Source organism: Primulina eburnea, unplaced genomic scaffold, assembly GCF_022965805.1.
Source record: "Primulina eburnea isolate SZY01 unplaced genomic scaffold, ASM2296580v1 ctg454_ERROPOS1575413, whole genome shotgun sequence".
NCBI lineage: Eukaryota > Viridiplantae > Streptophyta > Magnoliopsida > Lamiales > Gesneriaceae > Primulina > Primulina eburnea.
In genome coordinates this window covers 4,987-77,075 of record NW_027331265.1, presented here as the reverse complement: position 1 = coordinate 77,075, position 72,089 = coordinate 4,987, and the positions used below count along the sequence as shown (strand labels likewise).

The 72,089-nt window shown below is 35.1% G+C and overlaps 7 protein-coding genes and 1 pseudogene across 12 annotated transcripts in view; 2 read left to right on the top strand and 6 right to left on the bottom strand.

Moving 5' to 3' along the window:
- Positions 1-3,922, bottom strand: part of LOC140821200 (RNA-binding KH domain-containing protein RCF3-like) — a 6,992-nt gene extending 3,070 nt beyond the window's left edge. The window contains exons 1-2 of one of the 2 annotated variants that reach the window (XM_073181617.1): positions 3,849-3,922; positions 1-620 (exon numbers count right to left, since the gene is read on the bottom strand). The exon at positions 1-620 is cut by the window's left edge and continues 166 nt beyond it. In XM_073181617.1, coding sequence (XP_073037718.1) covers positions 1-578 — 578 coding nt within the window. In that variant the 5' untranslated portion in view covers positions 579-620; positions 3,849-3,922. Of the gene's footprint in view, positions 621-2,986; positions 3,011-3,848 lie in introns of those variants that run through there. The other variant, XM_073181618.1, reaches the window with a different exon arrangement.
- An 18,014-nt stretch (positions 3,923-21,936) lies between these two features.
- LOC140821197 (inositol-tetrakisphosphate 1-kinase 3-like) lies at positions 21,937-27,073 on the top strand. 4 transcript variants are annotated; one of them, XM_073181613.1, is made up of 10 exons: positions 21,937-22,363; positions 23,108-23,185; positions 23,303-23,335; positions 24,721-24,841; positions 25,324-25,416; positions 25,585-25,692; positions 25,787-25,963; positions 26,161-26,216; positions 26,340-26,424; positions 26,623-27,073. In XM_073181613.1, exons 1-10 carry the CDS (start codon positions 22,166-22,168, stop codon positions 26,691-26,693), a joined length of 1,020 nt encoding a protein of 339 aa, XP_073037714.1. In that variant the 5' UTR covers positions 21,937-22,165; the 3' UTR covers positions 26,694-27,073. The 4 variants fall into 4 exon arrangements, with proteins under 4 accessions (XP_073037714.1, XP_073037712.1, XP_073037715.1 ...); XM_073181611.1 differs by having other exon boundaries at positions 21,938-22,359; positions 23,104-23,185; XM_073181614.1 differs by lacking the exons at positions 21,937-22,363; positions 23,108-23,185; positions 23,303-23,335 and adding an exon at positions 23,417-23,648.
- Positions 27,074-28,916: 1,843 nt separating this feature from the next.
- Positions 28,917-29,243, bottom strand: LOC140821208 (large ribosomal subunit protein cL38). Its single transcript, XM_073181626.1, has one exon. The coding sequence runs from the start codon at positions 29,241-29,243 to the stop codon at positions 28,917-28,919; it is 327 nt and encodes a 108-aa protein (XP_073037727.1).
- Positions 29,244-32,818: 3,575 nt separating this feature from the next.
- LOC140821205 (growth-regulating factor 6-like) lies at positions 32,819-35,498 on the bottom strand. Of its 2 annotated transcripts, none has more exons than XM_073181621.1 (4): positions 34,940-35,498; positions 34,511-34,684; positions 34,098-34,419; positions 32,819-33,716 (listed from the first exon to the last, which is right to left on the bottom strand). In XM_073181621.1, the coding sequence occupies exons 1-4, from the start codon at positions 35,235-35,237 to the stop codon at positions 33,068-33,070; spliced, it is 1,443 nt and encodes a 480-aa protein (XP_073037722.1). In that variant the 5' UTR covers positions 35,238-35,498; the 3' UTR covers positions 32,819-33,067. The 2 variants fall into 2 exon arrangements, with proteins under 2 accessions (XP_073037722.1, XP_073037724.1); XM_073181623.1 differs by having other exon boundaries at positions 34,511-34,859; positions 34,940-35,079.
- Positions 35,499-38,957: 3,459 nt separating this feature from the next.
- Positions 38,958-40,709, bottom strand: LOC140821207 (uncharacterized). Its single transcript, XM_073181625.1, has 3 exons — positions 39,942-40,709; positions 39,622-39,847; positions 38,958-39,503 (listed from the first exon to the last, which is right to left on the bottom strand). The coding sequence occupies exons 1-3, from the start codon at positions 40,464-40,466 to the stop codon at positions 39,061-39,063; spliced, it is 1,194 nt and encodes a 397-aa protein (XP_073037726.1). The 5' UTR covers positions 40,467-40,709; the 3' UTR covers positions 38,958-39,060.
- Positions 40,710-53,294: 12,585 nt separating this feature from the next.
- Positions 53,295-57,263, bottom strand: LOC140821198 (probable xyloglucan glycosyltransferase 12). Its single transcript, XM_073181616.1, has 5 exons — positions 56,018-57,263; positions 55,566-55,874; positions 54,821-55,111; positions 54,468-54,581; positions 53,295-54,367 (listed from the first exon to the last, which is right to left on the bottom strand). Exons 1-5 carry the CDS (start codon positions 56,771-56,773, stop codon positions 53,744-53,746), a joined length of 2,094 nt encoding a protein of 697 aa, XP_073037717.1. The 5' UTR covers positions 56,774-57,263; the 3' UTR covers positions 53,295-53,743.
- A 5,446-nt stretch (positions 57,264-62,709) lies between these two features.
- LOC140821201 (probable pectin methylesterase CGR2) lies at positions 62,710-66,097 on the top strand. The gene is made up of 6 exons (XM_073181619.1): positions 62,710-63,082; positions 63,247-63,286; positions 63,844-63,882; positions 64,345-64,719; positions 65,333-65,388; positions 65,783-66,097. Exons 1-6 carry the CDS (start codon positions 62,951-62,953, stop codon positions 65,933-65,935), a joined length of 795 nt encoding a protein of 264 aa, XP_073037720.1. The 5' UTR covers positions 62,710-62,950; the 3' UTR covers positions 65,936-66,097.
- Positions 66,098-68,290: 2,193 nt separating this feature from the next.
- LOC140821204 (uncharacterized) lies at positions 68,291-72,018 on the bottom strand (annotated as a pseudogene).
- Positions 72,019-72,089: the final 71 nt, after the last annotated feature.

Sequence of the window (72,089 nt, the reverse complement as noted above, 5' to 3'; positions counted from 1 at the left end):
GCCTGCTTGTTGCTTTCTTCACCTGTCTCTGGCAATCCATCAATCATTTTATCAAACACAACCAACAAAGCTTTCTGGATGGTTGAAGTTTCATTTTCCTTCTCCGATGGGGAATGGTCAACTGGAACAGACAGCTTGTCTTCATCAGTTTCCCCATGTTCATCTGGATTATCACCAGAATCAGGGATTTTTGTCTGCTCACCATCTGGATCATCACCCAATTCAGTGATTTTTGTCTCCTCGCCTTCAGCCTTAACCTGTTCGCTCACAACTTCATTATTCTTGTCCTTGTCCTTATCTGACCCAGCTATAACAACGACTCTTTCATCACATCCAGGCATAATTTCCGCAACATGGACCATTGCTCCGGTTTCCTGGCATATTTGAGCTAAAATGCTGCCACCTTTGCCAATGACAGCTCCAATTTTGGAAGCAGGGAAAAGAAATCGTATAATGTGTCTAGCAGAAGATCCTCTAGAAGGTGCATGATCAGAACCTACCGCTGCTGATTTTCGACATTTCCTTCTAACATCGACCTCTGAAAGAGACGGCTCGTGTGGTCTCTTAGAAGGTGTCATCTGAACAGACGCTCCAAAGAAATCACCCCGAGAAAACAGTAGCTACAGCAAAGAATGCCCAGAATTAAAATCATCATGAAGATTACAAACAAATTAGCAAATACGCAATATTGTTTTAGTAAACCATTTACATAGCAATGAATGTTGAACAAACTGAATATAGAGCCGAGTCATGTACATTTGTTTTATCGATAAAATCGAATATGATACCAGCATAAAATTGTCTAATAGGAGGATAAGACATTCTACCATTCATCATCATCCAAAGATTTAAATGACAACCTAACTTCCTAAATGTTACACATACAAAGTACACAGCTGATGACTTGAACTTGCATAGGTCATCATCCAATTAGAATTCAGCTAAATGGAATCCCTTCATTATCTTTGTAAAGTGGTACCAAAACGGCAACATATTACTTGATACGCTCACAATAACAGTTTCATCTCCTACGTTCATTCAAAATTACCCTTGTTTCTTCTTTCCACAGCCCCAAATAGTAGTTGGTATCACTAACTTCCCGAATATTTTGTATTTTTTCGCTCTTCCAAACATATGACGTGTCACATAGATGTGTTACATTTACAGGACAAACTAAGCGAACACAAATTCCATAAAAAATCTTCTTCCAAAAATACAATGTGAGATCTTACAATTAGCTTTCATCTGTTGTTCTTACAGGCATCATGATATAAAGTAAACTGGGAGAAAGCGAAGAAAAAACCTACCTAATCCAAGCGATCTCATTTTTTTTAAAGAAATAGAAGCTATCCTCCATCCACCCAATCATTCGCTACTTCAGTTAATGTTTCCCAAAAGGTCAAGCTCCATGGAATTCCTTCTAATGGGACACACAAGTATTTGACTTGCTAGGAACCAACTAAACATCCCACAATTGTTGCAAAGTCACAATTCGGGATCTCGTTCTTTTTACATCTAGTGTTGCACACATCCTGATATCTGTTTTCTCAACTTTTGCAGGGCGTTCTTTAGATATATAATCCTCACTTGTTTTGTTCCACATGTAGTCATGCACCACACCCAGAAAACCATCTAGCTACTAAAGCTCTCCTTAAGCTTCAATACCTCACCCTCAATTGTTTCCTTTGATCGGCCCACCATAGCCTTAGTGATTATTTAGTACAAGCTAGTGATAAGGCAAATCATCCTTAAATAGCTAATTTCATACGAACATATAAAAATGGTCGAGCCTATAACAAATAGGAACATTCCTTAATTACACCGATAAAGTGTGCAATATAAAATGGGGAATTGCTCATCTCCCATTCACTAATTAATTCATCAAACGATCTTATAATCCTGCAGATCTTAACACTATTGACTTTTATCAAAAGGTTCAACTGCATTAAGTCCCCAATTATGAGCCAGTAGCCACCACAAACTACTAATTTGACACAGAGTCGCTTATCCCAAAATTCGTCATCCCTAACAAGTGAAGCATGCCAATTCACCCTGGTAACATTGCCCACCACTTGGATGTTGTATATTTGCAAAAATGGCCCTATTTAATGTTCTACAAAGGGTACTTAATTGAATAATAATTATCCCTTCTAGAGCCAGACTTCTTAAAGCAAATGTTAGTTCCTCTCCTTCTTTCCCTTTGTAGTCCTCGTTTTAACTTTCTATCTATCCTCATACTCCTGAAATCTTTGATCGTCAATTTGCTATTTTACAAATCGAATTCCATCCTTGCCATTATAGCAAGAGATATATTCTTGAGCAATTCATAAACTTCGTTAATAAAGCAAGGTTGAATCCTGGACCAGCACGTGTAATTCATAAAATGATTGGTAAATAAGGTAAGGTCAAATCCTAGGACATCGTGTGCAAATCATAAACTGATTTGGTTGATTAGGTACGATCTAATCTTGGGACACCTAGTCTAATCCATCAAATGATTTGGGAAATAAGGTAAGGTCATACAGACACGTGATAACAAGGCTCTAAGAACTTGACACAAAGAGATGGTTAAGAAAACAATTTATGTCTATGTTTGCCAAAGACCGTAAACTAGAATAGAAAATATATCATTAAAGTGGTCAAAACCAATAAATTGAATAGTTAAATTTATATAACATAAAAGAAAAGGAAATTTCTGTCTCAAAAAGTTTAAAAGCGGCGGACACGTGTTTTTTGTCTCAAAACGGTTAAAAGGCGTGAACACGTGGAAAACAATAACAATAACACAAGCACTAGCTGCACAATTAATAAACCTGACAGTTCAAACTTTAAATGGTTAATCAGAGTTGTAACATAGAAACAAAGAGGTCAATAATAATATTTTATATGTAGCAAGCTTCACTTTCAGTGACCCACAGTTAAACCACATAAACAAAATAAAAGCCAATCATTTGAAAATTAATGTTGGCCATCACAACTTACATACGAAAATGCATAGTGTTAAATTCCAACATATCTATGTTCCCCTTCTGATGGATTCTCTCACGCTCCTCCGCAGAGTAAATGGACAGAAAAAACTCAATTTTCCATATCCTAATATAACTTCTAATGCTAATGCCTTCTCTTCATTTTCATTGATCATATCATTGCGTCCAACGGCATGTAAAGGTTCTCAGTAAAATTAAATCAACAAAAGAACGTAAAAATAAAACTTCTAGCAACTTCTTGTGACAAAACAAAACAATCTCGAGTTATTCAACTTACATCATTCACATAACATCCATCTAATTTATTAAAAAACAACAAAAGAACGTAAAAATAAAACTTCTAGCAACTTCTTGTGACAAAACAAAACAATCTCGAGTTATCAACTTACATCATTCACATAACATCCATCTAATTTATTAAAAATGTAGATCAATTAGAATGAAGAATATTCTACAAATCAAGAAGGCTCCAAGGTACTGCAGTCCAAAAATTCTAGAAGCCATAAACACAGAACCTTCTGTTTCCAGTGATTACAAAGCAATTTATGCCTATAATTTGGTATAACGTAAAAGCAAATCCAACCGAACAAATCACTCCAAACCCACGTCTCGGAAATCAAAAACCAACTATGCCAACACACTATAACACACAAAAATTACATTCTTACAATCTTTAGGTAAAAAAATTCTAACTTTAGCACATAGATACATATAAGAATCGATCATCAGCTTTTTACATAAACATGCAATGACCCACGAGCACACTGATTATGTTCACAGATCAGTGCAAAGAATGAGAAAAAGCTCAAGAATATTTGAATTGCAGGGAAAAAAATTCCCAAATGGGTTGTCGTGACTTACAGTAGTAAACTTAGCTCAAATTCCAATTTGAGTTGTCTGGTTTTTACTACAGACGTAAGACAAGAACTGCAATGTCGCAAATGAATAAAGCAAAAACCCTCTGCTCTCTCGGTGCAGCTTTTATATTAACGCATTGAGATGGGCCGGGTCGGGTATTTACATGACCACTTAGGGCCGGCCCGATTATAAGTAAATCGTTCTCAAATCTCAATAACATGCTATTATTTCCCCGAAATTATCATACAATTTTTAAAATTTGAAAAATGCTATTATGTACGAAGTAATAAGTTTAAGAATAGTTCTCTTATGAGACGGTTTCACGAATCTTTATTTGTGAGACAGGTCAACTCTATCGATATTCATAATAAAAATAATATTCTTAGCATAAAAAATAATATTTTTCATAGATAACCCAAATAAGAGATCTGTCTCACAAAATACTACTCGTGAGACCGTCTCACATAAGTTTCTGCCTAAGTTTAATGTAAAATAAATTTTTACTTATGAATTGACTATAAATTTTACATTCTCAAAGAAGAAAAATGATTATTCAAGTTATTTTAATGTTCTAAAATTTTATATTTATGTCTTGCGCGTGTTAGTTACAAATTTATACTATTTGATTTTTATTTTCCGCGAGCGTTGCAGTTATGATCAATATCATTTCAACTATAAATATATAGATATCTTTTTGCCAAGAATTATAAAAGTTTAATTTATTTTGATAAACCATGGCTATGTATATAAATACAAAAAAATTGTACAGATATTTTATTTAATTTGTATACATTAATCTATATGTTAATACAAATTTAAAATCTCAGGATGAATTAATGTATAACGATTTTATAACATTTTGTTGTTTTAATATAAACTAGAGTGTAATGCCCAGATTTGCTGTGTTGTTAATCTAAACTGATTTGTTGATTAATTGATGTAATTATAGATGGTATGGATTAGACCGGGATAGGCGGAAATGAGATTTGAATTATGCATGAGGATTGAGTCTCGCGCATATGCGCGTTCATACCGGACGCATATGCACGGAGTGGGCAGAGAACCCCGCGCATATGCGCGACGTGTATCCGCGCATATGCGCGAGGGTACCCGAGAGTTGCGAAAAAAGTTGAAGGACCTCGCGCATATGAGCCAAATGATGTCGCGCATATGCGCGAGGCGCTGTGCATGCTGCGCGCCGAGTGATGTCGCACATATGCGCGAGGCGTGCTGCTTGAAGGATGAGCCACCTAGCTCTAGACATGCAATATATATATATAAAGAAACGTTAATTCTTCAAAAACCATCAGAAAAGATTCGACAAAAGTTTATGTGAATGTGTTGAAAATCCTTACGTCTTTTTGTGAAAGATCTGTTCGTCAGAATCTCAATCCGACTTCAGTACCGTGTTCCTATCGACGCAGGCTACAACTGGACGTAAGTTTTGTTACGTTTTGATATGTCTTGGAATTATGCTATTGTCAGAATTGAATAAGATTCATATATGATGTTCTTGACGTGTTAGACATCGTAGAATCGAAGTCAGACTGAGAAACAGACTGATTATGGAATTTTTATGATTTTTCAGAATATATCAATTGATATTGGACAGATTTGGATTATGGATTGATTACAGATTGTATTGGATATGGGTTATAGATTGTAATTGATATATATTGATGTGTATTGACCGGGATATCGGGATTGTGCAGTTATGCCGATTGATTTTGAATTAAATCCAGATTAATCAGATTGGTATTGAATTGAGCAGTATATTGATATGATATTACTGATATTGTCATTGCCAGATAGAGTATTGACAGGCTTCGACTTCCAGACTTGAACGTCGTCAGAACTTCAACGAAAGAAAGGTATAAGTCAATGTGATATTGAGAGATCGACTCGAGTAGGATATACTTGAGTTTCCCTAAATCACATACTTATTGTTATTATTTACATTGATTTGATTTGATATGCTTGTTCTATTGATTTATAGGAAGCATGTATTAGACGAGTGATCTTGTGACATAAGTGTCGATAGTGATGGAATCGTCACTGACACATTGCACGTTGTCACAAGATAGTTGAATTGGCGATAGTGCCATAGTCTGTGACGGATAGGTCAAGACACCGGATGTTTGGTTATATCGAAATGGATAGAATTGGATTTTCTTCTATTACTGATGTTCGATATAGGAATACCAACGTCTGGAAACCGGGATCCCTAAACTGGGATTGAGTCTAGTCTGAGGCGTGGAGTCACGAGTTTGGTTACTGATCTTTTATTGATTATGTTTCTGATTTTGATACATGTTGTTGATATATGTTACATGCTTTTACATTGTTTATATTATTGCATATTTCGTTGATTTATACTGGGATTTTATTCCCACCGGAGTTATCCGGCTGTTGTTGTGTTCGTATGTGTGCATGACAACAAGTGGGACATGTTCGGGGTCAAGGAGATTAAGAGAGATTGTGATTAGAGTGGAGACTACGGACTTTGATCTGAGATAAGGTTTGAAACACTTGAGATGTAGTTGTTAAACCTTAGCACGAATGATTGTATATAGTACCAGACTTGTACTTGTAATACTGATATGTATATTTGCATGTATTCCATTACGTTCTGCATTTAATATTGTATTTAAAAAAAATTAGACCATGTTTATTATAATTGAATAATTGATTAAATTGTCCCAATGATGATTAAGAACATGATTAGCATCTGGTTCCCCACATAAAGTCTTTTCAAATTATGTGTATGTGTTGAGTTGAGAAACATAAGCAATCTTGATTTTGATGATAACAAAATTTGATATTGTGTTTCTAACATATTTACTCAAGTGTGAAGTTATTTTTCAAGTTGGAATTTGAAATTCGAAATCAGCTAAGTTGAAAATCTGACAAGTTGCAGAATTTTAATAATATCTCACAACTTGGTGATCAAAAATATTAGTCACAAAATCGAGCTTCCAGAAGCTGAAACAATAATCAGTTGATCAATCATGGTATATTGGTCATATCTCTTATATCAGTTACTCAAATGGAACGATTAAGTATTTGTTATAAAGAGAAGAAAATGATCTAAAAATCATCTTCACAAGTCAAAATCTGAATCAGAACAGAAGAAGCTGATGAACCATGTTAAAAATGATATCTTCACTAAATGAATAACAAGTTATAGATTACTGATTTTCTGATATGTCAATCATATCTGTAAGGACCGTGTATCGTATTATCCTAAATCTTCTGTTGATTATCGATAATTTATGAAATTGTCATGTGATTATGTATTTGATGTACATCGTGACAATGAATTGAGAAATGAATGTTGTATATGAATCGATGTAGTGACCCGTTCCAGAATCACCTACTAATCAAAAACTAAGCATGCAATTAACCTAATCAATTATAATCAGAGATAACAGCGGAAATATGGCCAACAACAATAGTTATACAACCCAATCGAAATCGAAGTCTAGACTAACTCAAAATGAAATATCCAGTACAACCATATCGAATCAAATGGAAAGCACTGAAAACTAAACCAACCAGCTACTCAACGTCCTCCTCCTGCTCCTCCTGAGCCATCCAACCTGAGGCCTGCCCCGTGGGAATGGGGTGTCCAAGAATAAACAAAACCGAGGACGTGAGCGATAAGAACGCCCAGTACAAAAGTATGAGTATACAAACCTATAAGAAATGCACATGCTATGATATGATACCAGGGTAGTCAAGAAACAGGAATCACAAAGGATCTCAAAATGCTCAGTCTAGAGGCGCCAAGTGGATAGTGCCGCGCGGTCCAACCTCTGGGTCACTGCATCCACTACAAGACAGACGTGGACCTAAAATGTCCCGGACCACCGAAGCCCTCCCGACCCGTCGGCCACTGTGTACTCTCGGTGTCCATGCGTCCACAAGACAGGGCTGAGCGGCCCCAAGATATAGCTTATCTCGAAAGAGATACAACTCAACAGTAAAGGCTATCTCGAAGGAGATACGGCTCAACATGATATGCAATATGCATCATAACTCGTGACATAATAGCATGCATCATATGACATATAACAATGCAGCAAATACTCATGCAACACATATAAGAATGTATACTCAACCAGGATATCTCGGATAGTACTTTCGTACCTCTATCACAGCAAGCCTAGCCTTACGCAACACCGCTAATCAAGTCTAGCCCAAGCCTACGCATCAAAAGCATACTCAATCAATACTACCATGCTCGACTAGCAAAACCAGTACTCCCTAGTACTACCAAAGGTTTAGGGTTTACCTTCGTCCGTCGACAGCCCTTTGATGTCGATTGCCTTGAAACTCAGGCGCCGCTACGCTACTACTCCTGGCAGCTCTTGGCTATCGCTCGACCAACAACTAACCCTAGAAACCTTCCAAATCCTCTCAACTATGAGGCAAAACTCAAGAAATTGGCAAGTCAAAATGAGGAAATCCGAGCACTATTTATAGGCCATGTTCGGATCCTCCGAACAACACTTCGGAACGTCCGAACGCTACGTGTCCATTGGCTCTTGACAGCTCATGATCGGATCCTCCGATCATACACTTCGGTCCGTCCGAACATGCATGGAAAATGACGTGTCGATCAACACTTGACACCTATGATCGGATTCACCGAACTACACTTCGGATCGTCCGAACTCTTCGGTGCTTCCGAACCCTCTTCGGTCCGTCCGATCATGACCATAGCCAAAATTACACATTAAACCTTCTTAATCACCATTACTCCGTTAATTACCCAATTTGGAATTCGGGCTACTACATTCTCCCCCCCTCAAAAGATTTCGTCCTCGAAATCAGGCTTAGAGAATGAACAAAATGAAATAACAACATCATTAATACATCTCAATTGTTGTTGAATACAACTGATACTATGATTACAACTGAAAACACAAACTTATACAAAGCACAACTCAAAAGAGCTCTGGATGCTCCGAACGCATACGACTCTCTAACTCCCAAGTGGCTTCTTCAGTGCCTCGACGCTGCCACTGCACTAAGACAAGAGGAATGATCTTATTCCGCAACACCTTATCTTTGCGATCTAGAATCTGAACTGGTCGCTCCACGTAAGACAAATCCGTATCAAGTTGAACTTCAGATGGATGTAAGATGTGCGACTCATCTGCTACATAACGTCTTAACAAGGATACGTGGAACACATCATGAATACTTGATAGGTACGGCGGCAACGCAAGTCTGTAAGCTAAATCTCCCACACATTCCAGTATCTCGAATGGACCAATAAATCTCGGAGACAGCTTACCCTTGAGACCAAATCTCAAAATCCTGCGAAAAGGCGAAACTCGGAGAAACACCTTCTCACCTGGCTGAAAATGAAGAGGTCGACGCTTTGTGTTCGCATAACTAGCCTGTCGATCCTGAGCAGTCTTAATCCGCTTCTTGATTACTGCAACCTTATCTATAGCCTGCTGGACTAACTCCGGTCCCTCTACCTGTCGTTCCCCGACTTCATCCCAGAATAATGGAGTACGACAACGTCGCCCGTACAACGCCTCAAATGGTGCCATACCAATACTACGATGATAGCTGTTGTTGTACGCGAACTCAATCAAAGGCAAATGATCCTGCCAAGCGGGTCCGAAATCCATAACACAGGCTCGCAACATATCCTCAAGCGTACGGATAGTCCTCTCTGATTGACCGTCAGTCTCCGGATGATAAGCAGTACTCAGACTCAGTGTAGTACCCAAAGCTGACTGGAAACTACCCCAAAACCGTGAGGTAAAACGAGGATCTCTGTCACTAACAATACTGACAGGCACTCCATGCAAACGTACAATCTCCTGAATGTACAATCGAGCCATACGATCGAAAGTGAAATCACGATTATACGGCAGAAAATGAGCAGACTTGGTGAGTCGATCCACCACTACCCAGATAGCATCGCTGTTCCTCGAAGATAATGGCAAGTGAGTAATGAAATCCATCGTAATATGCTCCCACTTCCATTCTGGAATAGGTAAGTTCAACAACAATCCTCCCGGTCGACGGTGCTCTGTCTTAACCTGTTGGCAAACTAGACACTTGGAGACAAACTGATACACGCTGCGCTTCATCCCTTTCCACCAAAACCGCATCCTCAAGTCTCTATACATCTTGTTGCTTCCTGGATGAACACTTAACTTGCTTCGATGCGCCTGAGACAATATCTCGTCCCTCAAAGTGTCATCCTCTGGTACTACAACCCGATTAGATAAGCACAGAAGACCATTGGACTGATAATGGAAATTACTATCACCACCAACTAACCGAGCTAATCTCTGAGTCTTGAGATCAGACATCTGAGCTTCTCGAATCCGAGTGAACAAATTGGGCTCAGATAAAATGGTAGCAACACGAATGCTCTCCATACCTTTCCGATGCTTGAAGTTAAACCCCAACGAGCAACTATCCTGGATGGCACTAGTCATAGCACAAGTCTGAAGTGCAGAGGCTCTCACCTTGCGACTAAGCGCATCAGCTGTGAGATTCGCAGAACCTGGATGGTACTTGATCTCGCAATCATAATCCTTCAGCAAATCCATCCAACGACGTTGCCTCATGTTCAACTCAGCCTGAGTGAACAGATATTTCAGACTCTTATGATCAGTAAAGATTTCAAACTGAACACCGTACAAATAATGACGCCAAATCTTCAGCGCAAACACAATAGCTGCCAATTCCAGATCATGAGTGGGATACTTCTCCTCGTGAGATTTCAGCTGTCTGGAAGCATAAGCAATCACATGACCGTTTTGCGTCAATACACACCCTAAGCCTTGAGTGGAGGCATCGGTGTAAACACTGAAACCATCAGATCCTGACGGTAACGCCAAAACAGGTGCAGAAGTCAGAAGTCGACGAAGCTCTCTGAAACTATCTTCGCACTCGGATGACCACTCAAATGGAACATCCCTCCGAGTAAGTTGCGTCAATGGTCTGGCTATCTGAGAGAAATTCACGATGAAGCGACGATAATACCCTGCCAGACCTAGAAAACTACGGATCTCAGCCACCGTCGTCGGACGTGACCAATTCAGCACTGCTTCAATCTTGCTGGGATCCACAGAAACTCCTTCCTTGGAAATCACATGACCAAGGAATACCACACGATCAATCCAGAACTCGCACTTACTCAGCTTAGCATACAATTGCTTCTCGCGAAGAATCTGCAACACAATCCTCAAGTGTTGGGCATGCTCTTCCACACTGTGGGAATAGATCAAGATATCGTCAATGAAAACCACCACAAACTGATCCAGAAAATCTTGGAAGACTCGGTTCATCAGATCCATGAACACCGCTGGCGCATTCGTCAATCCAAATGGCATAACTAGAAACTCGTAATGCCCATAACGAGTACGAAATGCAGTCTTGGAAATATCATCATCTCTGACTCTCATCTGATGATAACCCGATCGCAAGTCGATCTTGGAGTAAACAGAAGTACCCTGAAGCTGATCGAACAAGTCATCAATACGGGGTAAAGGGTACTTGTTTTTGATCGTCACCCGATTCAGCTGGCGATAATCAATGCACAACCGCATCGATCCATCCTTCTTCTTGACAAACAAGACTGGAGCTCCCCAAGGCGAAACACTCGGGCGAATATAACCCTTATCAAGAAGATCCTGCAATTGCTGCTTCAGCTCTCTCATCTCTGACGGAGCAAGACGATAGGGGGCACGAGAAATAGGTGCAGTCCCTGGCATTAAATCTATGCCAAATTCCACCTCTCTAACCGGAGGAAAACCAGGAATCTCATCTGGGAAAACATCAGGAAATTCACAAACCACTGGAATATCCTCTAGACCAACACTACCTGTGGATGAATCAATCGCATAGATGAGGTAGCCTTCCCCGCCCGACTCTAAAGCACGACAGGCTTTCAGAGCAGATACCACTGGCATCGGAGGTCGCGCTCCCTCACCATAGAAAAACCAACTAGAGCTTTCAGTCGTACGAAACTGAACAAGCTTCTGGTAACAATCCACAGTAGCTCGGTAGGTAGTCAATAAGTCTATACCCAAGATACAATCAAAATCTTCCATCTCTAGGATCATAAGATTCGCAGTCAACTCGTTACCCTCAAAATCTAAAGGACAACCCATCACTAGACGCTTTGCTAACACCGAATGACCCATCGGAGTAGAAACAGAAAGAATGACGTCTAGAGAAACATAGGGTAACCTATGACGCTTAACAAATCGTGCAGAAATGAAGGAATGAGAGGCTCCTGTATCAATAAGAACAAAAGCAGGAATACCGCATAAATGAAAAGTACCTGCTATGACTCTCTCCGTCTCATCTGCAGCCTGATCCTGGTTCAGCGCAAAAACCTGACCTTGGGCACGAGGTCGAAGATTCGAACTACCCACTGCCTGACCCTGCCTCCTCTGCTGAACAGTCGTCTGAGATCCAGAACCGGATCCTGCTCCACCTCGCAACTGAGGACAATTCTTCTTAATATGCCCCATCTCTCCGCACTGATAACAAGCTCCTGCGGCTACTCGACATTGCTCCGTTGGATGGTTCTTCCCACAATGCGCACAAGACTCCTTCTTCTTACCAAAGCGGAAAACACCACTAGATCGAGATCTAGATCCAGAAGAAGATGAACCAGATTTCTTGAATGACTGAGATCGAGGCCTCAAAGTACTCGGAGGTCTAGAAGAAGAAAGAATAGCCCTACCACGCTGGAGACTGATCTCTGCCTGGCGACACCGGTTCACTAACCCATCATAAGAAGTAGGATTATCACAGACAGTGACTCGATCAAAGATCTCCTGATTAAGGCCCTGGAGGAAATGATCATACTTGGCCTCAGAACTGCCACTGATATGAGGAGCGAAGGGTAACAACTCAAAGAATTTCTACTGATACTCATCAACAGACATACTCCCCTGCTTAAGGTTCAGGAGCTCAATCGTCTTGGCCTGGCGAAGGGCTGGAGGAAAGTACAGCTGCATGAACGCTGCACGGAAATCGACCCAAGTCGCTCTACCCTGCAACTGAACTATCGGCGCAGAAGTCGATGCCACCACCTGCGAGCACGGCCCTCGAGAAGAAAACTAAGGGTCTCCATCTTCTGCTCATCGGTGCACTGGAATGCGCGGAAACAACTCTCCATGCGCTCTAACCAATCCTCCGCATCATCGGGAGTCTCACCGCCAACTAAAGGCTTAGGCCCCATCTGCATGAAACGATGCATATCGAAACGCCTAGGACCATCCCGACGATGACGATGCTCACGATGACGTCTATGATCGTCCTGGTCACCCCATCGACCTACACTCCCCTGACTACTCCCGTCATCAAAATGGTCAGCCATCGCTACAAGATAGAATAGGGAAAATGGTAAAATGGTCAACGGAAATCCCAAAACAGAATCTATATCCCAAAATCGTACGCATGCTCTGATACCATAAATGTAGTGACCCGTTCCAGAATCACCTACTAATCAAAAACTAAGCATGCAATTAACCTAATCAATTATAATCAGAGATAACAGCGGAAATATGGCCAACAACAATAGTTATACAACCCAATCGAAATCGAAGTCTAGACTAACTCAAAATGAAATATCCAGTACAACCATATCGAATCAAATGGAAAGCACTGAAAACTAAACCAACCAGCTACTCAACGTCCTCCTCCTGCTCCTCCTGAGCCATCCAACCTGAGGCCTGCCCCGTGGGAATGGGGTGTCCAAGAATAAACAAAACCGAAGACGTGAGCGATAAGAACGCCCAGTACAAAAGTATGAGTATACAAACCTATAAGAAATGCACATGCTATGATATGATACCAGGGTAGTCAAGAAACAGGAATCACAAAGGATCTCAAAATGCTCAGTCTAGAGGCGCCAAGTGGATAGTGCCGCGCGGTCCAACCTCTGGGTCACTGCATCCACTACAAGACAGACGTGGACCTAAAATGTCCCGGACCACCGAAGCCCTCCCGACCCGTCGGCCACTGTGTACTCTCGGTGTCCATGCGTCCACAAGACAGGGCTGAGCGGCCCCAAGATATAACTTATCTCGAAAGAGATACAACTCAACAGTAAAGGCTATCTCGAAGGAGATACGGCTCAACATGATATGCAATATGCATCATAACTCGTGACATAATAGCATGCATCATATGACATATAACAATGCAGCAAATACTCATGCAACACATATAAGAATGTATACTCAACCAGGATATCTCGGATAGTACTTTCGTACCTCTATCACAGCAAGCCTAGCCTTACGCAACACCGCTAATCAAGTCTAGCCCAAGCCTACGCATCAAAAGCATACTCAATCAATACTACCATGCTCGACTAGCAAAACCAGTACTCCCTAGTACTACCAAAGGTTTAGGGTTTACCTTCGTCCGTCGACAGCCCTTTGATGTCGATTGCCTTGAAACTCAGGCGCCGCTACGCTACTACTCCTGGCAGCTCTTGGCTATCGCTCGACCAACAACTAACCCTAGAAACCTTCCAAATCCTCTCAACTATGAGGCAAAACTCAAGAAATTGGCAAGTCAAAATGAGGAAATCCGAGCACTATTTATAGGCCATGTTCGGATCCTCCGAACAACACTTCGGAACGTCCGAACGCTACGTGTCCATTGGCTCTTGACAGCTCATGATCGGATCCTCCGATCATACACTTCGGTCCGTCCGAACATGCATGGAAAATGACGTGTCGATCAACACTTGACACCTATGATCGGATTCACCGAACTACACTTCGGATCGTCCGAACTCTTCGGTGCTTCCGAACCCTCTTCGGTCCGTCCGATCATGACCATAGCCAAAATTACACCTTAAACCTTCTTAATCACCATTACTCCGTTAATTACCCAATTTGGAATTCGGGCTACTACAATCGACGTTGTAAGAACTTGATTGGAAAGGCCGGACGCCAAAATAGTACGAACATAAACATTTGTACAGAAGAGTTGGCGCCCGGGCGGTAGAAAATGACCGCCCGAGCGCCAGGGTATATGAAGTCTGTGTTCGGGCAGAACACTTCGCGCCCGAGCGGTAGTTTGTGACCGCCCGAGCGCGAAGCGAGTGGCATGGGACAGAACATGCCGCGCACGAGCGGTAAATTGTGACCGCTCGAGCGCGGTACAAGCAACACTCGGGGACAGAATGTCTCGCGCTCGGGCGCGATAATTCTACCGCCCGAGCACGAGAGCGGTGGTGATAAGAACGAGATTCTTCTCTTTGTTTCTTCATTTCTTATACGATAGTTCGAGAGGAAAGTTCGAGAATTCAATTTTCTTTCTTCCAAATCGACTTTGAAACGCTGTCTAAACGCGAAACAAATTATATATTTGTGATTTTCGCGTCGAGGGCTTCTGACTGAGATAATTTTCTTCTAGTTCCAGCAGCTTTAAATATCAAAGTGCTGGAATAGCATGTATTTGAAGTTGAATTTCTGATATGTAGTAGAATAACCGACAAGAAACTCATATTCGAAGTCGGAATTGAATTATGATATGTGGATTTGATATGAATTTTTGAAGTTTCAAATGATATTTGAAACTCATATTAATGATTTTGGAGTATGGTATTGATTGGAATGAATATGCTATTGATGTAGATAAAGTGTAATATCGATATCTTCAGGCTACATCAACTGGAAACAAAGAATTGAGGTATGTTGCGACCGGGTAACATACGACAGATATCTGTATTATATGATATATGATTGGATTGATTGGATTGGAATACGTGTCTATATGCCTATTTGTTGATTTGATGTGACATACATGACACTATGATTTGAATATCGATGTATAAAATAAATGTTTTGTTAACACACATCATTTTATGCATACATCGATACATGACATGCACGTTGAGCTATGATCCTTGGATACCTTGATACGATTGGATTGGATTTCGGGGTTTTTGAACACAATCGCTATGCCGGTATTATATGACCCGTAAAGCATAGACAATTGTGGCCCCATATGATTGGATATGAGATGTGAAATTTGATAGCGCTTTGCCGACGCTATCATACGTGTATTCCCATATCGGCCGGTGTGCCAGCTCGAGCATTGATTTGATTTGATAGCGATTCGATTGATTCTGACATGTGCTCAGTGGATGGGCATTTGACCTGATACCTCCACGACATACATGCATTGCATACCATATATCATTGTTTAGATATCTGTGGTATATATGATTGGTTGTTCCATACGGAGCTTTGCTCACCCCCAAAGGGGGCTGTTGTTGTCTTTGTGTGTGGACAATGGCAGGTACTCCAGGATATCAGGAGACCGGGAGCCACAGCTTGAGCTGATGTTTATGTTTATGTCTTGTTCCCAGTATATATGTATATGTATCTATATACCGGGGCATGTCCCGAGGATATGAGTTGTTTGTATGTGATTGGTTTTGATTACGTGTGGGCATGTTTATGACATGAGATGAGATACTAGTATTCAAATGAAATGATTTGGGCTCATTGTAAAGAAAATTTAAACTCGTTTTCCGCTGTGATTAATTAACCCTAATCAGATTGTATTGTAATAAAGATTAGGAGCCAAGGGCCCCACAATATCTCTCTCATACAGAATTGGAATTGATTTATTCTTAATTCCATGTAAATATAAGAGCAAGGGCTACAACTTTCATGTTTATCGTTTTGTCCGAAAATCGATGAATTGAGAGTTATGATCAAAAGATAAAATAGCTCGACTTGATCAGCTTGACTTGATTCAACTCAAGTCAGACCAAACAGATCGGACTAGATCAAACCAAGCTGATCTGATGGCAGACCAGATAAGACCCAAGCTGATCTGGTGGCATATTAGATCAGACCATCAACAACCCAGTTTCACAAAATGGTCAGAAATAAGAATTTGACCGTTGCAATACTAGAATCCATACACAACATTTTCAAACGATCGTATTTTTGTATCTAACGTCTATATCATTCTTGAGGCCATAAATACAATATGTTGAAGATCAAATACAAGCTTTGGAAGGGGATTCAAAATATAGATAACGTATATGAAGAAGAAATTAGTTATGACATAAAAATCCAAAGTGTGATGATACATTTGTGAGGTTGTGGTCTACAGTCGAGTGTGCTAAGAGTTTCAATTATGTAATATATAAGTCATAAGCTGAAATGAGTTTGTATAATGAGTTTAATAAATCAAAGTTTTCTAGTGAATCATTCATAGGTGAAAAAAAGGGGGGCATATGAGTTGATAATCTCAGAACATCTATAAACAAATTCGTATCTATTTATTTATCACATATAATTATTTTTAATGTTTTAAGATGCATTGTTGAAGCATTTTATGTATTCTTTAAATAATCAAAATATTGCATATCAAGTATTTGATAAAATATTTCAAACAGAAACGTTTTTACACATACAACTAGCATATATTTTAAATGATTTTCAAAATGTTTAATATGTGAGATTATTTTGAGTGTTGTTCTATTGGTTTGAAAACTAAAATCGATTTAATTTCTCGATGTTTAATATTTCAAATACCGAATTATTGGAGTTCAATGCTTCTCCTCTAATCGATCATACCATTATGTTGAATGAAAATAATGTAAAGAAGGCAAAATTTTAATTAACATGCTTGAAATTTAATATAATCAACTAGCAAAAATTTGATTAGTTGTTTTATTCTAAGATCAAATTTCATTATAGATATTTGTAGGAGACCTTTTTAAATCATCTCTCTTTAAGTTTCGATGAATCGTGTTATATATGTTTGTTAGATATTTATATGTTATTATTATTAATTCTACAGAAAAAATGATATAAGACCGTCACACGAATTAATTTTGTGAGATAGATTTTCTATTCGATTCAACTCATGAAAAAATATTATTTTTTGTTTTAAATATGAAACAGATGGACTCGTGTATTCTTAAGTTTAAACACAATGAGACAAAAGTTCGGTGTCGTGGTCTATTTTGTTTTTTTAAAAAAATCATTTATTCAAATTACATTGCAGTGCCTCATTAATTTTTAAAATTAGGTATGACCTCCATATAGACATAACAAATTCAAAATGCAGTATGACATTTCATTACTTTCAACAATTATGATATTATCTTATTTCAATATAAATAAAATTAATAATAAAAAAATTATACAAACACATAACGCGTGTGTCGATATACTAATATATATTATATATTCAGACAGTGAGTAGCCAGTAAGTATATGTCTCTAATCAATATCAACCTAAAAAAACCAACAATAATACCTTTGATATATGCTCAATAACATGCATATATGTCTCATCCTTGGAATAAAATTTTGAATAATTCTATCTAATTTTACATAATATAGTTGTGTAAGAGAGTCGAATAAACAATAAAACGGGAAATGTAAATAATATAGGAGTTTATATATTTGAAAAATATATCATTTCATTCTTTTATTCGTCTACTCGAGAAGCAAATAAACTAATACAATGCGACAAATAAATAACAAAAAAATATTATTAAAAATTAAATCCTTTAGTTCATCTATTCTCCTACTTATGAAAGTATTCATAAAAAAAGATATAATTGTTATTGGACTTCAATAATTTATTCTCACACTCTACTTTTATGATTTTTTTTTTATTTAATACTTAAAATACTACAAAAAAAAAAAAAAAAACATAAAGTAGAGTGTGAGGATAAGGTTGGAGTATCGATATTTTTTAATTTAAAAAATAGTTATATTTTTAAAATAGAACTCGATATAGGTATGTAGAATAAGACAAAAATTTATGTGAGACGGTCTCACGGGTCGTATTTTGTGAGACAGATCTCTTGTTTGGGTCATCTATAAAAAATATTACTTTTTGTGCTAAGAGTATTATTTTTTATTGAGAATATCGATAGTGTTGACCTGTCTCACAGATAGATTCGTGAGACCGTCTCACAAGAGACCTACTCGTAGAATAATTGTGCTCAAGTAAAGAGATGTGGATCATATATCATTTGTTTAGAAGAAAAAAGGTGCAATAAAACAGTTCAATACGATATAAGAAACCAAATCAATAAAGTTGCAAACATTTCCTAGTAAGATAAGATCAAGTAGATTTCCCATTACTATACATTACAGTTAGTGGTGTTGTGTAGATTTCCATATATATGCATATAAAACTCATGTCATACAATATCATTTGTATCTTGTGAGACGGATTTCTGATTTAATTTTACAGATAAAAAATTGTTATTTTTTGTTGTAAGTATGAATGATGTTGATTCGTCTAACAAATATAGATCTGTAATGTGTGTGTATAGACACACATGGCGGCGTGTGATCCCTAAAAAAATAGAAAGATATATTATTTTTAATTTTAAAATGAAATTTATCAAACTTTTAAGTTGAAATGGTATAATCAGTTTTTCGAAATTGAAATGGCAGAAGATAATAGATATGGAGTAAGTCTCTTTGAGACGGTCCAACGTATCTTTATTTGTGAAACGGGTCAACCTTACCGATATTCACAATAAAAAGTAATACTTTTAGTATAAAAATTAATATTTTTTCATGGATAACCCAAATAAGATATCTGTCTCACAAAATACGACACGTGAGACCGTCTCACACAAGTTTTTGTCATAGATATGATGAAAGACAAAAACTTGTGTGAGACGGTCTCACGGGTCGTATTTTGTGAGACATATATCTTATTTGGGTCATCCATTAAAAAGTATTATTTTTTATAGTAAGAGTATGACTTTTTATTGTTAATATCAGTAAGGTTGATCCGTCTCACATGTAAAGATTCATGAGACCATCTCATAAGAGACCTACTCATAATGAAAATAGATTAACTCATCATTTTAAATTTCGAACATACATTTATTGATGGCTAGTATATTTTATTTGCACCATTTCTTTTTCGGAGATCTCTATGATAAATAATTTCTAACATCTCAGATTATGATACTTGTCTTGATTAAATTGGCACGAAATGATTTTATTTATTTAGATAGATAAATGTTGGTAGATATCAACTTCCACGTTCGACACACCAAAACGTGGCAAATTCAATCAATGCAGAATGGAAACAAAAAGTCTCCACAATTTCATTTGTTTTAAATGTGACCCAAGATCTGCCAAATTAATGATACAGACAAAATGTTCATTTCAGTTTTACGTCGTCTGTGTTTCGGACGTGATATTTTTAGTCATGTATATTTGATTGAATCGAGATTACTCGTAATCACTTAGTTCCATGTCAAATCACGAACGAATGAAGTTGTTTAACCAAATTCGGGTATAACCAATTTTAGCTTCTTGTTTTGTCGGATGATGTTATAAGTTTTCGGGAACATCTTATTTTATTTGAAAAATAATATTAAAACAAAATTAGATTTTTTTATTTTTTATTTTTAAAATTAAACATTCATATCATCAAATCGGAAAATCCCGAGTTATAATATAAGAAACGAAGTGGAATATTTCCATCTAGTCAATGTAAACTGGAAGAGCTAGCTATTTAATGTTCTATGAGCAAGAGAAAATGTGCCACGGTATTGGTCGAGCGATACATATGATTGATCGACACAAAATTATTCGCTAGGAACATAGAATTAGCTTCAAGAGCCAATAAACACAAAGAACGAGCTTCCATATCTGGGTTGAAAACTACACGAACCGCGTCTTTGAAGTTTGAATATATACAAACAGAAAATACTCCCACCTATATATATAGCCTCGACCATGGTTCTTTTGGAGCCGTAAATTGAAATTGGTATACACATAAAATCAAAATAATGTTTTCATGTTCTTCATTTTGTACTCATGATAAATATTCATATTTGAAAATCATTCGTATCATTTATAAAAAAAGTAAACATGTCTCTTGAATTTTCATAAACGTCGGGATTTCATAGTTAAAATAACTTTCATCAAAAGAAATACTTAGACCATCATGCATTACATATAGTTAGCGATCTATCTACGTATGTCATTCTCTACGTTTTCGACGACATTTCATGCATGCTAGGACATAATTGAACAACAAAAACATGAAAAACATTTTTCATACCCACACGATAGGGCATGCTCGCATGCCTCTGCGCGTGGGTCTCTTTGTTGCGGGCTGCCCAACCCCCACGCTGGTGGGCATGCACACATGCCTTCTCGCTTGGATTGTGCATAATTTTATGCGCGGACTCTGCGCATACCTAATATCTTTCCAAACACACACAAAACATAATATCTCCATGAAATAGACCTCAAATACGCGTAAAAACATCTTTCTAAAAATGAAACCCTATGATTTTGACTACAAAAAGACATAAAAATAAACATCAAAACACTTTTTTTCTAATCATACTCTAGAATTTTGACCAAAAAAACATATCAAAACCCTTATTCTAAATTAAAAATAGATTTTAACATATCACTGGATCTCATATTTCAGTCATCCGAAAATTATTTTATTTGCTGTCAAAAGCTACTATTATATATATGTATTGTTTTCGAAACTGAGATGATTTTTTCACTCATTTAGTGAGTCACAATCATATCCCTCATCCACTCCAAACTCATATCAGATAAGAATAGGAAAAAGATCCAGAATAAAAAACCATATCTTAGATAAGAATAGGAAAAAGATCGAGAATCTCATATTGTCGTTGTTTTGTTTTGTTTTTATTATATTATGTTTTATATTTCGCTAATATTATTTTGGATTTGGAAGGACAATATATTTGGTTTAATGAGAAAAATAGACTAATTTGAAAATTCTACACTTTCGAAACTTATCCTTTATGATTGTTAACAATATCTACGTGGCTACACAAGTCGATTATGTGAAAATCGTCGTGTTGGAACAATGACCAGAATAATTTATTTATATATATATATATATATATATATATATATATATATGTATATATATTGTGTGGAAGGAATAAATAAATCAGATTTTATTACAATGTGAAATAAATAATGAATTAGCGGTGCGTGGCTCCACGCGGTGCAACTCAGTCTTTCTAGCATCATTTTCCTGTCTACGCGTGTCGGCTCGTAGCTCTATATATATATTCAAAGAACAAGCTCAATTAATTACCATTTTTCTCTCTGATTTATGCGCCTCGTGCAAAGATATTCTCGAAAATATTCGATAATTAATTCATTCGGCGATATCAAATCTTAATTTCAAACAAAAAACAGATAATTAAAGGCATTATTATTATTTATTTTTTTTTGGAAATAATCGATTGAATTTCGACTGAAATCGAACGGAATCTGAATATATAAGGATAGACAGGGTTTGAGATGAGGATGATTGGTGAAATGGCGTGTACTGAGGGAGGGGTGGAGGAACACGGAGAGGTGGAGGAGCAGAAAATGCAGAGGAAGTATACGGCGTCGGCAGTTCCGACATTGAATGCGGCAGTGGTGGTGGGTTATGCTCTTACATCTAAGAAAATTAAGAGTTTTTTGCAGCCCAAGCTTGAACGTTTAGCAAGGCAAGTCAATTTCTTGAGTCATTTGGGATTGCTAATTATAAAACGAAATGAACGTTAATTTGCATTTTAATTTGAGTTTTTTTTTTGGCTTTCTAAATTTTGATCTTGGTAATTATTGATTCGTTCGTTCCTGTTGAAAGAGACGTGATCTTTTGCATGTGTTCCCATAAAATATATGTTTCTGAGTTATCTTTATAGAGTACAGGTTTAAGTTATTTTGATCTGGTTTATGATTAAAGTTCACTGTGAGTTGGGTTTCTGAGTTTTAGGTGGTTTAATTTAATGAATGATATATGGTGTAATTATTTGTGCTGATGTTGCTTCTGTTTTAAGTTTCTGAATGTTACTATTGGTGCGGATGTTGTTTCTGGTTTTAAATTTCTGAATGTTTTGTTATTGAAAGTTCTTGTACGAATATCTTAGGCGGAAGATCCTATCTTTTGTCATTGCTATTGTTAAAACAGTGTGAAAACAATCTCCAATTTACCAAACTGATATTTTTTTATTTTGGATAAAACGTCAGGTTTTACATCTTGATGGCATTTTTTGTGTGGAGGAAATAGATAATTGTATTATATGTCGTCTGTTTTGGTTTGACGTCTCTAATCGATCGCCGGTGTAATGCATTTTTTACCATTAATTTTATCTCATGACACTAGACTTACTTTCTTACCTGTTGTTGAATAGCTGAAGCGCTGGATACATGCTATCATTAGCTAACCATGTTTTGGTTTGAAAATGCAGGAAGAAGGGAATCCTATTTGTGGCTATCGACCCAAGTAGACCCCTATCGGATCAAGGTCCTTTCGATGTTGTCTTGCATAAAGTGAGCTTTCCTATGCGCTTGTTTATTTTCGAATTGAAATTTTGCCATCATGCCTATTTTTCAGATTCTGTCCATTCACTTTATCCATAAATCTTACATGCCTGAATTGTTGTGCAGTTATCAGGAAAGGAATGGCGGCACATACTTGAGGTTGGTTTCATAATGTGGTATTGTATCCTATATTTAGCTACTGTAGATACCTTCAAGAAATATCATAGATGGCCGCATTTAGTTATTTAGGCAACTTCATGGCAGACATCGATGATAAGATTGGATGTAAGTTGCCAGCGAGCCGCTGGCAGCCTGATGTTTTCGGCTTTAAGCTTATTATCTGAAAAATTTGCAGAGTGATTTGCTCTCTTCTCCATAGTTAATCATGGCTTGATAATTGAGGTTGGAGCCTCAAGGTTCCAGCTTTGAGGGATGTTCTCCTTCAATGGAATATTTAGCTGATTTGCAGCAGGTTGACGCAAGTTGCCAGCAAGTAGCTGGCAGCATGATCTCTTCGTCTTTAAGCTTATTATGTGAAAAATTTGCAGAGTAATTTGCTCTCTCCTCCATAGTAAACCCTGACTTGATAATTGAGGTTGGAGCCTCAAGATTTCAGCTTTAGAGGATGTTCTCCTTCAATGGAACATTTAGCTGATTTGCAGCAGGTTGAGGATTCCTGGTTTTATCTTTCAAGTGATTGTTTTCTTCCAGGGTTACTAGTACTGGCTACAGCTTTTTAGGAGATGTATAAACAATGTGTTTCTACAGTTTTATAGTCCTTTATTATTTTGTTGTTATGGGCATTTTTGAATTTAAATTCTTAATCATTTTATGCTCAAAATTTTAGGTATTTGTATCTATTTCGTCAAAGCATCTGTGTTCTCGCTAAAAAATAATTTTCCCGAAATTTGGAGATGTTAACAGTTTTTTTATCGCTGTCATTTGTTTAAGTGTGATTATAATTCAATTGCGGAAACATGTTAACTTTTTGTTCAGTATCTTGGAAGTTAGGCTGAACCAAATGACTATATCTTTTGTTCTGCATTAACGGAGAAAAAAAATTTGCACTGAAAATTTCTAGTCGCCTTTGAAGTTTACGAAAAAGAGACGAATGACATTTGGAAACATACTTTTTTTATCTTCCCGCGTATATATCATCTTACACGGTCCCATTTTGTTTTAGCATATAATTTTTGTTGGATTTTTTTGTTTCTCATTCATGATTAATCATCACTCATAGGAGACCAAGCTAGCACTTAATCAAATAAACCCAGCTGAATCGATGAGCCTCTCGAACTGAAGTATGGAAGAAAGTGTCGTGTCTATGAAAAATAAAGTGTTTGTAGCTATTATATTGTGCCTAACGTACTTACAAAAGTTGTAGTTTGCTAACTCACCTTGAATAAGCCTTCTTGATCTTCCAACTACTTTTTCGTAGTAAAAATTTGTATAATATTTTTGGTCGCACGGGAAAAGGTATTTAATGATCATATAAGCAGGTTGTGTTGGGCCGCCCCTCTAATCATTATTTACCTTTGCTGTAGGATTACAGGCAGGCACATCCAGAGGTAACTGTTCTTGATCCTCCTGATGCAATCCAGCATGTTCACAATCGTCAGTCCATGCTTCAAGATGTCACTGACCTGAATTTTTCAGACCCCTATGGTACTTTTTACAGATGAGCCTTTTGCTTTTTCTTTCTTGGCCTTCAATTTTTCCGTTCTTTTGGTTGAGGGGTGAGGAAATAGGCGTCAAAACAAAGTTTGATGGTTTTTTTGCAACCTTCTGGCTTCATTAGAAATATAGCGAGTTACGCAAATAGTTAGCTAAGTCTGAGACATGAGGAAGCAAGGCATGCAAACAGTGAAGAATCAAAGTAGTGGATATTATATCAAACAAGTTTTTTGAATAGTGAACACATAATCGACCCCAGAGTCCTTTAGAGAGGTGATAATCCATATCTTCACTGAAAATATGTGAGAAAGTGTTGCTTTTCTTACTTCAGGTTTTTGAACATACTTATAGTGGATAGTTTATGCAAATCTTTACCCATTCAAATTTTTCTGTTTAAATCTGTTTTGGATTTGACATAATCCAGAACTGTCTCCGCTAGAGCTTTATCGTAAGGTTTTTCATTTTGTTTTCAGGAACAGTTGATGTCCCTAAACAGTTAGTTATCAAGAAGGATCCATCATCCATTCCAGATGCAGTGAACAAGGCTGGTTTAAGGCTACCTATCGGTATGTTATAATGAGTTGTATCAATTTTAACTTGTGCGTGAGCAATCATTTCATCAGCATCTTATTTAATTCATACTTTTGTGCAGTTTGGTTTCCATAATTGAAATCTAGTTATAATTTTGTCCTCATTATTTCGGTTTATTTTATATCAATCAACACGTATTTCAGTGGCAAAGCCTTTGGTTGCAAAGTCTCATGAACTGTCGCTTGCCTATGATGAGAGCTCCCTCCAGAATCTGGTACCCCCGCTTGTTTTGCAGGAATTTATTAATCATGGTGTGAGATCATAGTTCATTTTGTGGTTACTTACGTACTCAATGGTTTGGATGAGAAATTACATTGAATTAGTCTTTCCTATTCAATTTTTTAGGTGGTGTACTTTTCAAAGTTTATGTTGTTGGTGAAGCTATAAAAGTTGTTAGACGTTTCTCCTTGCCTGATGTTAGTAAGCGTGAATTGTCGAAGAATTTTGGTGTGTATCACTTTCCAAGGGTATCTTGTGCTGCTGCGTCTGCTGATGAAGCAGACTTAGACCCTGGTGTTGCAGGTAAGCATTTTCTCATTTGACCATTTGGGTGCCAAAATATGTTTCTTTCATGGATCTGTGAAACAGTCATCCTCTTTTTAACTTATTGATAATTAATCATTGAATGAGTTAGCGACTATGTTCTTGCTTTGTTACTTTTTACCGAATCCTTTTTTGCTCAAAGATTACTCATCTTTAGCTTTACCTTCGTTCTGCAGAGCTTCCACCAGGCCCATTACTGGAGAGACTAGCCCGGGAGCTACGTCGCCGGCTGGTACTCCAATACACCCTTTCTTTTCAAGCAACATTGATGCAATTAACATTGGATTAATTTTTGAATCTTCATTGCTCTTGTTGGGATATTTTCTTACCAATATAGTCTTATAAATTTCGTAAGGGTCTTCACCTGTTCAACCTGGATATAATTCGAGAACATGGAACTCAAGACAGCTATTATGTGATCGACATCAACTATTTTCCAGGTATACCACAGGCGTACGCACATCCTTCATAATCTTCTTGCTAACCAATGGTAGTCCAACTACGAGTTGAAGTAGTTTGATGACAATGAAGATTAATTTCAAATTTGGAAATAATTTTTGGTGGCGGAAATATAGATTAAGATATGTGCAAGGGGTTGCAACTTCTACGGTTCTTACATACTTATGTATCATTTTCAGGATATGGGAAAATGCCCGAATATGAGCATATATTTACGGATTTTCTTCTGGACTTGGTGCGAAAAAAATAGGAAGTTAAGGCTGGCCGAAGGGGTGCAACTGCTGATGGAGCCCGTGGGTACAAAATGTGATGCATCAATAGAACTTCGGAGTCAACTGGAGAGAAGGGACACTGGCAAGCGTGGTTCTTGTGTTGTGGCGCCACAAGCGCCTACTGTTGTGCATCGAAGGTGCAGAAATATGACTCAGATTCTTTGCGAAAAAATCCAGTTCTCGACGCTGTAAAACCATTTTTGTTCGAAGATTTGTCACAATTCATTGCCGTTTGGTGTCCAGACAGAAGCGTGTGAAATTCCGAGGATGTTCTGCTGTTGATCTATTCTCTATGTAAAAGGTTCCTGAATCACAATCTTTTTATCTTTTCTCTTGGTAAAAAATTTTACTTGGCGAAGGCTTTTTTTTTAATCCATTTCGAAGTTCGAATTCCAACTCAATCGAATTTAAATATCATGTCTGTTTCAAATGTTTTGAATTGAAATTCTAACTCATTGAGGTCGGGCTGGGCTTGTAGCACAGTGGTCTCGTCCCGCCAGATTAGTTGGCTCTTCTCTCCAGGTTCGATCACTCCTCGTCGCGTGTGCTGCAATAAAAAAAAAATTCTAACTCATCTAGTTTCTAGAATAGTGATAAAATGTTATTAAAATACTGAAATTCATGAACGGTTCTCAGGAGACATTGAACAAAATAGTTGGACTTGGAGCTCTGTTTTGGTTCAAAACATAATAATTCCATAAAATATGTACATGAGTAAGGTTGAAAAACAAAAAAAAATAATTGTTCCACATATTAATTTTATTTGACGATTTTTTAACCGATTTGACTCATAAAAAGTATCAATCAAATATAGACCTAGTTAATATGTACTACAATTCAGATCAAGTCTTACTAAAATCAGATTTCCTTTTCATGGCACATGTCCGTAGACTTTTGTTTTTTACCCTTTTTCTTGTTTCGATATTTGTGCTCGAAGACCTTCGTTTCCTATAATCTCATGATATTTTCAACCTTATAGTCCATATTAACTCATATTTCTTTTTTGCTCGTATTAATTGTACTTATAATTAATTTGACAACTTTTTTAGTATATTTCATCCGCACTCCATTCGTTCCGCTCGTAACAACCTAATTGTTCTATAGATGAAGGCAAAAACTTGTGTGAGACGGTCTCACGGGTCATATTCGTGAGACGGATCTCTTATTTGGGTCACCCATGAAAAAATATTACTTTTTATGCTAAGAGTATTACTTTTTATTGTGAATATGGGTAGGGTTGACCCGTCTCACGGATTATGATCCGTGAGACGGTCTCACATGAGACTCACTCATAGATGAAAGACATTAGACGGTCAGTTTTCTGAACCCAACACCTTACGATAAATTGGATCGGATTTTGATATATTCTTTCTTCTGCAGTACCTCGAAGTTGACATGAGTATGAAAACACATAAGAACCAAATAATAAACAAACAACTTGTAAGGTTATTCGTTTGTATCTCAAGATTTACTTAAAAGTGTTGCTAAATTAGTTAAATTTAATATTCCAAGTCTAGTTTCTTTATAGATAACATATGTAATATAGAGATAATAACCAATATTATAACATGACTAATATTATTATGAGGAAGTTGATTAAAAATACTCGATCAAAACATTTTTTTGGGTTCACCTCGTACCCACAAAATTGTGGTGCTATGTCATACAAAATGTGATACACTTCATGTGGAAACGTGGTTCACTTCATGTGTAAATATGATACTAAAAAAGTACGACTGAACACAAAAAAATATGGACGGCTGAGGACTGAAAGTCAATTTTTCGTATTATTATATTATCAACATAACATGACTCTGTAGAATTTGAGCTGCATATCGAATGAAACAAGAATTTATAATCATTTGATGTCTTTCCGCCGACTAATTTATAAATCTTTTCCAGTTTCCTGCAGCATTTGGTTATTCAGTTTGAAAAAAAAAAGGAATTTGTTATACTTGTTTAGAAAAATTCCAAGTCCTAACTTTTAATCGAAAATTTACCCTAATTTCTACAGATAAACTCATAAACAGATAGCTACAGAGAAAATTATCCTATAGTTTAAGCAGGTAAAGCGATGACGATGAGTGAAAAATGAACAAAAACTTGGTTTATCAGATCCGAAAAAAGGTAACATGGAAGATTCAATTGGAATTGATTTGAGCATCGATTAAAAAAAAAAAAAGAGGCGCATATATTTAGAATTACTCAGACGGAGCAGGCTGCGGCGGAGAAGCGGCGTCGCCGGAGACGGGAGTCCAATCGGGAGGGAGAGCAGGAAGCGGAGGGTAAACGGCGGGACCACGTCGTATATCCCAAGGCTGAGACTTCCGAGGACGCGTCTTCATGTGATGCTTGGTAGCTTTCTTCTGTGGCCTAGACGAGCACTCTACCACCGATCCGCAGCCGCCGCCAAACACCACTCTCGCTGGCGGTGGCAGTTGCTTGACGGGGACCACGCCCACGCCGCCGCCGCGGCGAAGGGGAAGGGGGACCTCCAATCGTGTACCGAATATGGCTGAGACTGACATTCTTTCGCGTGAGTTTTGGGAGCAGAGCAGGAAGATAAGAAGAGTAGCTGCTTGGTTCGGGAAAGCGTTGCCGTACAGTTTATTATCCACACCATCCTACGGTCAGCAAAATAGCTTTTAAATTTATATTAATAGATTAATAATGAAATTTGAATTTATAAATAATTTCTGGCCACATTTTTATGGCTCCATGATACTTTCCACAATTTTCTCCGTTACCTGTAGCCAGTGATCTACAGAGTTCGTTTAAATGCTGTTTAAATGTACTTAAGCTCGATAAAAACGCTGTGTTTCAGATAAAAGTGAAAAAAAACGGTTAAATTATTGTTTGATCGAATTAAGTGTAATTAAAATGTTTAATTAAGTGTTTTTAAGTACAATTAATCGCATATATTTATTTTTATATTTTTATTTTGAAGGTATGTCTTTTTATTTTAAAATATTAAATTAGGTTTATAATTTAGATGTTTATTTTTTAATTTTGATTGTGATTAAACTATCTGATAATGATTTGACAAATATTTAACATTTTTTAATGTGATCTAGTTGCATAAACAAATAAAGATTGTAATTTTGAGATTTTTATGATTTTATAAATATGATAATTAATGCATCAGACTTAAATTTATCATATTTATGTATTATTTTATATACTTATTGGATTGAGATAATTATAATTACACTAAAGATAAAACGTTTTTACACGCTTAAGTCTGTGCTAATCTCTCTTAGACTTGAAAAGTTTGGAGCTTGACATCAGCGCTTCGGGTGCTTCACGGTTTTTAGAACCTTCTCTGTAACTCATCGACTCATATTTAATTAAATTAGTTAAATTCTAATCTAATTTAAAAAAAAAAATCATCTTTAACCAATTTATATTGTTTTCAAAGAGTCGGGTTCGAGTCGAATTTATTAAAACTCGAGACCCAACCCATTATAATTTGAAAGGCCTCAAATCCGGCCCATCACATCAAACCCAAACGCGTATTTGTCCTTACTCATATCCGAAGTTAATGAATTTTACTTGAGCATCGACAATTAGATTCATAATATTTATTTATTTTTAACATATACGATTATAACAAAAAATTAAATAAATTATATCAAAATAAAGTTTATAATACACATTCACCAAAATAGAAAATATATATATATATATATATATATATATATATATATATATATATATATATATATATATATATATATATATATATATATATGTATGAATCGGGTAAATGTTACTCGACTTAAACATGTTCAATTATAAAAATTGAATGTCCATTAACTCATCCACACCTATGTAATATCAGCCAACAGATACAGGCGAGTTGGTAAGGTTTAAGATGACATGAGTTCATACTCCTCGACGTCGCATAATCGATTCTCGTATAGAATACATTCCTCATTGAAATATTTTAGGATATACTCTGAAAGTCTGTGTTTATTCTTTTCTTTTTCGAGTGTCTGCCTGTTCGTGCACATCCTCAATTTAACTTGACGTTTAAGTCAAGAGGCAGCTTACTCTTACATAATCGAGCTGTCCACTCCAAGAAACAACCCACAAATACGTCGTTCCTCTATATTATAATAAATTCAAAAAAAAATTCAGTATATAAATATTTTTTTTTATAAGACAACAAATTTTCTCGATTTCCATTTTGATCAAAAGATTAACTATTTGTTTCATAAATTGTTGAGATGAAATTAATTTACATTATATTCTCAAAATATTAGCGAAAAGAATGCAAAATTGGAACCACGAAAGTGGAAAGGACCACCCGAATGAAAGACTAAAGCAATTAAAAGAACGATTTTGTAAAGTCTCGATTAAGATTTCTATGGTCCAGAAGAAATTACTCCAGAATTTCTTTATCGGCTGAAATTCGCAAGTTTATCAAAAACATTTATCCCGATCTTATTTTTATTGAACAAAAAGAGTTGAGGGTATATTATCTTCATTTATAATTTTTTTTAGAGAAATTTCATAAGACAGAATTTTTATATTTTACGTAATTTTTTTTTTTCTTTTGATCTATTTTAATAAAATGTTGATGTGATGTAAAGTCAAACATGTCAATATTTTTTTGATGATTGTTATGTCAGACCATCTCCAATCACAAAATCTATTTTGATGCCACTTTTATACTAAAATAGTCGATTTCTGCACCAAATACAGCATTCACATCAAACTCATTTACTTCAAATCTTACACAAAAAAGAATATTCTCGAAATATTTTTTTTTACATATATTAATTATTATAATTCATTTAATATATTTTGAATTATGACTAAAGTTTTATTATTAATAAATTTAAATAATAATATTTAATTATATAATTTAATTTAAATTTTTAACATTTGTATTAAAATTATATTAATTATATATCATATTAATAATAATTAACATAAATAAATATTTTAGAAATCAACAATTATTATTTTTAAATTTATATGATTAAAGATCTAATTATTAAAATAATAAAATAAATATTATACTATTATTTAAATAGTATTTATAATTTTTAATACAAATATTTATAATAAATACAAATGAAAAAATAAAAAAATAAATAAAAAAGAAAATTTTGCCAAAATAGCGCAGGTTTGCTTCTTTTTCTTTTTTATTTTACACCATTTTGGTGTAAATTTGGAGATGACCTCAGTATTTCCGAAGTAGCTTCCACATTTTGGAAAAATCAGACCAAATGCCAAAAAAAATTACTCAAGTTTTGCTAGGACCAAAACCAGGATGTAGCCAGAAAAAGTTCCGATTCTGGGCTAAAAATTTGTGGGCTAAAATGTCGGCTAAAATTTGGGCTAAAATCTGTGATATACTCAATGTTATTTTATTTTTTAAATTTGTGGGCTAAAAAGTGGGCGAAAATGGGCTAATTTTTTTTTAAAAAAAACTCAATCCATATTTTTAAATAAGCCCAAAAATCAAACCTGGGCTGGAGCCCACCCCAGCCTTTGGGGTGGCTCCGTCCCTGAGTCCAAAACCCAGTTACAACAAGTTAATTAACAAAAAATTAGGTAACAAAATTGGCTTTTTTTATATAAAATAAAGTCGAAACCCGCAATAACTACTTTTTGGTATTGGATAAACCCGTTAGTTAATGCATTGGTATAGAAACCATGCTAACCATATAAACCGAAGCACATGGACTAACACAATAATCTACAAATCACGTTAATATTGAAACGAAAATCAATCTCATAACCATTAATCAAATATTTAACTATTCCACCGACTCATTTCTGATTTTGGCTATTTCTCATTTACTGAGGTCTCTTCCAACAAACCAAGGTGGGATGGAATATCACGATTTCGAGGCAGGATATACATCCGGGCTGGACCAGGGTGATGGCTACAGTTCGAATTTTTTGGACTTCAAAATGAATTTAAGCCACCAACCAAGTTTTTCAGTTCATGAAATATCAAGAAAGCTAGCGGGAATCACAACCCCACCTAGAATAGTTCTTTCCAGCGAGTATCTTACCTAAATTCCCCGGAAGCCAGCATGCTTCCTTCCTACCAACCTCAGATAAAAATGTTAACAAACACAATCTATCAAACAAAAATCATACAAATTCAACATTAAATAACAAAAAAATGAGGCAATTCAAAGTCTCATTTCAAGATTCAGGTAAAACTACAAAGACCATGATAACAAGGTAAAAAGGAAATATTACATTATCACAGATTAATTTCTCATATGCAACTTGTGCCAGGACATGATCGCTGGTTTAGAGATGAGTACATAAGACCTGGAGACCAGATACATCAAAGGTTTTCCTTTTCGGGTGGTGGGCTACTTCCTCAATTGCTGCTAGACAGTGATCCGAATGCTGATCGAGGGCTATTATCCTGGCTCTCTAAGAGGTCTAATGATTTGGCATTCTTGGATTCGAGAGAGCTGTTGTTTGTGGTATTCAATGCCTCTCCAAGGGGTCCCCCTTCCCACGATATCGGAATCCAGTTGGTTTGGATTCGCTTTTCTTCGGTACGAGGAGTACTAATCTTGCCAAAGCCTAAGCCCATTCGGTTAGCTTGAAGTTCGTTCTTCGATGGAGACAAAGTAGGAGACATGAAGTCTGAGGTCACAACTGGGATAGAAATCGAGAGCTGTGTTCCATCTGGTTGAAGATCAAGGTGATCAGGCCAAGAAAAGGTAGAACGCTGTTCTGAACGGTCTTTCGGCCAGTTATTTATGAACTGTTGAAGCGGATTTTTAGATTTGTTTTCTTGATCTTTGATGTCGTCTGAAGTATTGTGGTTTCCACAATTGACAATGGGCGAACCCCTGTCTAAAGGGTTGAGTAAAGAGTCTGAAGAGACTAATCCGAACTCTGATCGAGGAGAGGATTCGTCGAACCGGTTTTCCTTAAGATTTGTCCCTGAAGTTGCCATGGAGAGGATGGTCGTATGTCGATTCACCCCTTTCCTATTATCCTTCTGAGGAACACATCTGAGAGTAAAAACAATTGGAGGTGTTACAGAGTTATCAACTCTACCAAGTTGCAGCGGCGCATTGTCAAATCTTTTGGATCCTACATTCTATGGCAGCACAAGTTACAATAGAATGAAAGTTGGGAAGCAACAATTGCTTCCATTACTATATATGATTGTCGATATGACACCACGATCAAACATAATGCTTAGATGTCTGCACAGTTTTAAAAAAAATTGAGTTTCATGCTTGCCACCGGATTTGTGCGACGGGCTTCTTTTTGTTTAACAAGTGAGTTAAGTGTATATGTTCTTTTCCCAAGCAAAGGAAAGTTCCTCAATCCTAGCTGTGGTCATACACAATAAGGCAGGTAACACCATTTGAAACCATAGAGCTCACCTGTTAACATTGATACTGGGTATTCCGAGCTCCAAGCTGTGAACTTCTTGGCTGTGTGAGAGGCAGAGAGCGTTGGATGCAGAGCCGGCAGGAACCGCGGGCGTAGGCTTTGAGGAATCGTTGGGCGCCACGGCGGAATGGCCGGATTGGCCTTCCACAGGCTTTCTTGAACGGTGGCGGCCTCTGTTCATATGCCGTTCACAGTATTTCTGGTCAGCAACGGCATCCCTGGCGCACCGCCATTTCTTCCCATCCGTCCTACGGCACCGCCCCGGCTCAGGATCAGTGCTGGAGAATCCCAGATGAAAGCCACCCCATCCAACTGCCCATATTTCAATCAAGAAATCATTTCACAACTAAATTAAAACATCACATTTTCTAGACAGTTGGGAAAAAGCAGAAAATTTACTCACAAGCACTGGGTTTAAAGCCAGAAAAGGGAGAAAAACCAGCAGATTCCAAAGCTTTTCTGATGGGATTCAGAAGACAAGAAGGTACAGGAACATTTGCAGTGATATATTTGTAGATCAAAGCTTGGTGTTCTAGCTCAATCCATTGTGATGGAGTAAGAAAAGAGCCTCTCACACCTGCAAAAACCATTCAGAAGAATAAGTAGTGAAAATGTGGGCAAAAAAATACCTTTTATTGGGTAAAAAATCTCCTAAAATTTCGAGAAAACGGAAGCATTTTGGGGGCGTATCTGTTCTTCCCAGCCACATGACAAGACCATTTAACCAGAACAGCAAAAACAAATCTTTGCCACTGTTGACAAAAGTCGCAAATTCTTTACTCTTCTTAACTCACCCCGTTTTTGCACAAATTTCAGATGAGCTTGCACTGACCTGTGTTCTTGCTAAAGGGACTTGATATACTTTGAAGATAAGGCCAAGTTACAGCCTGTGAATTTGGGGAAGAGAAACTGAGCATTTGCTGCTGCCCTTCAAAGAAATTGCCGCTATTAGAAGTTTCGTTCAATTTAAACTCCCTGAAGACATCTTCATTTAATGTCCTCTCTTGCTTCACAAATCCAGATCCACACCATTTAAGCTTTTTCGACTCGGCTCCATTTGCTGAAGCGAAGCTGCTATTTTTAATGTTCGAGTACGCCAAGTTATCTAATCTTGTAACACCAAAATCCATTAAGAAACACAGCAACCAGCTGGATTTCGTTCACTCAGTTAAAATTGAGTAAAGGGTTAGCAAAAATGGCGACCATAGATTCGTCCGCTGGATAAAAGACCATATTTTGAGCTCGGAAATGTTGCTCTATTTTTGGCCAAGCAGAGTTGGAAAAGGGACGTATTAGAGGGAGAGACACCAAGGGAAGAAAGCGCTACTGTCTGTAAGGTCAGTGGCAAACTCCATGGCTGCCTCTGTCGAGTTTCTATACTCTGGACTTTTTATATCGTTGCACTCCCCCGGCTCCGACAGGAATGTGAGAGGAGGCGCACAAGAAGCTTCTTTGGAGGGAATTTAACTCCCACACTGTCACTGTCGTTTGCGAGACTCGATCCTTGCTCCAAGATTTATTGCTGTTGACTAACTGAGCTAAGCCCATGCGGGCTGGACTTTTTATATCATGCATATATAAATAGTGATGTATGTATATATTTTCTTATTATTTATATAAACGATATTTCCCAATCATATAAGCAGTACTGTTGATCACTGTTACAATAATTTATGCAGTTATTTGTCATATTATTTATTTATTATTTTATTTATCATGATAATATTATATTAATAAATAATATATAATTTTTTATAAAATAAAACAAATTTATTACATCAGAATATTTTGATTTACAATACTGGGTAACCAAGTTGTATATCACCTTAACATCAAACAATAAAAAAAGAAACATCAGAAACTTCATGAGCTAACCGATGAGCAGCTCAGTTGACGGGTCTTGACATGTGGTTGATAGACAAAAAAACATTCGACTTCAACATGTTAAGAATGTCGATTTTGAGCACTCTACTCGGACCTAGATCAACTAGTTAGGGAGCTACTAATGACATATAACAAGCATAAAATCTGAGAAAATATTAAAATCGTGACAATCAAGTCAAAAAATTATGATATTAATCTATTAAAATATTATATTATATTAAATTATTAGTCTAAATATTATTATCCAATTTTTAAATTCAAACAATGTATTTGGATTGTATATTTTTTCTTTGGTATTAGGTTTTAAAAATAATAAAATTTTATGAAGCTGATTAATTTTTATTGATTTTATAAAATTTCATGAAGCTGATCAATTTTCAATAGCAAAAATAACGTATATAATCAAGATTGACACATAAATCATTAATTGCAAAATTTTAAAAGTTCAAATAAGAAATCGAATCCAAACATAACCAAATAAAAAAGACCCTAAAAATGATCGATCGATTTAGAGATTTATAATTCCAAGTCGTCGATGAACTAGATTTCAATCGCTAAATTATCGATCTTTCATTTTCTTATAACAAATTTTAATTAAATCTAAGTATAAAAATATATTTATTCTATTTATAATTTTATTTATTTATTATATTCCATGAATATTATTAGTTTCACATTCCTATATTTGAACATGTGATTAAATAATGATGGTGCATTTTCTCTATCATTGATATGGTGTGTCGCACAAAATGTGAGGTTATAAATTAAAACACCACAAGCACGTGACGTACATCACGGGCAAAATAATTCATTCCTCCAACAAATATTTCAAAACTAGCTATGAAAATTAAATTTCATAATCAATTAAATGAAAATTTTAATTAAGAAATATCTAAGTCGATTTTCTAACGTATATTTTACATTTGAGAAGGCCGGATATTTTTGCTTCTAAGCTTTTGACATTCACGTATATTCACACATATACATAGATATTTTATCATTTATCTTTCAGCTGCTGACTTAAAAATCAGGGTGGTCACATCGGACACCTCTCTGACGTCCATTCACGAGTTCATTTTCTTGTTTTCAGGACATAGTGACAGCCATAATATACAAATATATACCTTCACCATAAGACATATCTCCTTGCTCATTTTCCTAAACAAATTCTTATCAGATCCGGTGGATTGCTCCGATCTTGTTTAACCAATTCACACGGATCGCATCATTCATCGCTGCAACAGTTTTTCTCTACCACTCACGTCGCTGGTCGCCGTGTTCTCGTCTCAGATCTCATTGAACACAAATACGACTCTACAATGATAATTAAGAAAAATGAAAATAGTAGGATGATTGTATAGGGGGTGGGATTTGGTACCAGAGGGAGGGCTGCTACTTTAATGACACCCCTCGAATTGTCTTCTCTGAAGTCGCATTTTTTAATACACGCGTGTCCGTACACAACTTTTACTTTATTTACTTTTATTATTATTATTTATGGTTTTTAGCAGCTATTTATTTTTTATTTTTTTACTCTCATCTATTACTTTCTTAGGGTACGTTTGGTACGTGTGATGAGATAAGTAAATGATTATTTTTCAGAATGATTAAAAAATGAGATCTAAGGATTGATATTGTGTTAGGATTAATAACATTGTGTTTGGTACGAATTTAAGATGCTGGATTAATTTGTTATATTTTACTCTCATGACCAAAATACCCCTACTAAGTGAGAGAAATTTGCTTCTTGTTGGGTACCAGATTTTGGAGAGGGATAACTTTCAGATTTTTCACGTGGAAATCTGACATTCAAATTGGACCCGCGACACTTGCTTCGTCAAACCATGTTCTCACCTTTACGTCCGTTGTTAGTGGTACACTCTCTTCCCCATCTCTGATTTAATCACCGTGGGTTCACCGAAATATATTGAGTGAGAAGGTGACTTTCTTGCAGACGAAGTGGTAAACATTTTTTATATACCGCAATTTCATTTTTTTCCCCCAAATACAGTTTTCATGTTTTTCCCCAATTTTTTGGCTTCACGACGGCTTCTTTGCTGTGCATCGTTTTGATTAGGTTCGGGCAAAGTGGCTTCGATTGTTTTCCACGTCTTTGCAGGTTTTGAAAATAATGTCCTTCAAGATTACCAGCAACTTCTAACACATTCTTAATCGAAGAAATGGTGATGTGTTTTAAATCTATAGTACTCGAATATTTCTATTTTAATTAAATCTTTAAGCTTGGAGGATTTGATGTTGATACCTGCTTGTTGTTATTATACTTTTTTTGGGTGTATTATCTTCTGCCTGTTAATGTGACCATATTAACCACACCCACGGATTGTTAGATTCCACTTAAAAATCATTGTCCATTTTTTGCCTGACTGTAAATTAAAATGGACTAGTGTCCCTCTTTGTCTATTTATGTTTGATTGTTAATTTTTGAAGAATATCTTCAACGTGAGTACTTTTTTTTAACATCGATTGTGTTATTACAGTCGTTCCATCCCACACCACTTTTGCTTAGTAATGTCACTATAGCACTATATGTTTTCTTCCAAACATGGATCTTGGAATTGATGTGTGGATTTCCACGTAAGCTATTCCCGGGGATAGATTCTTGCATTGCATTCTCCAGCAAATTCAAATAACCAGCCTTGAATCCATTATCTGTTTTCCATCCTTTTGATACGACATCTTTAAGAGCTTGGATTAAAACTTCTTCTTCTCGGGCATTCCAACTACGTCGTGTCTTGTCTTGTTTTCGGTTCCTACCGACAACGCTGGCGGACGATGCTCCACTATCCATGTACAGTTTGTTAACTTGTTTCCCTGCCTCTGTACAAAACACAACATACTTGAAATGTGTCATATAGGTTGACGAAGAGTAAACCTATTGTAAAATGAAGCAACCTACATATGCCAAAGCTAAGCTGAACCATAATTTCAAAACATAGATTAAACAACAGAAGACATTTATATCGAAAATTGGATACATTCACGAGTTGTGGACGAAAACAGAGAACTTGAAACGACAGTCACGAATAATTGAAATGAAATACAAGCGTGTTAAGTGTTAATGTTCCACATGGACATTGCAAACTCGTCTCTCCAAGCATCCCAACCATTTGAAGACTCCAAGATGTTAGTATAAGCATTATGTGGGTCATTAACCGGGCTGTCAACATGCTCTTCAACGTTGTCGATTGGATCTTCATCCATTTGAGTTCTTATGAAATTGTGTAATACAATGCAAGCCAAAATTATTTGGTTCTGAACTTTTAGGGGGTAAAACGAAGGACTTCGAAGGATGGCCCATCTTTTTTTCAACAAACCAAATGCTCTTTCGATTACGTTCCGAGCCTGAGAATGTCTCCAATTGAACAACTCCTTGTAATCTTGTGGACCGCAAGCACGATTGCCCCAGGAATCGCGATGATACCTAACACGGCGATACGGTGTCAAGAAACCCTCAACATTTGCATACCCATTATCACATAGATAATAACAACCTGCATTTTGTTAACTGCAATAATTAAAATTCTGACAATTATTTGTAACCAAATCAGCACTTGAAATTGTTATAACAACACCAAAAAAAAAACGATGCTAAAAAAATAAATGTAGAACCTCGTGGAACTATGAATGAATCATCCCTGTTTATCGCATCTCTTAGAACTCGAGCATCTGCCGCGGATCCCTCCCACCTAGTGAGTGCGTAGATGAAATTCATATTGCGGTCACATACCCCTAATACATTCACCGAAATAGTACCTTTTCTATTTCTATATCTTGCTTGCTCCCGTTTTGGGACATGTACACCTATATGGGTTCCATCCAATGCACCAAGGCAACCCTGTAAGAAATGTGTAAATAACATATATCACGTCAAACAACAAATTACGAAAAGCAAACTTCAGAAAAACAAAACGATTCAAATTATCGATTACCTTAAAACACCTCCACGCGTCTTTTGTACACTCTTCGTCGACAGGAGACGGCTTCACAAGGAGTAGTGGATGTAACTTGAGCAATGATTTGAGAACATCATGAAAATGAGCACTCACTGTTTGTCCACTACGTATGTAATCATGGCCAGCAACCCGATTCTTTTTATGATGCGCCAAAATAGACAAGAACATGGCCACTTTCTCTTCGAGTCGTACGTATCTTGAATCACCTAACCCTCCTAAGTTTGTTAACAAATAACATAGTCGTGCAAACGCGCTTCGAGTCATCCTTAAGTTATTCACACATTGGATATCTCCGACTTCAATAATCCTATGCAAATTCCTCAACTGACCATTTACTCTTTCGATCATGTTGTACGAAGCAGCTTGTCTTCGACGGACACGACGTTTCGTAAGTGACACCATTCGAGTATGCTCTCGTATTAGGAGACATAACACCAAAAAAGATCGACATAACATATGGTTGACCAGCAGAAGGATTATAATTTTTCTACGTTGCTCCATGTTGTCACAAAATTGCACCGAAAACTGGAAATTTATGTTCAATTACCAAACAAATGACAGGAACTTTCTAAACTAACACATTTTATTGAATTTAGACGCGAGTAACAGACATGGATGTTAACAGAAATGAACATTGATACATTGTTTTTCAGTTATCAGTTGTCGGAAATTAAAATCATTTTGTTGTGCGCAATGTGTTTTTTAAAAAGATCTTTCTAACTACGAAAAAATTAGACTTACCAATACAAATTACGTGCATATTGTGAACACAAGAGATGAAATTAATTTACTCCCACTGTCATAAAAGAAGACATACATCGATTTTTTAAAAAATGTGTGTAAACATACAAATAACACAAACTCACTTGCAAAGCATAGCTAAAGGTTTCAGACCCAAGCAATTACAAACAAATGAGACGAAACTTCAGCATAAAGCTTTACTGTGCAGAGTCGGCGAACTCTTCGTCCGAAGAAAGCCATTTCGAACTAAAAGCTTAAAAACGAAACATAAGCTTACAAAAAGGATGCAGACGACAGAAAATTACTTTGCCTCCAACAGCATGGACGACTTCAGCAACACGAGACGCAACCAGTGAAGACAGATTTTGAAGAGGTTGAATTTTTATGTTGGTGGGATAAAGGGTTAAGTGGGGTAGGTGAAGGTTAAATATGGAAAATGTGCATGTGAGGATTGTGTATACCACCAAGGCAGTGGGATTACTTTCTCTTCTTTTCATGGCCAAACAGTGTCCTTTTCACGGGCTGGAGGATATCGGTTCTCCGCTAAAAAACGAGACAAACAATGGATAAACAATTGTCTGTTCCTTAGTCCAACGCTAATCACGGCTACCAAACGTGGCCTTAGTTCAATATTATCCATCATGTATTTATGCTTTCACTTATTATTTTAAGTGGAAATCATGATTAAAAATATTTGGATGATGTGATCAATTCATCGCAGAAATTCTTGTGAGACCGTCTCATAAATCAATTTTATGATACAAATCTTTTATACGAGCCGACCTATGCAAACATGTTATCTTTTATATCAAAAAATATCATTTTTTTACTCTATTTATAGATCATATCTACCCATCTGACGAAAAATTTGGTTTTGAGTTTTGACTATGAAATAAGTTTTAATTTTAAAATATGGAGAGTTTTTTTTTATGGTTTTTATTTGACAGAACAATGTTCCTTTTACCAAATAAGTGGAAGTTAACTTTGACATAAATTATATACAAAATGTGAGTTCTATCACATCAGCTTGGAATCCAAAATTGTGCGCGAATAATGAAACAGCAGGAGACGAATAGAGCTAAAGAGTCTGATGTGGACGTGTCAGGTAAGATGGCCCGGACTGAATCACTCTTAGGATTAATCGACAAAAACTTGTGTGAGACGATCTCACGGATCGTATTTGTAAAACAGATCTCTTATTTGGGTCATCTACGAAGAAGTGGTACTTTTTATGTTAAGAGCATTACTTTTTATTGTGAATATCGAAGGGTTGACACGTCTCACAGATAAAGATTCGATAGACCGTCTCACAAGATACCTACTCGATTAATTTTCTGAGATATATTTTAAATTTAATATAGTTCATTAAAATTATTATTTTTATGAAAAAAATATTATTTTTTGATTATAAATAAAGATCATGTCAATTTATTTTATACATATAATTATGAGAGACCGTTTCATAACAAACTTATTTAAAAGTTAATTAAATTTATTTTATTGATTAAAACGATATATCTTATTTATATAAATTTGTGAGACTGTGTCATATAAAGTATACTCAAAATTAATTATATTTATTTATTAATTAAAATATTTTATATAAAAAAAAATCAACTTTCAAATTTATATCTAAATATTATTTCACCTACTTTATTTTTACATTTTGTTAAAAGAATTAAATTAAATGCTCAAAAATTATAATGAATGGGGTTCGCTTCCCATTTGCCGACAGGGATGTATTGGGACCCAATCCAGCTTTGAATTAGCTTCACGTGCCTCCATCCTAACATCAACTTTAATTTGTGTACCCCACTCTTACTTTGATATTTTTGAAATTATTGAATTGTGAATTTTTTTAAAGATCAAAATCTATATTTTTAAAACAATTATTCATTAGGATTTTTCCCAAAGTTACACCACCACATTTAATATTCAACCACCTAATAATTTTTTGAATTCTATAATTAATATTTAAAACGTATTTTTTGTTATGGATATTTAAAATTAAAATAAATATTTTATGTCGGTATCAAAAAAGTGTTAAAATCAACAACTGTCTCTATTAAAAAAAAAACAAAACGATCGAAATATGATGTTTGGTTAGTGTATAGTTTAAAATATTTGTGTAATGATGTAATTTTGATCATGTGACATATATTTTTCCTATAATTAATATCACAGTGAATGTTATATGTTTGATCCATATGAATTACGAAATCATACAATTTTTGGGATGAAATTGTTGCAAAGTGATGATTACTCTCGAGAGTTATCAAAATATAATGTACTTTGTGACTGATGTATATATGTTTTAAAAATATTTTATTTGAACTGTTGTCATATTCAAATACATTTTTTGATAAACCGACCAATGTTTTTTGGTATAAAGAGTTTTGTTATTAAAATTTTTAAATAAACAACTCAGTATAATAAAGTTTAAAAATATGATAATGTATGATAAAAGACAAATTGTGTGAACAAGGTAATAATATAAAGTTTGTGAAAGTACATAAGATGATTACAATTTTTACTTAAAGTAAGTTAGAGTCGTCCTCTGCTAATATTTTCTCATGCATTCTATCTTTATTTATGATTATTATAAATATAATCAAAAGTTTCAAGATTCAATTCATATATAATAATAATAATTGAAATATCTTTCATCTTATCCCTCAAATAATAATAATAATAATAATAATAATAATGAGGGGACAAGAATATATTTGATCGGAATTCCGTTTTTGCAAGGACATGAATTCGAGTAATTTGTGTCCTTCAAGGTTACGATATTTCAACGATTTTATGATATTTTGGGACGACCAATTATTGCTTAGAATTCACGAAGAGATAAATGATTGTAAGTTATAATTTGGTGAAAACTATATTTCATTATCTAATAAAAATAAAGATAAAATTAAATTAAATGTTGGAAAAAAAAATCTAAATTTATATATATATATATATATATATATATATATATATATATATATATATATATACACTCGAACTCGGCTCGTTAATATGTCATTTATTATGTTTAACGAGTTTGGTTAATTTGTTAAGCAAACTTGTTTTTGAGCTCGTTAAACAAGATTACCTGAAACGTCCCATGTTCTTGCGTTTAAAATGTACTAGAAATTTTTTTTTTTTTTTTAAATTTCGGTCCTTGTAAAAATATTTTAATAAAATATTTTTGTCCATGACCTCGAACATTCGCTAGCTAGCATTTAAAAATCAATTGCAAACGTCATAAAATAAAATAATCGCATGAGTTACCAAACCTAGAAAGCAATAATCGTGAAACGTATTTTCCTCTCCAAAACCACTCTAAAGCATAAATAAATGGTTTTAAAAATCTTTTAACGTAAAAACGTAATCATGATCGTGAGTGCGGAAAAAGTAGAAGCGCTGGTCCTCGGGTTGTGTGCACCTTCAGTCCAGTCATCTCATGCGTCAAGCCCTCCCTCAACCTCACCTGCATCCATCACACCTAGTGAGTCTAAAGACTCAATACACCAAATCTTTGTAACGAGTAACAGATATAAAATCACATGCAACAGTGAAAATACTTGTACTTAAAATATCATTTCATGAAAATGCATAAACTTGAGCATGAAAATTTTCGTAAATATTTTCATGATGCATAACATGAACCTGAACCTTTACCTTTTCCTCAATCATAACATGACATAATAACATGACGTGATAACATGACGTGATTCTTTTCATGATCATAACATTATCTTTCTCTTGATTGAATTCAGATCGTTAATTGTGAATTTCCTGACGTGACATGACATGACATGACGATGATACCATCTACATGAAACCACAGTACTGGGCGGCGGGGACATCAGCGACACAAGATCGTCAACTGAGCCTTGGCCTATTCTTGATCGTAACCTCAAATCCTCAATTCCTGACATGACATGACATGACGATGGTACCATCTACATGAAACCACAGTACTGGGCGGCGGGGACATCAGCGACACAAGATCGTCAACTGAGCCTTGGCCTATTCTTGATCGTAACCTCAAATCCTCGTAGTCACAATTACTTCACCTTCATCAATATTTTCATGTTTTCATCACCTTATAAAATCATGCATGAATGTATTTTCTCTTGAAACCAAGCGTGCACCATGTATTTTAAATGTCAATTTTAATCATAAAATTTCATGGACATTTAAAATAAATCATAAATAAATCATGAACATTTCATAAACATTTGAACATGAACATAATATCACAAAAACAGCATTTAGGGCACTGCCATGACCTTTACTAATTTTGGGTGTAAAAAGACCGTTTTACCCCTAATCGTGACATTTTTACGTTTCTGATTTTTTTCTTGATTTCTTGACTTCAACATGTCCTGAATAGTTATTTAAGCTTACATGAATTTCCTCATATTTTTATTTAGCTTAAATCGAGGACTTTTTAATTTAATCTTGAAACGTGACGTATTAATGCGTTTAAATCTCGAATTAAACCAAACCTTAGCATAAAATTCCCAAATTAGAAATTTGGACTTATAATAATTATTTAAGCTTAAATATAATTTTTCATAATTTTATCAAGCGTAAAACTAGGCGTTTCAATTAACTCGTTAATTAGCGTTTCGTGCGGCGATTAAATCCCGAAAAATACCAAACTTTAATATAAAATTCCTAAATTCTAAATTTAGTCTTTTTATATTATTTCAGCTTTTATATACCAGGACTCGACCCCCGTGAACCATTTTTCAATTTTTCTTTAATTAAAGCCCCTCATTTGACACCTAAACTTCAACCCCGAGCCAACTTTCGATTTTTCACGAGTTACCCCCGAACCATGCTGGTCCAAAACTTGCCCAACCTCCTAAGTTAACCTCTTGGGCCCTCAACCCACCGAGATACCAGGCCCAAAGCCAAAAACGAAGGTCCCCAATACACCTATGTGCTGGCCGAGAGTTTTCTTTTGCGTGGTGACTAATTTGTGAACCTATGGACCAAGCCCACACTCCAGCCCCTGAACCGACACCTTGAGCACTACACTAGGACCCTGAGGACTCGCCCTAAACCTGCCCAGGAGCCTTGGACCGAAGCTCCTTCCCTGCACGAAGTCTGCATCTCAAGATGCAGCTTCTCGGGTGGGAGTCCTTGCTTGCAAGGACTCCCCCCTGCCGTTCCAGACCGAGCCCTAGCATGGCTAGGACTCTCCCCCTGACACCACCTGACCCTAGGCTAGCCGTGAACCTCAGCCCACGCCAGCCCTCCTTTTAAATCATGGAACCCGTATCCTTAAAGTTCATGACAGCAAAACGGGTTTCCGAAGACAGCTTGCGGTGCAGCGTTTTGAGTGTGTTTAGGACTCTTTAAATTCGTGTAAAAACCTCTCTCGATCATGTTCTAACGTCATGGCAGCCCCTTGCATGCAAGAACAATTTATTAGATCCAAAAATCATGAATTAACCACATGTAAGTGCATAAACTCGAAAGTTTCAGAAAGTTTCTTGATGATCTTTATGCATTCAATATTTAAACAATAATATGATATGATGGATGAGAAAAGGAAGATTTAGGCGTGCCTTTGCGTCGTAAACACACGAAATACCGATTGCGACGAAGAACGGAGAGATCCGAGGCTAGTTTCCCTTAAAACTCTTGAAGAACCAAGCTATTTCCCCACGGCCGAGAGGTTGCAGCCGAGGGAGTGCTTCTGCTTTTTGGTAAATATTTTAGCGGCGTGAGAACGAGTGTGTCATGAATATTTTCTGTGCGCTTAGTCTAGGTTTCTTTTTGTTTTTAAATGCTAAACATTTTATTAATTAGGCTTAAGGCCTATTAAACTCTAATTAAGCCCACTAGTGCAAGCTAAGCTTTGAATAAACTTTAAAAAAACATTTTCATAAAAAAATAATTAGTGAATTAAGTAGCCGGACTGCTTAAAAGATCGAATTTTAGTTGAAAATCCAACACCGATAAAAATTAGTCCCGGCGTATAAAATCACCTCAAAATTCTTTGATTTCAAAAAATATGAGAAAACCATCACCCTTAAATTAAATAATTAAAATTAATTAATTAATAAAACATTTTACATTTTTCCGCCCTTGGTCTCCGTTCCTCGATCGTCACTTGAATATCCTTTAAAAATGCAGTTTAATGCAACCATGCAGAAAATATATTTTAAACATGTCAAAATGCACCACATAAATAATTCATGCAATTAAAACATTTAATTAAAAATACAAAAGAATTTAATACTTGCATGTACATGGTTTGCGTGGACCTTAAATTTTCGGGGCGTTACATTACCAGCTCGTTTAATGCTCGAACTCGGCTCGTTAATATGTCGTTTATCATGTTTAACGAGTTTGATTTGTAAAACAAATTTGTTTTTGAGCTCGTTAAACAAGATTATATATATATAAAAAAAAAAAGACAAGCTTATAAAAACTTGCGTTGGTTGTCAATATGGCGAGGACTTAATGGCTGACAGAACATACTCTATGTTTATGCAGTAATTAGTGAAATAATAATTAATTTTGATGTTCCCAAAGAACAATAAACCTACGGCATCTGTAGCCTTACTACTTTATAATATTGTTTCCTCCAAAAAATACTTTTTAATATTGTTTCTTAATTATATATTTTGCCTAGGGTTTGTTATGGAAAAGGTTGCTAGCTTGTCAATTCCCCAGCATCATGTAGTAACAACTGTCTTTGCAAGACATTCATCCAAACTTATATTTTGGACAGTTTTACGATGTAGAAAAAATTACGTATGTTATCATCAGTTATAAATTTATTTTTTAAAATTTCGGGAATCCCATATGTTTGGATTTCGTCGTATTTGAATCGATAATATACTTTCAAATCTTTTATAACATATAAATTAATATGTCTACTTGTTCTTTCCTGAATGATTATAATACAAGTGCACTTAAAACATCTCGTTCTTGGATAAAACATTTTCCCAAGTATTTAAAAATGATTGAGTCTCATGTGAGACCGTCTAACGGATCTTAATCTGTGAGACGGGTCAACCCAATCGATATTCATAATAAAAAATAATATTCTTCGTACAAAAAAGTAATATTTTTTCATAGATGACCTAAATAAAAGATTCGTCTCACAAATACGACTTGTGAGACCGTCTCACAAAAATTTTTGTCTTTAAAAATTGGGAAGATTAAATTTCTCTATCTTTTTACACAGAAAAATTAAATATATATTTTAAAATTTCTTTTGCTACCATAAAATAAAATACTGACATTAATTAAGTCACCCCTGGTCGACCTGCCTCGCATTGATTTCAATTCCAAAGTCCCTAACACGATCCCAAAACCCTAGACCACACACACAATTATTTCTAGCAAAAAAGATTATTTATTAATGACTGAATGCCTCGGAGGATGTACATTTTTGGGAAACCTAGGAACGACAAAAACTTGGTCATTAAATTAAAAAAAATACTAATTAGTAATTATAATAATCTAATTAATCATTCTAATTAGATGCTTGCTTAAACCTCACGCCATAATTTAGTTTATATCTTCTCAAATATCGATCTTGACTAAATATATTCCATCTGTTTTTTATAACAAAAAATACTATACAAAATATTTGTTACACAAATATAAATTGATATAACAATTTCAATTATATATAAGCTCGATTTTCCTTCCAAATATTGAAAATTAAGTGTCATTTATGCCATATATATGTAGTATATGTGAAATATTACATTAGGAAATAAGGAGATACATATCTCAATATCTCAAACTACACTCGAATATATATAAATCGAACGTTTGATATTTTACCAAAAATTAAATATAGGTGAAATAATGTACAGTGCAATTCAAATATTTTTAACTATACAACAACACGAGCACCACGTTTCGATTGCTCTACTCAACAAGACGATTATTACACCCAAGATAGATCGCGAGTACATAAAAAAGATTCGATTGCATTTGATCTAGGTATTGATGTGTATTAATATTTTAGCTACGAATGAGCATATCATATGATATGATTAATTAAACGATAGTGATTTATGTAAGGAGCACAACGTAATTAGAACATATGAGGACTGCCGAGATTTGATTGATATGACTACATTGATTTTTTTTTGAGTTAAGAATCGGTTTGTTACAATCATAGCAAAAATTTGAGTGAGATAGTCTCACGGGTCGTATTTGTGAGACGGATCTCTTATTTGGGTCACCCATGCAAAAGTATTACTTTTTATTGTAAAATGGGTAGGGTTGACCCGTTTCACAGATTATGTTCCGTGAGACGATCTCACATGAGACTCATTCTACAATCAGTTCTCAAATCTTAGATCTTATATCAGATTTGAATCATTATCGTGAGATGAAGTATAAATAGTCGTCACTTAATTAATTACATATTACATAAGAAAATATCATTTTGCTTTTCAAAGAGAGGGAGTGACGTTTGGGTAACTTAATCTAGACAAAAACTTGTGTGAGACGGTCTCACGAATCGCATTTTGTGATACTGATATCTTATTTGGGTCATCCATGAAAAATTATTAATTTTTTTAGTAAGAGTATTACTTTTTATTGTGAATATCGATATGATTGACTCATCTCAGATATAAAGATTCGTAAGACCGTCTCACAAAAGATCTACTCCTTAATCTAATATATACTTTCATTGTCTACCAATATTTATTTTTATTTATTATTAATATATATTGAAAGAATAGGCAGCATTGGTTTTACAAGTTATTCAAAGTTCATGTCCATGCAATGGATTAAAAAAATAGAGTGGATTGATTATATAAATCTGCCTAAAAATGCAATAAATAATAATTAAGACGTGATTATCGAATTTTCGCATGCAATCGACTCTGGGATTATTATACTAACTACCTTTTTTTCCCCTAGCTTTTTCAACCTTGGGATTGAATATCTTTCTGGGCAACCCTTCTTCTTCAGACAAAACAAATTTATTTTTATTTACCCAAATAAATTAAATATATATTTATGATAAATAATTATAATACGTAGTCTCTCGAGGAATTGCCTGTTTTCAATTTAGCCATCGGTTTGCTAAACTAATCCAAATGGGCTCCCATACAATTATTATTTTTTATATTTAGTTTTTGGGCCTGAACTTTATGGGCTGTGGATAGAAAGCCTGTAATTGCAACGATGAAGCCTGTATATTTTTTTTTACCTGCATAATCCTTTCATTATTTCATACCGGCCCAATGGAAGGAAGTAGCAATTAATTTACATAGCGCTTGATTTGGACGAAAGGATTGAGAAAGCTAAAGATTTAAAATTTATAATAATATATTTATTGGTTTGTTTGGATAAATTCATTTGATAATGTGATTAAATATGAGTAAGTCTAATATGAGACATTTTCACTGATTTATATACCGAAGATGAGTTGACTTGTTCTATATAAAAAAAAAAATATTTTTGACATGGAAAATAATATTATTTCATTAATCTGATTTGCTTGGATATCTGTTTTATCGGATTTGTGGTTCGAAAGTAAATACAGATGTAGGTGAAATCCCAGAAAAATCCAAACCCTTCTTAGATTTGGCGGATATTAAAAATGCCGCTTCAATTATGGCAAGTGTAATAGCTAAATCTACTTAGATTCTTGAAAGCTCGTTTTAGAGTTCGTCAAATAGTAAAAAAAAAAAAAAAACCAACTAATAAATAATAATTTAAAGGGTTTGATTCCTATTTTATAGGATTTCAAAACTTACATTTTAATAAATATCTTTAAACTCGAGATTAACTCGATAAATTTAACAAACGATCTCGAACGAGCCATGTTCCTAATAGCTCGTGATCAGCTTAGTTCATTTACATCTCTAAATATAGCTAATTTATAGTAATCTGAATGTTTGATGAGCAGGGCTGATGCCAAGGATTTTGACAAAATAAGTAAAAATTATGGGTGAAATTGTGTGCAGCTGGAAAAGTTATTGGATTGATGCAAGAAGTTGATGTAAAAGAAAGCCCGATTTCCATTTCAAATGAAAGGACTCATAATGTGAGCTAGAAATAGAATCCATATTCAATTCATCCTACCACGATGAAATTGTATTCTCGTCTTCGAATTAAGTATTATGTTGCTGCGCATGATCATGAAATTTATTTACCTGTTTTCGCCTGGAGTTTGGGAACTAAGTGAAATCGTTCACGAGTAGGCGAGTAGCTCATGAGCAACTCGAACTCTAATGTCTCAAGTTCGAGTACCCGAACTTTAATAAGTAAATATTTCTTGTTGAAATTAGAACTTTGGACCTAACTCAACCCCAAAAGCTAGTTCAAGGGAGGAGTATTGTCCAAGCTCATATATACAACTCTCAGGTTATTTATCCAACCGATGTGAGACAATTAACACACCCTCTCACGCTAGTCCAACACATAACGGTGGAACCCAGGCTCTGATACCATTTCAAGATTGGAACTTGGACCTAACTCAACCCCAAAAGTTAGCTCAAAAGATAGGATTGTCCAAACCCATATATACTTATTTATCCAACCGACGTGGGACAATTAACATTTCTATTTCTGAAATTTTACTCTTCCCTCGACATAAAAACAAGGTGCCAAAAAGAGAAGGCTTTTTGCATTATTTGTACCAACGTTGTTTCCTCTAGCTTAATTCACTCACCATCCTTGAGTCTATAGAGCTCACAAGTTAGTTAGTTAGTTAGTTAGTTAATAAGCTAATTGCAACTATGCCTTGTTTGTATCCCCGCGATTGCCCGTTACCTTATTAGATTTAATTAGCATGAGATTAGGATTATTAATGTAACTCGTTTTCGATGTTTACATAATCGGTTCAAAGTACCACTCAAACATTAATGTCTCAAATTTGAGGACTCGATCTTGAATAATTATGATTTCATTATCAATAAAAAAACAAGTTAGGAAATGACAAGGTAGCAAAGACATGGCTTGCATTACTTTGTGCCAAGGTTATGCATTTTATATATGAATAGGTCTCTTGTCACGAATCTTTATCTGTGAGACGAGTCAACCCTACCGATATTAACAATAAAAAGTAATACTCTTAGCATAAAAAGTAATACTTTTTCATAGATGACCAAATAAGAGATCTGTCTCACAAAATACGATACGTGAGATCGTCTCATACTAGTTTTTGCTTATATATATATATATATATATATATATATAAAATATATATATATATATATATATGGTTTTGATATGCTGCACACCTACCGTGCACACCTCTGTGAACACCGATGATGTGTCACTCACTTATTAAATGTGATGAAATATAAAAAAATTGCACATCCAATAAATGAGTGACATCTCATTGGTGTTCACACAAATGTGCACAGTAGGTGTGCAGCACATAAAAATATATATATATATATATATATATATATATATATATATATATATATATATATATATATATATATATATATATATAGTATTTCAGCAACCGTTGGAGTATAACTCCTAAAATTATTATAACACCCAAAAGTATTTATTTGAAGTGTGTCCAATTCATTAAGGCAAAAACTTGTATGAGACGATTTCACGGATAGTATTTGTGAGACGGATCTCTTATTTGGGTCATCCATGAAAAAGTACTATTTTTTATGCTAAGAGTATTACTTTTTATTGTGAATATGGATAGGGTTGGCCCGTCTCACAGATTATGATCCGTGAGACAGTCTCACACGAGACTCACTCATTCATTAATGCTATTGATGTCCCCTACAACATGACCCAAATAGTCGTTGCCTTAAGATAAACATTGCATTAACACTTCGAAAAAATATATTGTTTGTGTGGCAAAGACCCTCTCCATTCATAAATTCGTATGATAAAATGTCTAAAGATATGTCCATGACTATGATATATATATATATATATATATATATATATAAGTGTGAGACATTTAGAATAATTACTTTAAAAAACATCAAAATATTTAATTCTATAATTATCCTTCTTAACTTACTAAAAACCTCTTCAAGTCACTTCATATTTTACATAGGATAAAATCTAAACAAAACTTAATTTTTAAATCGAACAAGTCTTCTAAATTGAAAATAATTTCATATTAAATTTTCGTATTATCTGGTTAAATTAAAAATAATAATAACACATGCAACGCTTGTACATCTTTTATATATATATATATAGAGTTTTGATATCCTGCACACCTACCGTGCACACCTTTGTGAGCACCGATAAGGATGTCACTCACTCATTGGATGTGATGAAATATAGAAAAATTGCGCATGTAATGGAAGAGTGACACCTCATCGGTGCTCACAAAAGTGTGCACAGTAGGTGTGCAGGATATCAAAATTATATATATATATATATATATATATATATATATATATATATATATATATATATATATATATAGACGAGGTGTCTCATGTCTGTACTAAGATCATCCAACGATCGCATGAAGTTATTTTATTTTGACCGGACAGATTAAACACATGACATGCTATTCATATATGATCATAAAATTGAGAGATGCATATTTTGTATTTCCATGAAACATAATAAATGTGTCATCTAAAAAGGCTCAATCAATAATTGATGAACATTCTCTTATTTTCCCATCAGCAATGAAAGAACTCAGTGTTGTGATTTTCCCACAAATTCTTCTTACAAAAGAATATTATATCACCCAAAAAAATAAATAAAAAAATCCGAAAAATCTAATAAAATAAAGTTAACCCAACATTACAAAACAAGAGAAGGAAATCTTCCATGACGATGAACATCACCGTTCCTTTCTGGTTCGTTTGATTCCGAGAGACATTGTACCGAAGGCGGTCGCATTTTTGACTAACAGATGATGTGCTCCGTAGGTGATCGTCGATCATCCCCCAAACCTTGTATTTACGAAAAGAGAAAAATGGGACAGTGTCTCTTGATCCTTAGAGGTCCTTGTTCCACGTTCACATATGTGTATGGACTTCAGTATCCATGTGATTTACATGCTTGGTATGAATATGAAACCAGATAACTTTGCATAACTACACTTGTTCGCCGATCAAATCTAGCCCAACGAGCAAGAACGACACACCTTGAAAGAGCAAGAAGTAAAAATGGATACCTTGAGCAGATAATAGACTTCTTGCTGAAGCTGTCAAAAGAAGGAAAGCTAGAGCCAACTCCTTGGTATATATCCTATTGTGCTTCTTTTTACGCGAATCCTTCTTCTTTTCTTGCCGTTTTTCCACTTGCATTTCTTCTAAATTTGGCTCCGATCTGCCTCTCTGGGGCTTCGGTTCTTTTTCAGCCATGGATATGAGATCACCCTCCGATGAACGGCCGGATTTCTTGGTGACAACCCACTCGTATGCGCTTCCAAGTTGAAAAAGACCAGAGATCATGGCGTTGAACTTGGTAACTGACATTGTGTTCTCGAATAGCAAGTAAGGTACAATGAAGGGGAACGACTTTGGTGCAGGTAGAATATTGAGAAACGACATGGCAGCCGGAATGTAACAAACAACCCAGGATGGAAGCGTTGCCTCTGGGATGAACATGGTCATCGGAAGAATGATGCAAAATAGAGTAAACGAGTAAAATGGGAGTATAAGTTTTCGTAGCAGGAAGAAGAGAAATATGATGTTCGCTTTTTTCCAAATGCTGATCTGCAAATAGAGACCAAATTTAGAAAGCAAACAAGATTAATTGCGATGCGATGAGCAAAAAATTTAACTGTACAACACAGCGCATAGTTTTAGCACAAACCTTTGATTGAATGATGGCTGGCAAACAGAGACGGAACAACTGCATCGGCCCCGAGTGCCACCTATGTTGTTGCTTCCTGTATGCTTCGTAAGATTCTGGTAACTCACATTGGCACTGAAAAATTCAAATTGTATTAGCAAACTCACATAGAACAATGCCATTAAATCTAGTTTTAATTTTGACCAAGGCGTTTCAAAATGTATTTCCAAATGGCAATTTTCACCTATCATCTCCAGATAACACATTCCATTACACATTAACACCAAATTCAACACTCAAAAGCAAATTATGCAAGAACCCATAGCATATCGTTTCTATCGAAACACAATATACGAGTGTAATATTTTAATTACCTCAACATCATTAAGGAAAATGAATTTCCAACCATGAAGGTGGGCTCGGACAGCAATATCCATGTCTTCAACTGTGGTCCTCTCCAACCATCCCCCTGATTCTTCCAACGCCTTAATCCTCCACACACCCGCTGTCCCGTTGAACCCAAAAAAGTTTAGAAAGAGGCCGTTGACTTGCTGCTCCACTTCAAAATGAAAAGCTAAATTAATGAGCTGCAACCTTGTCAGTAGATTTTCATCCTTGTTCACGAATGACCATCTCGCTTGAACCAAACCCAGTTCCTCATTATCCTACAATTTGAAACCAAGGCACGTCTTTAGTTTCCTTATAAATTAGAAAAAATTAAAACCTACACATATAATGCTAAGATTTATGCATATGGCCACAACGCAAGTAGCAACTAATGGAGGCGGCAGTCAGCTCTGAAGTCTTGGTCTCCCAATGGGCCCTGCCATGATCAGTTGCGGAACCAAAAAGTTGGTCGTGGGGGCAAAACAAAAACTTGAAAATTTTAGGGGTCAAAATTATAGTTGGTTATCATATTTCAGAAGAGACAGCCACTGCCACGAGCCATCCCTCTTGCTTGATGCATTAACAATAATGAACATAAATGCCATGGTAATGAACTTGCGAAGTGCAACACGTTCTATGAATGGAAACTATGGCAATTTAAGATAACAGATTTAATTTATTCCAGTTCAAGTACTCATTCCAAAGACTCAAACTTAGAGATGAATTGAGTACCTTAAAATGACACACAGTTTTTTGAAGAAAATCCGGAGTAGGCTGAAAGTCGGCGTCGAAGATAGCAACAAATTCATAATCTTTAACATAGCTAGAACCCATGGCAGACTTCAGATTGCCAGCTTTGTATCCATCCCTAATAACCCTGTGCCTGTATATAATATTGGCACCATTCTGCTGCCATTTATGAACCTCGTCTTTAATCAACGTCTGGGTCGTTGGATCATCCGAATCATCCAAAATTTGAATCAATAATCTCCCTTTGGGCCAGTCCAAATTACACACAGCACCGATAGATTGTTGGTATACCTGTCACAAGTCAAGAACTAACAAGATTTACTCGTTTAAACTAATCGGGAACCAGAATAGAACAGTACATTGCTGTTTGGACCATTATTCGCAAGTTTAGATTCAAATTATTGAGAAACAAGAAATGTATTTGACAGTGGTACCTCTTTTTCATTGCACATTGGGATCTGAACTAAGACCATGGGAAAGTAACCACCTCCATCTCCCGACTCAAGATCTACAAGGTCTTGTTTGGCAATTGGTTTGAGATCCTTTAATTTGATCCAGAAACAACCCAAACAAAGTATTAGCCTATCCACGCTTTGGATAAGGAAGAGCAATATACAGATATTGATCAAGAACTGGAGCGGTGGAGCAAGATACTCAACCCTGATCAAAACCCAACTCGTGTAAAATGAATCAAACACACCCTTTACTGTTAGAGGATCAGCTAAAGTGTACAGATACTGCAATTGAATATCTGGAGCCCCAAAATGCCACCCTTTGAAATATGCAGACATTTCAAAACCAAGCATGATTAAAGATAGACCAAGGAATACTTTGATGAAAATATAGAATCTGGATTTGACGGCGGGGTTCTCGGCGTCCGAGGTGTCGGTGGAGTCCGTCGTTCCCGCAGAGACGCGCCGACGGATGATGGAGACGAGGGAGAAGAATGCGGCGGCAATCGATGCGAGGCATCCGGCTGCTTTGTGGGCCTTTAGAAGAAGAACCCAAGTGAGCTGCTTGGCGTTCTTGTTGCGGCCGCCCTTTGAAACAGGGCCGTTGGGGTACATGAAATCTTCTTCTGAGGGGGATTCTAGCTCCACCATTGACCAATTGTTTGGATGCTCCATTTTTACTACCACAGGGGTGCCCTTGTGAGTTTCCTTTTCCCACCAATACAAAGATGGTGCCATTATACCACAATGGTTTGCTTTGATTTTCTTGAAATGTGTCAAAAGTTTATGTATAATCAGGATCTTTTACACTTATTTACGTGATGGCTTTAATCCCAGATGGGAAATTTCAAGAAATGCCCCCCAAAGTTAAATTTTGAATGGTTTTCATGAAATGGCATCGAATGCTGGTGAAACACCAAAACGTTGAAGCTACAAATCAAGAAATGGAGCCCTTTTTTCTTGGGTATTGACCAAGCAATACCAGAATACAAAGGGAAAAGCCCACAAAAATGCTACAAAAACTTCATTTCAAATAACACCAAGATTCAGAGCACAGAAGGCGAAGAGAAAGATCGATGGACTCGTGTGAAGAAAGAAGAAGCTTATGCGTCTGAAACTTAGGTAGACACTCGTATGGAGATTATAAGGGAACTGAAATCCCATAGCGGAAACAAAAATTACTACAATTTATTAAACTATCTTTCCTATTTTTTGAGGTGAAAAATATAAAATGGGGAGAATAAGAACATTACAAAAAGTCCTTATGTTTCATTTACAGCTTGCAAGATAAAGAACTGAAAAGGACAGGATGTGGGGGCAGAGTGTTGTTCGACTGGAACACTGTACAGTAATGGCAGAAACATACCGATCTACAGATATCACGTTTCACAGCGGTGAAAAAGAAATCGAAAATTAGAACTCAAAGGGTAATAGCTCAAAACGTATTTGATTTGGATTCAAAATTTTATTTTATTTTTAAGGAAAACTAATCATGAACACAGAAAATAGGACAGAAGCACGTTCTGTGTCAAAATCACCACCAACACCACCAGCCCGGCCCACCTTTCGGTTTCCACAAAAAAACAAGAGAAGAAAATCGATTTACCAAGAAAATCTTGATTTCAAATTTTCACCTGCGAGAAACAAGAAAATACGAAAGAAACCAATATTACTCGAATTATTTGAATAATTCCCTCACGTTTGGAAACGACAAGGTAAGAATAAATCGTGTGAAATATAGAAAGACCTTATTTTTAAAAAAAAAACAGAAAAAATATATGAAAATTCCGACAAGAAGAAGTGGGAAAAATTGGCTTTTTGTAGTACAATAATCTTCCCAGTTACAGCTGCATTTTGAATTGAATATGGCAGATATTCATCGCTCAAATTTGAAAATAATAACAGCAATCGCAAAGATATTCGATTTTTTAAAAATAGAAAAAGGCCGATTTAATATTTCTTAATCGTAATAACAAAAAATGGGCAAAGGGTACGCATAATTGACTGAAATTTCTAAGCGCCATCAATCAAACAATTCATAGGGGAAGATGGAAACTTCAATTTCATTTACCATTGCAAATTAACTCATTGCGCGTATGCATGGCAGCATCTATTCATCAATATACAATAAATTTAGTGAAAATTGAATGAGCATAAATCTCAAATTAAATGGTGGCACTCACTAACCTTTGACCCCTGGAGAAAATGATGATTTCCCAATTTTCTTTGGAGTTTTTAATTGGTGCATGTGAGGATCATGTAAAACCTAGCTGCTTAATCTGCATGCAGAAGAGGGAAACCAAAAATTGCTGGAAAAAATGTTTTTATTTTATCTCATTGAATAATAATAATAATAATAATAATAATAATAATAATAATAATAATAATAATAATATAATATTATGAAATTCTGTTCATAATATCTTTATGTTTATGAAAAATAAAACACAATGAAACAAAAACGAATTATTATATTTTATGAAAATAATTTTTCCAACGTAATTATTTTTCGTAAATTTTTTTATACACTTATAATTATTTACTGAAGTGATATATATGATTATATTTTGTATTAAAATTTAATATACATTCATCGCATATTCAGGGGTATTATGTTTATTCATTGGCTGAGTATACGAGCGTTTGGCCCTAGGTCAGTAATTTGATTCCTCGTATAAACACTTTTTCGGACGATCATGTCGATAAGAATGTTTAGTGCAGTTTATTTGTTGCAGACTTTTAAAATTAGCCTGAAAATTTATCCAGTGCACATTAAAAAATAGTTTATGCTTATTCAAAGTCAGGAAAAAAAAGTCAATTCAATGACCAAATCTCTCATTTGGTAAAAAAGGTGGTGGTGTTAATTGCAAATAAATTTATAATTTAGGGTGGTTGCAAAACGGCTAATCATGTGTTTACTTTTACTAAATATTGACATAATTTGCGCTAAACCAAATATAATGTGAAAACCAAAACTCATCACTTCAAAGCTATGTATTAAATATTAGAGTCATATTATATGCACAATTAAATTTGCACAACAATTCTTATAAAATAAAAAATTCAATACAAAAATCACATTTATCAAAATTTCAAGATAAATTCAATACAAAATTTCGTGATATAATAACAAAAACTCACGATATAGTTGTGGTAAATATTGTTTTACGATATATTTTTTAGAGTATATTGGATGCAATAATTGTCTCTGCTTGGTAAAGCGATCGAACCGTGGTCCTTGAGCTGCTGTGCAATTTAAAAGATTTGAGTTGCACCATTACCACTAGCTATAGCTATTGGTAAAGCGGCAAGCGCTCGGTCCTACAATTAGTATCAGAGCCAAGGTTATGGGTTCGATTCCCATTGATTGCAATGAGTGCAATTATTGGGAGAGAGATTGTTGGGTGCAATAACTGTCTCTGCTTGGTAGAGCGATCGAACCGTGTTGCTTGAGCTGATGTGCGGTTTAAAATATTTGAGTTGCATCATTACTACTAGCTATAGTTTTTGGTAAAACGGTAAACACTCGGTCCTACAGAATGTTACACTGGATTCACTTGACAGAAATACTATATTTTGTGATAAAAATAAAATATTATTATTTGCATAAAAAATTAAGAGTGTGTTTTTTTTATTTATACATGTGAGACGAGTTGAATCGATCTAAAAATAATAATTTTTCACGATTTTGATCAGGTAAAAGATTCATCTCATAAAATTAACTTTTTAGAGAGTCTCGTATGTTTTTTTATGAAAAAATTATACACTCTTCACCTAGAAAAAGTAATGTATAATTTTTCTATGTAAAAAACAATAATTTTTCATAAATTCGATCGGATAGTAAATTTATCTCATAAAATTAATATTTAAAATTGTCCGATATGAATTTTTATGAAAAATCAAACACTTTTCACCTATAAAAAGTAATGTATATTAATAACTTTTTAAGATAGATAGATACATACTTATTGTAACAACCCGAAAAAATTGGTGAAAAACGACAAATTTAATATTTTTAAAAACAAAAATTCTCATTTAATAAGCCCAACATTTTAAAGAAAAGAAAACGTTTCAGTTTAAAAAAGATGACAATCCCGTACAGCTTCCAACTCACATCGAGCTGTCTGCTTTCAATGGTGGGCTTTGAAAGGCTGTGAAATGTCGAAAGCAGCCTCGCTGCCTTTTTGAACCACCGACAGTATGTACTCGAGGATGATCCCAATAAAATGTGATGTCTATCTTAATGTATTATTATTTTATAAGATAAAAATTTATCTTGTGTGCACAGTAGAATATTCCCAAGGTCATCAACTCAAATCTGTCCATGCATATTTTTGATAAAAATATCAAAAATATTGTGCATACAAGATAAATCAACCCAAGGAATACATAAACGATATAAAAGAAAATAATATGGGAAAAATAAAGAATATGCTAGCTATTTGTCCATGCATATTCTTGATTCATAATGTGGAAGGAACAACGTAAAGACATTGGCTTTTAATGATCATTCAAAATCTTCACCACCTCTCTATAGATGGAGGGGTGGGTTGATAGATGCTACCATATATGAGCAGTACCTCCATCCACTTAGCACATGAGACGTATGATGAGTGATCGTGATCACTCATTTATACATTATGATTGAATATGCGATCATAATTAATGTTTAATCGTGTAGAATGATCATTTCAAAATCCTCATACAAGCCCATCATTCGAGAGAGATGAATCATTAATCTACAAGCTCATCATTCGAATCGAATAAACGTGAAACTGCATACATGCATACATACATACATACATGTGTGTGTGTGTATATATATATATATATATATATATATATATATGTATGTATGTATATATAATTATACTTGTGTCACTCACACAAGCCCATCGTTCGAATCGAACTAGTCACGTGCACTATTAGCTGTCTATGGATCCATTATTGGAATGATAGAGATCGTTGGTCCCGTATCACAATTCCACCGCGAAGCGAGAACGGACGGCAGGAGTGAACAATTTATCTTAATTCTAAATATATTTTAAGTAGTTCTGGAAGACTACTTAAAACTACTGGAAGACTACTTCTATGGCGGAGCCACATGCTTATGGTCTGGTGGTCTAATTTTTTTTAATAAAAATTATATGTAAATTTTGTATAATTTTGGAATAATATGATATTAGCTTGGTTAGATAGATTTAAAATATTAAAAAGTTCTAATGTTTAAAATTCTAACTCGAACAGAACCATATTTCTTGTTCCATCACTAACTACAGTGAAAGTAAAAACATAAAAATTCTACATTAAATTGATTTGAAAAATCTATTTTCTGAAATTCAAAAGATTACCTGTCTAGTGTCGATTTTCACCTTTTTTTTTTGCGAATGTCTTGTTAAACAAAATAATCATTTATTTTTTATTCAAAAATATTTCATTCGGCACAAAAACTTCATTATAATCTCACGAATCAATTTTATGATATCAATATTTTATTTGGATCATTCGTATCAAAATATTATTTTTTTATGTTAAAAATATTATTTTTTATTTTAAACGTAGATAAAATTTATTCATCACAGATAAAAATATATAAAACTAACTCATGTAGAATACCTACTCTGCATTCAGACAACTTTACGTGATCAAAACAAACAATCATTTTTTGCATGCTCATTAAATAATCTTTTTTTATTTATCATTTATTTTTCACTTCAAATAATATCATAATATATAAAAGTAGAAAGATGCAAATAATCTCATCATCGAATTTCTCGATAATAAGAATACAATGTGATATCAATATTTGTAGTCTCTCACTTATTTTAAAACAATTTTTTTTAAAAAAATTAAAATAAAAAGACTTGCTTTTAAATCTGACAGCATGTCTTCAGTTTCTGTGGTACCAAAATTTTTTCTGCAGTTTTTTATCTAACAAAAAAATTTTTTGGGCACACATATGTATTTTAAAGGATTAGATTTTGAGTGTTACATATTTTAGATTGATACAAAAAGTAAAAATTCAAGCATAAAATTGAAATAACTATATTAATATCAATACTTGACACATTTATTTGTGTGATCAAATATCATATATTAATATCAGAGCTGAAAGATTTCATATTAAAATATCATATATTAATATCACAATGTTTTTATATTTTATAACTATTGTTATACGAAAAAGACACTAATCATTATATCAGTACTTATTATACATATTTGAGTACTCAAAAATTATATATTATTATCAGATTTGAAATTTTTTTTATATTATAATATCATATATTAGTACCATATTTTTAATATTTTGTCCTGATTTTGATCTGAAAAATATTATTAATACTAATATTCATTATACATGTTCGAATACTCAAAAATCATATATTAGTTTTAGATTTGAAAATTGTGTACTTAAATATAATATATTAATACTTTATTTTTAATATTTTGTAAACAAATTGAGGCCAAAAAATACAAAAACATTTTTCTTGTGAAGTATGGACTAAACTATTTTTTAATATTACTGAACATAAATACATCTATATGTTTGAGATTTAAAGATACTTTGTTCTTGAAATAACTTATAAAATATAAAAATATATAATATAAAATGTGCAAAATAAAATTTGTCCTATCGCAAACTGTTTATTGAAAAGTCCAAATCTCAACATGCAATGGCAATTACCGAAAGTCCAAAACCCACCCTCTTTCCAATCCCCACAGCAGTTTCCAGCTCTTCCCCACTGACGTTTCCTCTCAATTATTTCTCAAATTCAATCGCTTCTCATTCTGATTTTCCATCGAATCTGTTCTTCCATACATCAAGATTTAGCAATCATATGATTCTTTTTTGTTTTTGATTTCATTTCAATAAAAAATAAGCCGTTAATCAGCTGATTGTTTTTAAGAAAAATGGCCATGGCAATGGCGAGAAGGCCAGTAAATCCATCTCGACGCGTATCTGAAAATGGGGCACCTCCATTTGCGTCTTCGCTTCGGTCAAGATCTCGTTCTCACCCATGTTTACTGTTAGCTCTTATTCTGGTACCATGATCTTGTTTTCTCTTTCACCAATGATTTGATTTTTTCTGTTTGTTTTGATATTTATAAGATGTTATTGATGAAAATGAAAATTCTGAGTATGAGCTGTAAATCTTGGTAGGGACATGTATAAATTCTGATTGTGGATTTTAATCTGCAAATTTCAGGGAGGATTCCTTCTAATAGGTTATTTCTATGGCGATCAAGGTTCGATGATTTTTATTATTATTATTTTTTACAATTTTTGGGATGATTTTTACATGAGATGTTGTTTATGGATCGAATTTTGGATTGAGTTTATTAACGAATTTTCTGTATTTGTTCTTTCATATAATGGAACTAATTCATGCAGGGCCATCAAACGAACTGCTTCAGATTGAAAGAACAAGAGTTGACAATATTATTTTTGCAACAGTGTTTACTCGATAAATGATACGTTTATATAAATTTAACGATAATCGGAAACTCTAGTTTATGCTGCAAAAACTGTGTCGGTTTACTATGAATGAACTTAGACATCTACCTTACCGGCTTCCGATTATGTGATTGCCTTATATTTTCCTTATTCTAGGGTGGGAACTTACGACGAGAGCTTTGAACTTCAATCATTATCATATTTTTACTAATCTTTCGAGTTCTTGTTTTAGTTTTAAGTTGTAACATTTGCTATCATATTGGGAACCCCACCGCATCCATCCTCTAGTGGTTCTCAACGAGAAATTGATTCTATGATTTAACTGATGATTAATGGTTTTTCCTGATAGGTACTTCTGGAGTCCATAGAATCCTCACTCGGGTTGAAGGTAATCATAGTTGTTTGTTGGCTACATTTTTTCCTATACTTTCCCTGATTAAGCTCATAATCTCAGAACCAAGACTCTATCTTCTTTTGTGCAGCATTATCCTGATTCAGATATTCAGTATTCTTAACATTTGTCTTCCTTTGAACCCTCAGTCAGTTTGAATTGGCATGGGCATCAACTGTGCTAATTTTTTTTTTTTTAAATTTGACCAACCAATGCATTTCCTACTGCTTTCATTATTAATCTCGATTCTCAACTGCTTAGTAAAATATCATTCATCCATCATTTGCCCTTGAGATAACTATGAAAATAACATGCCTGCCACTCTGCTGTTGGTCAGTCGCAAACATTTGTATCTGTTGGCCAAGTGCCTGTATTAATGGGACATACTGATAGATTAGAAACTGTTGGTGGATATCCTGGCATGTTATTGAAGGTTATTTGATTATGTTTCTTATGCAGGTGATTTCTCATGTACTTTAGAAGTTCCACGCACAATTCCAATTTTGAAAACAGCATATGGAGACGGCATGCACAGGGTGTTGCATGTTGGCCCCGACAGTTGTTCTGTGGTTTCAAGATTGTTAAGAGAGAAAGATACTGAAGCTTGGGGAATGGAACCGTATGATATAGAGGATGCTGACCGTACTTGCAAGAGTTTGGTGCACAAAGGCTTTGTGCGTGTGGCTGACATCAAGTTCCCTCTTCCCTACAGGGAAAAATCATTCTCTCTGGTTATTGTCTCGGATGCATTGGATTACTTGTCTCCAAAGTATCTCAACAAGACTCTACCTGAATTAGCAAGGTTAGCAGCAGATGGCCTAGTCATTTTCACAGGTAAGAGAAATTATGCTGCTTCTTTACAAGACACTGATTTATTCCCTCGTATTTTAGAGCTTCTTGTCCGCAGCACCGCGGCAGTGCTTTCCGGACAGTGATGATATGAAATTCATTAACTTATGGTAGACATGAATCTTGAAAGAGAGAGATATGCACATTGGAATATTAGTTGGGGATAATAAGGACACGAGATCTAGAACTTGTCGATCCAATTTAATGTCAACTTTCAATTGCTAGCATAGTATAAAGGTATCTTATTTATTTAATGATGATTTCGCATAAAGAAGAGGCTGAAGTAATGCTAATTCAACGGATTTCTTTCCTTTACAGTACAGTCCCACATCTGTTCACGAGTTCAAAAGAAGTTTGAGGCTATAGAAAGATAATATCATTGAGATGTTGCACATCTAACCAAGCCTGGCAAACCTCCTAGGCTTCAACTTAATTCACTTCTGTTCTCGATCATAGAATGCACACGACCTGTACTTTCATGCTAAATCTTTTCAAGAATTTTATTTCATAGGCATCATTTACATTTTTATGTTTTTGCTTAGTTGAGATTTAGATATTATCATTTAACTGCCAGTCTTCTTTTATTACAACTTTATAGGATATCCTCATCACCGGAAAGCGAAAGTTGCTGATCAAGCCAAATATGGGCGATCAGTAAGTGTAGTATCTTGCACCATATTGATCTCTTTCCTGATCTTTTTTTCTGCAAGAGGTCCTATCACTGGATTATATTTGCAATCAGAGTATTTTATGAGTTAGGCAGTTAGCAGAGAGGAAAACAAGGTCAAAAGCATTTTATTTTTGTAATGTGGTCTGATGTATTATAGAAGAAGAAAAAGTCTATAATAAATTTTGAAGCACCCCTCATTTTTGGTACTTGGGGCAAGAGCTTATCTATTCGTTCTCTTTTGAACTAAGAACTTGGATAATATTCCTTGACATTTTTTCTTAAATAAAATCCAAGGTCCATGCATTGTCTTTGACTGGTATATTCACGAGTTTCTGATACAAACACATCACAAAATCAGAAGCCTTCTCTTCCATGTAGGCTAAATTGAGGAGCTCGACTTGGTGGATTCGATATTTTGTTCAGACAAGCTTAAAGGAGAATGCAGCTATCGTCAAGAAGTTTGAACAAGCTGCCGCAAAGAGATCTTATACTCCTAACTGTCAAATTTTCCATCTTATTTCGTACAGTTAACATTCGAAGCAATCAAGTCGAAAATCTTCCAATGATTCTTGGACTATCTAGCTGATGATATGATTCGATAAGAAGAATTTGAAGCTAAAAGCTGTTTCAAGAAGGAGAAGAAGGAAAGATTTCAGGAAGATTACCTTATCACTGGGTGCCCATATTCATATTCTTTGATCCGAACATAGAGTTATTGCACAATAATTTCCCTCCCCTTGATTTTGTTCAGTGGAGTTCTATTTCAGTATCCGGTTTGAATATTGCTCTTCTCACTAGGATGGACGCAAATTTTAATTTGTTGGGGATGGTATACTTTTTTGGTAGAAATTTATACCAGAAAATTTTAATTCTTCTACTGACAATTGGTCCCCTTAATTGTGAAACTCGATGGATTTTCTTGCAGAATCAATGGATGGTTATCAGAGAGATCAAACCGGAACCTGTCGGATTTAATCCGAAACTCGTGCTTGAAAACTGAATCTAGGATCAATGTTGAATCCAGCTGGGTTGCTTGACAACGACTCGAAACCACTTTAATTTGATTTGGTCGAATTCGATTCAATAATATAATAAATTTATGTATTACTTTGCTTCATACATAATTTTTTATGTACAGCCCTTTTGGGCTGATTAAAATGGGCCTTCATTTCCAGATTTTCTAGGCTACTACAGACTTTATTATTGAAGGCTAGACTCGTCAACTTAAATACGTTGGACTCCTGGAAATGCTATGTCTTGAATTGTACCAAATTCCCATCCAATATCTTTTTAAAGTTTTTTTTATTATTTATAATTGAATAGTTTTTGTATTTTTAATTTCTAAATTAAATTAAAAACTAGATTTGTTGTGAGACAGTCTCACAAATCTTTATTTGTGAGACGGGTCAATTCTACCGATATTCACAATAAAAAGTAATACTCTTAGTATAAAAAGTAATATTTTTTCATGGATGACCCAAATAAGAGATATTTTTCACAAAATATAACCCATGAGACTGTCTCATACAAGTTTTTTGCCTAAATTAAAATTATTTGATAGGTTGTGGGCTATTGTAATTTGATTAATACAATTTTTTTTTAAAAAAAAAATATTGTGAAGCCTATGAGAATCTCACATTTTTATAGATACTAATAACAATCACATGTGGTTTTCACATGCTCGTATGATTCAATTATTTGAAGAAAATATATATTTTTTAAAAATTATAAGAGAGAAAAATCATGTGATATTTTAGATAAAATAAGAAGAATTCGAAAAAATGGGAAGATGGATGATATAAGAGTTCTGTACGAAGATTACTAACATATCTATACCATCAAAGCCACGTAACAAATTATAGACGGTAAAATTGGAAATAAATTTTCATGTCATGTTGAAACACCAAAGTAGTTACTATGAGGTGATCGAGTATTATATAATAGTAAATATTTAGATTTTTATAAATTAAATGTACAATGAATAATTTTTTGTGACACTTAATTCAAAATATTAAGCTGTCTTCTATGTATGATATTTTTGGAAGAAAAAAAAGTTAGCTTAATATTTGAATCATGGTAAAAATTTGTGTGAGACGATCTCACGAGTTGTATTTGGTGAGATATATCTTATTTGGGTCATCCATTAAAAAAATATTATTATTTATGCTAAGAGTATTACTTTTTATTGTGAATATCGGTAGAATTGACCCGTCTCACAGATAAAAATTCGTGAGACCGTCTCACAAGAGACCTACTCTTGAAGGAGTTAATTTTTAAGAAATTTGTATTAATTGGGCACCCAATTCTCATCTCAATACATTAATCATTGCAACTTTTTTCCGCTTTAACCTATAGATACACTTTGTACCCATCGGATATAGACAAAGGGACAAACCTTGCAAGATTTAACTAATATATAAAAAAACATAGGTGCTATTTTTATTTTGATTAATAAAACCATAATTCTATGATATCCTTTTTCTTCTTCTCTTTTTTCCTTTAGCAGAAAAGTAATAATATCTTTCAAACAACGGTGTATATTCATTCTTTGCGTGGTCTTCTAAATACCAACGAAATATCAAATATTACTTTACAAATTTCCAGAAGAAAAAAAAAATTATGTCTTCTCCCAACTCTTCAAAAGTTACACTTTATGAATGAAGTATGAACACCTCCAGGCTCAAACTGGGGTCAATATTAATTTGATTCAAGACAAAAAATAAGTAACATATGACATATCACACAAATATACCAGGTAAATAACAAAACGGCCGAAATATTATCCAGTAATCTATAATACTTCATATTTTTCTAGTCACATGTACAAAAAGATTATCACAATTTCTTTCCCCTCCGGTTATGTACAAGCTATGACCTCCAAAGGGCATAAATTAAACTGAATAAAATCGATGGCGCAAGGCATGTACTGTAAAAGCCAGGTTATTCGCTGATTAATTTTAAAAAATTAAAATAGAGGATAAGGAATGACGAATACCTTTTCTGCGGTTATGGAGGATAGTGCTATTAGTGGACCAAAATCTTGAATTGTCAAGATATTTATCTTCATCTCCACATGCAGTAAACTTAGGTGCCATGGGATAAGATTGCTCTAAGGGTGATTTTTGAAAGCACTAAATTCCATGCTGTCATTAATGGACAACCAGTGGAATCCCCAGATACATTCAGAGATATGTTTATGTCCACAAATCTCGCAGAAGTAACGCACACTCATTGCTGCACAAATTAACGAGGGCACTCCATCGACACGTGATTCCAACAAATGATGCAGGTGTGATCTGCCATGGCAGAATCATATACACACTTGCGAAGTGAAAATGAAATTCATGAAGTGTTGGTGGCTGTTCTTGACTCAGTGACAAATGTCTTGGATTTTAAAGGGGTATTGTAATCAGTATCGTCCTCTAGATCACTAAATGAGACGTCTTCCTCATTTCCAATAATCATGGAGCCAGAGTAGCCATCTAAGTCCGAGTCTTCCTTTAGCCAGTCATCATCGTCATCATAGTCATCATCCAAGGCTGGTTTTTCAAAACATTGACCCACGTTCATTTCCTTTTCTAGAGGTTTAGGTGGTGGATCTTCATTTACAACGGACTTTTCAATGTACTCGACTTCACAAAATAGTTGCTTCTCGGCCTCATTGTCACCTCTTTCATGGGGAGTGGAAGGGTCAAAAGGATACATCCTGCCTAATGCATACCTGGAATTAATATCTTCGTATGAGTTGAAGTTTTCATGTGTATAATCTGAACTTTCTTTCAAGTGCGAAGTACTTCCTATTAATTGTGGTTCGTCCTTAGTTTTCTCATGTAGCACTTTCATCCACATAGACCTAGCTTGCGCAATCTGAAAGGTAACAATGCAAAACAATCAAAAACATGTAATTGGATGCTCAGAGTTTGGAATGACAGTGGGTGAAGAACATGAAAAATAATAACTTGAATAGACAGCCTTCGTTAACCCATATAGACACTAAGTTTATGATTCAAACAACTACCAAAATTAGAACTCCACGCATGCTTTGCATATGCATAACAATGAATCAAACACAAATATTTAATATTTATTATTTTTTAATTTTTGAAATTCTACACTAAATTGAGGAGAAAATTTATTAATATAAAACATTTACTTGGGAATAATTTTATTTTTATTTTCTGTAAAACTGAATTAAAAACTGAAATGGAAAATATGGATTATTTTCTATTTGGTTGTAACCCCTTCATTCATCACCCCTCTTACTTTTCTTTTTTATTTTTTGTAGAATAACATATTAAAGCGAATGAGGGGGTAATTTTGAAAAACCTACAAGGATTCACCACAAGGACCATTAAAGGTCTCTTGCATTATAAACAGCATAAATTTATCATAGAAACAATATCTAAACTAACCAAGTTTCTCTTCATTTTCAGTTAAATTGAAAGGTGACGAGTAACGAAAATGTCACTGACTCTCCATTTCTTTTTATCATGATGAAGAACACCACTAACCTGTGGTGAAGATAAAAGGTCAGCATCGTGCTTACTCAACCTCGAATGCAGAAGAACAAAATAGACTGTCCAAAAGTAGCCCTCACTCATGTGGACCGGGGAAAGTTCAATTCTAAGTGCCGCTAATCTTGGTGCTTCATGTTCAACTGCCAATGCATGCTTGTACTGTGCATCAGATATATCAAAATCTGAAAATTAAAATAACAAATGATAAAAGAACTTTCCAGCTGAAAACATCTGAATGTATATGATAACATTCCTAATTACCATGCTATGTATCAAACAAGCATTAAAACAACCCTTCATGTCAAACGTGTACTAGGTATTTTACCGTGCCACAGTATATCATATGAAAATGAATACCAGTCGAAGTTTTTGATCAAGGATCTTTTCCAGGGATAAAAATAATAGCCAGCACTGATCACTGTTGCAACAAGCAGGATGATGGCAAAGGAAAAAAATCAATCATATATAAGAAAAAATGTGGTACTAGTATTCAACTGTTGATTGACACATAAAATTTGCAGATTATTAGGATAGCTGAAACAGCAACAAGAGATCATTAATAATAATGCAGCTTGTATTAAAAACTGTGAAGAAGAGTATGTGTTAGTTCACATAAGGTGAAGACATTTATCAATCAATACTTAGTATCTACAAAATCTTGACTAGCTTAATGTAGAGTAAAGGCAAGGCAAAAAGTTAACTAGAATCCTATTTATGACCCACAAAAGAAACAAAGATGAATGGAAATGTCATTAGCCATATATGGGCTATACAATAACTCATCAGAGACACACAACAGGGGCAAACACCATACCATACTCATCAAAAGTTGGCTTCATGAATCGCTACTTGTCTACTTCCACTTCATTTGTCAATGATTAGCCCGACAATTGAACTATCAAGGCTCAAGAACTTAATGCCTTGAATAAACTGGTTGTAAATTTCATTGCCCGATAACAAATTTTATACCACCAACGCAAAGTTACAACCTTATGCCACCATATGTATCACTTAAGCCATTACAAATGTTCGAACGTCTAGCATCAACTAGTTTGTTTCCAAACACACACAATTCAACAAACAAATGGATCGAACCTTCACAAGTCAATTATTTTGTTTCCTAAATCAAATGGACTGAACAATTACAGCTCGATTTAGGTCCCAAGATCAAGCATGTGCCATGCCTGGAAATTTTAGGAGGAAATATACGTAAAAGATAAAACAATTGCTTAACTTGTACATGCCATCAGTCAATCAAGTAAATGAATAACCTCGCCCCTACGGGCTACCAGAATAATCGTGTGTAATGCACGATGGTCATTTCAATTATCGAAATATTTGCAATTAAAAATAAGAGAATAGAACAATCAATTAACTCTAGGAAGCTCACAAAATTCAAATTTTCTCACCATCAAATTCTTCTTCCTCCGATAAGGGGAAATCCAACCAGGTCTCTGGATGATGCGCAATGTTCCTCGCGAAAGCCAACACTTCCTCAGGTAATTCCAATTGCATCATCAATGGTAGTCATAGTACAGCTAAAATCCTCCGAGTGTGACAAATTTGAAATTTCCCTAAATTGACCAGAATGTCCCTGATCATACTCCACTAATTCCTCCTCCTCCTCATCGTCATAATCATTATCAGACTCCGCCCAATCAGATTTCGAGTCGGATCTCATAAGAACCGATTTCTGAACAGGACGAGGCGGCGGAGGAGGCGGAGGCGGGGGAGGAGCGAGAAACGAAGCGACGCCCCAAAACTGGCGCGTGAGGGTGTCTTTCAATTCCGAGAGATCCTCTCTGACTCCACGCCCTTGATTATTATCATCTTCACCATCTCGATCCCCATCGTCCCCACGGTCGGAATCGTAGCTGCGGTCGTCATCGCTATCCGCCGATCGTTGATCTTCCTCGGGGAATGTTGCCCCGTCTCCCGATCGATCTTCCGAAGATCCTTCATCGGAGTGGCGCCGCGGCAAGGCGGGGTCGTCCTCGTTTTCGAGGTGGAGAGTGTTGGCGATGGAACGAGCCAACCACGACATGGTTCTACGACGTCGCTTTATGATGGGGATTTGGTTATTGACGAAAAAGGTCTCAAGAAGGAAATGAGATAATTACTTTGTTCTAGGGTGACGTGGACAGTATCTACTTCCATTTACTTTTTCC

Excerpts from the sequence above, each read along its gene's own strand:
- LOC140821197 (XM_073181613.1), top strand. The coding sequence starts at position 22,166 with ATGAGGATGATTGGTGAAATGGCGTGTACTGAGGGAGGGGTGGAGGAA. Across the intron at positions 23,336-24,720 it reads AATGGCGGCACATACTTGAG|GATTACAGGCAGGCACATCC; the intron begins GTTGGTTTCATA and ends CCTTTGCTGTAG. Across the intron at positions 26,217-26,339 it reads GGGAGCTACGTCGCCGGCTG|GGTCTTCACCTGTTCAACCT; the intron begins GTACTCCAATAC and ends AAATTTCGTAAG.
- LOC140821208 (XM_073181626.1), bottom strand. The coding sequence starts at position 29,243 with ATGTCAGTCTCAGCCATATTCGGTACACGATTGGAGGTCCCCCTTCCC.
- LOC140821205 (XM_073181621.1), bottom strand. The coding sequence starts at position 35,237 with ATGGATTTTGGTGTTACAAGATTAGATAACTTGGCGTACTCGAACATT. Across the intron at positions 34,420-34,510 it reads TGGCTTTAAACCCAGTGCTT|TTGGATGGGGTGGCTTTCAT; the intron begins GTGAGTAAATTT and ends AAATATGGGCAG. Across the intron at positions 33,717-34,097 it reads CCCAGTATCAATGTTAACAG|ATGTGTTCCTCAGAAGGATA; the intron begins GTGAGCTCTATG and ends TTTTACTCTCAG.
- LOC140821207 (XM_073181625.1), bottom strand. The coding sequence starts at position 40,466 with ATGGAGCAACGTAGAAAAATTATAATCCTTCTGCTGGTCAACCATATG. Across the intron at positions 39,848-39,941 it reads ACGCGTGGAGGTGTTTTAAG|GGTTGCCTTGGTGCATTGGA; the intron begins GTAATCGATAAT and ends CATTTCTTACAG. Across the intron at positions 39,504-39,621 it reads TTCATTCATAGTTCCACGAG|GTTGTTATTATCTATGTGAT; the intron begins GTTCTACATTTA and ends AACAAAATGCAG.
- LOC140821198 (XM_073181616.1), bottom strand. The coding sequence starts at position 56,773 with ATGGCACCATCTTTGTATTGGTGGGAAAAGGAAACTCACAAGGGCACC. Across the intron at positions 55,112-55,565 it reads AAACTGTGTGTCATTTTAAG|GATAATGAGGAACTGGGTTT; the intron begins GTACTCAATTCA and ends TTCAAATTGTAG. Across the intron at positions 54,368-54,467 it reads CAGCCATCATTCAATCAAAG|ATCAGCATTTGGAAAAAAGC; the intron begins GTTTGTGCTAAA and ends CTCTATTTGCAG.
- LOC140821201 (XM_073181619.1), top strand. The coding sequence starts at position 62,951 with ATGGCCATGGCAATGGCGAGAAGGCCAGTAAATCCATCTCGACGCGTA. Across the intron at positions 63,083-63,246 it reads TACTGTTAGCTCTTATTCTG|GGAGGATTCCTTCTAATAGG; the intron begins GTACCATGATCT and ends TGCAAATTTCAG. Across the intron at positions 64,720-65,332 it reads TGGCCTAGTCATTTTCACAG|GATATCCTCATCACCGGAAA; the intron begins GTAAGAGAAATT and ends ACAACTTTATAG.